The following is a 60,948-nucleotide window of genomic DNA, read 5'->3' on the forward strand; positions in this document are numbered from 1 at the left end:
CCCAAAAAGGAAATCTGTGCCTGTAGCATAGGCTTAGCTCCTCTGGTCCCCAAGAAGGCAGCCTCTTGCATTGGCAGTGACCCCAAAGAGCAAACATGAGTGATGCACAGAGGTGATACCCCACTAAATCCACTCACAAAAGCTACCATGCTCCCACATTAGCCCCGCTGAGCCTCCTCGAGGAGAATTAAACCCTTCAACACGCTCAGCTCTTCCGTTAACCCGGACCCAGTTTCACCTTGCATTTTGGGATCTTCTGAAACACCATGCCCCTATTTTTAGCCCATCTCTTCATCCCCAGCTGCTCTGGCTGTGAGACCCTCACAAGACGCCTGCGGCCAGGCTGTGTTTTTAGGTATTTATAGCCATGTCCATCTGTGATGGGCCAGGCTGGGTGAAGGCGCGTGTGGTTTGAGCATCTGCAAGCCAGGAGGAGAAACGGCTCCAAGGCTTTTTGGGCCATGGCTGGCACAAAATGTGGAAGTGGCTCATCGATCCTGGGCTCGGGGAGGGTTAAATAAAGAAAAGAGCCGCTATGGCCAGTGTGTCTTTTTGGGTGCAGCTGAGACCGAGCTCACTGGTGGGATGTGGCTGTGCAGAAGGAGGAACAATGGAGCAGCCCCGTGCCCAAACCCATCCGTGCAAAGCCCTAACGGAGCAGATGGGGAGGATACTGGGAGGTTTCTCCTCTCTTCTGTATCACTTATGTGTCTCATTCTGCACCTCCTGGATCTGCCACAGAAACCCCAGCATTGCTGTTGCCTTGCCATGGTGACATGGTGACTTGCTGACATGGTGGCATGGACTAGTGTGAAGTACCACTGCTCATAGCAGGGGCTTGGAACTGGATGATTTTAAGGTCCTTCCCAACCAAGCCCTGATGCAGCCACGGGTTCTGGGGCTCATTCCCCCCCATCTTTGCTCTTCCAAGGGGTACCCATATGAAGATGCACAACCCAGCAGAGCCGATGGCCCCATAGCTTCCCCTTTCTCAGAATACAGCATGATGCTTCTCCGAAAACAACAGCAACAACAGAAAACAGACCCTACAAAAAAAGCAATGTTGGAACTTTTACTTTTTTGTCCCTTTTTTAGGTGAGTTTTGCTGCTTTGCAGGTGGAATTTGGGAAGTTGTCACAGGTTTGGTAGCTTTCAACTTCGTGTTTTCACTTTTAAAGTGTGCTGCAGTGACTAATATCTGCCTGCCTTTATCACATTACCTTGCTCTGGAAATACCCACCAGTACATGGAAAATGATGAAAAACCATGTCCCAAGGAGCCTCTGATTGCCCTGAAGATCTCATGAGAGTCCCCAGGGGCTGTTGAGGGCCAGGAACCTATGGTGGGAGTGCAAGGACACCTTTACTCTGCCTCTGATACTAAGCAGCTTCTCCAGAGGTGGTGGCCAAGGCCAGTGATGCCCATAAGATTTGGGCATTGTTCATCTGACCTCACCAACACAGCTTCCTCATGACCCAAACCTCCATGGGGACATACAGCCACCAGAACTTCGGCCCCAACCCGATGGTGTGGGTTGCAGCCCAGCATCACCTTCATCATCAACCCAAGGGATGCCCATGAGGTCCTTGATGGAGTCTTAACCCAAAGAGCAGTCGCACTGAGCTCCTCAGCCCAAACCCCATCATTCACAGTGTCTCTGCTGGTATCTCATCACCCTACATATCTCACAGCATCCAAGCCTGCCCTGACCCTGACACACACACCGGAGCCCGGCTTTCCTTGCCGCGACGGCTGCTCTTCCCCTTGCCCTCCCCTGCACACTTCCTAGCCCAACACGAGTGTGTGCTGGTCTTCAAAGAGCAAAGCTCGGGATTTATAAATAAAAGAAATAAATACGGTCTTTTTATGTTCAAAATTAGCCCCAGGCAGACAATGTGTACGCGCAGTGAAAGACTTGGTTTCCTGTCTGTTTGTCGTGGCTCTTAACAAGCTTCCTCTGTATAACAAACCCGGCCGGAGGGCGGAAAGGGTAAGGACCGAACTGAAATGTGTGGAGTGGGATTGCACAACATCCCTGGCCACCGGCAGCCTTTAGGGTTCACAATCCCATAATCTGGAAGGGTTGGGGTGCAATGTCCTTTCTGCATTCACCTACCCTGTGTGGTTTAAGACCCCCATCAGCTGCAAGCATCCGCATGGGACTGCCGAGGAGGCACAGGCTTTGTCCCAGGATAGTTCTTTAGATCCACAAATGAGTCATTTGATTTCTTGACCAAAAGTATCTTCCTTCTCAACGCATGGGTCCAAAGGAAGAGCAGGACACCATCTGCACCAGGCACCATTCAGTGATGCTGCCCTTGGACCTGCAGCCAGCACCAATAGATCCATAGCCTGGAGGATGCCTGGGAGAAGAATCCCTGCCGGGAGTGTGGGAAGAGCAAAGCCAGGGCTGAGAATGATGATGCAGCGTTGTTCTTGCGGTATTTCTGGCCCAGCCAGAAGTGGGAAGTATCAGAAATCTCATGAGGCACAGCTTGGCCTTGTGAGATTTCCAGCTATTTTGCAAACCTCCCGAAGCCTGGATTCATCTCTGACCTGGTTTTCTCCATCTTTCTATTGTTTATCCCTGTGAAACACCCTTTCACCCTAAGGGGAAGTCTTGCTCTGCCTCATCACCCCAGTGCAGGTACAAGAATGGGGCAGGAGCACAAGGGTTAATGTGCCATCACACCCTGGCACCTCCAGCACCAAAAATTAGAGGGAAAACAGAAAAGGATGAGCAGTACAATGGCATTAGTAACAGCAGCAAAGAAAGAAGTACATCTCTTATTCACTGGGCTACTCAATAGGGCAGAACCCCCCCCTCCCCAGCCCTGCAGCTTGTCTGGGACCTTATTCATTGAATAAACGAAGTGTGTGATGGAAGAGAAGTTCCCTTGTTCATGGATAACTGTATTAAATGTGTCCCTCTGCACAGGGATGTGTCCTGCTATTCCCAAGCTCAAGTCCCACACTCATGCTCAGCAAGTTGGGGCTGCAGGAACATGGGACACAGCCACCCAGAGCATCCCAGTGTTGGGCCAAGGGAATCCACGCTCCCAGAAACCAGCATAGCAGCTGTAATGATAGCTCCCCTCCATCAGAACACTTTTATTTCCTTCAGGCCCAAACAGTTGGTTAAAATGCCTGTTCTGAGTTTTGTTGGGGATGGGCAGAGCCTGAAAATTGCAGAATTGAAGATAAATGAGAGAAGAACGTTACGTTATCTTCACTTTCCATTCTGAAGTTCAACGTGGACAAAGACAAATGAGCCCTTTGATCACTTCTAGCATGCATCCGACGGGAAGCTCATCCTGGAGCTGATACCTACAGTTTCCCTTTTTCCTACCTCCTTCACCTCCCGTCTCACCCGTGCTATGCACGCAGAGGAACGGATGAGGCTGCAAACACTCCATTTCCTCTCCAGCTACAGTTTTGCCTCTCATGAGCAATCCAGCCCAGAGACAAAGACAAAAAAGCAGCCCTAACCCCATCAGTGTTAAGCAACCAGCATTCTTGGGGTGCAAAGCCATTGTTTTGCAGGCTGCCCCACTGTGTTCAATGGCTACAACAGTCTCTCAAAACTGGGGACCTATGGAGCCATGCACTAAGGAGTTTTGCAGCAAGTCAATGCACCCTGATACCTCTTCCCAGAGCTACTCTGATTCCCCTGCAAGAGAGGGACCTGCAATGGGATCCAGCAACGGGTGCATCTTGGCATGTACAATGTGTTGCACCAACCTAACTGAGCAGGGATAATTCATTCAGGTGGTCCTGGAGACAATCCCATTGCTCCTGGAGGTCCCAGGAGTGCTATTATCATTGTCAATGGCATTTGCCTCAGTGCCTCAGTTCTACCTGATTTCAGCAGCTCAATTCCTGCAAATCTGTTCAGCCCAAAGAGAAGGCTGTGTGGAAACCTCAGAGCAGCTTCCAGGATCTGAAGGGGGGCTATAGGGATGCTGGAGAGGGACTCTTCATCAGGGACTGTAGTGATAGGACAAGGGGTAATGGGTTCAAACTTAAACAGGGTTAGATACAAGGTTAGATATGAGGAAGAAGTTCTTTACTGTGAGGGTGCTGAGGTGCTGGAACAGGCAGTGGTGAATGCTCCATCCTTGGCAGTGTTCAAGGCCAAGTTGGGCAAAGCCTTGGGTGACATGGTCTAGGGTGAGGTGTCCCTGCCCATTACAGGGGTTGGAACTGGATGATCCTACGGTCCTTTCCAACCCACACCATTCTGTGATTCTATTAAACAGCAACTCTAACAATAGAGATGATGAAGGAGAGGCCAAGGCACATGCTCAACCCCACTACTAGACAGCAGCGACTCCACTCACAAGGAGATGCGTCTTGACAGCTTACAGGGGTTTTTGCCCTCTGCATTCTCACTGACAACCCTGAGAAAGATGAAGCAAATGAGGGGGGGGGGATTTGGGTCGATGCTGGTGCTGACAGGAAAGCAGCTCACGCCTGACTTGTTGCTCGAAGAGATGTAAATGAGCCCCGAGGCCACCACCCCAGCACAGTCCCGGTGCCATCAGTCACCAGGTCCCATCGAGTCACCTTTCCTGCCCAGACTTCTGATGTTTTAAAGCAGGGGCACCCCCATGCTCAGCATCCCATTGCAGGAAACCAAAGAGCTGATACCTCGATAAGAGCAGTGTGGTGCAGGTGAATTTCTTCCTGGCAGAGACCAAAATCCAAGCTCAGATGCAAGGCTCTGCTTGTCACCAGAAAGAATGGATCTCATCCCAGTGGTGTGGCTGATCCCAGCAGGAAAATTCCTTCTTGCCTCTTCAGGGAGCTTCGGTTGAGCAAACTAAATATTTATTTGATGGATTTTGCTTTTCTGCACACACGGGTTTTGTTTAATTTCTATCTATTTGCTTTTCAGAATCTGGTCTCGAGCCAGAATCCCTCTTCAAGTCTAGATGCAGTAACAAAAGCACACATTAAATAGCTGCACAAAGGGCAGGGGTCACAGGACGGGGAGGCATTTTCTCAGCTCATTTCAGTGAAACTCCAGGTTTTGGCAGCGCATCAGACTGAGAGCAGGTCTCAATGTGTGGGGATTTCTATGTTCTTTGTAGCTTTGTGGATTTTCAAAGCTTGGGCACTTGGTTTTCATAGGCAGCAGGGGTATTTTGGGGTCAGAAGAGTATTTCCAGCACCTGCAGCATCAGAAGCTGAAGGGTGTGATGGAAAGATGCTGGGTTTGGATGTGAAACAGCAGCGGAGCCGGCTGAAAGCAGCTCTGGCTCTGCCAGCCTCCTCTTTTGGCCAAGAATATATATATATATAAATGGCTAAAATTGCATAAAAGTACAGAATAGGAGAGAAATGATCAACTGACGACTATTTCTCATCTCAGTTAAAACCAGAGGCATGCTTAAGTCAGCTCAGATTGGATTCATAGGCAAAGCAATGGGTCCATGGGTCACCACAGGCACTATTCCCGAAAGCCAGGATTACCACACTGTGCCCACCTGATGGCTCAGGATGGATGCAAACATTCACAGTATGTCAATAAAAGAGAAAAGAAACGTTACACTTCATTCCCATCTCCTGTTTTAAGATCTGGCCCCACACTGAACAGCGATCACCTCTTTGGCAAGAGCTCAGCATCCATCCGTGGCAGCCATGCAAAATCAAGAGTGAATTATTCAATACCCTGGGCTCATTTCCAGCCTTACCTCCATTGATCGCCCCTGGGGTGATAAGGCACACAAGGGTTGTGATGTGTCAGTTCCTGTTGAAGGACTCCTGGAGATGAATGAGATCGTGATGGTGAAAGGTGATAACCAGTGCTGGCCCTGGATGATTCAGCCTTCAGCAAACAAACCTTCATGCACAGGCAAGGTTTTTGTTGGTCCTGCACTCAGAGTTGAATCACCATCATTGGAGGTGTTTAAAATCCATGTAGATGAGGCCCACAGTGACATGGGTTAGTGGTGGCCTTCGCAGTCCTGGAGTAAAGGTTGGACTTTATGATCTTAAAGGTCTTTTCCAACCTAGTTGTTCTATGATTCTATGGTGTTGCTGTGCAGAAATGCTCTGCAGGCTGCAGTCATGGTTTCTATCTTTAGAAACAGACTGCTCTAAACTCTACCAGTTTCATTAAAAATTAGGGTGAAATCCTCAGTTTTCTACTCAAGAGCCAATATCAAGACGAAGGGCCAGAAAAGACACAGCCACGACCAGCACAGCAACCCCTTTTGCCCAGCAGCTCTAACTGATGTCACTTTACTAGAAACATGAAATGATTTGTGAACAAGGCAAAACCAAGGCAAGGTTTTGTTTTCATGCTTCTGTTTTCACACCAAAGACTGCAAACCTGCAGTATTAGACCGTGACAATGAAAGGCAGTTTCAGACTCATGGCAATAAGAGCTCCAAGCTAGGATGGACACGAGCAAACCAGCTCAGGCAGACACATGCCTATTACTCAAAACCCTCTTTCAATGACTTCTCTACACTTTCTGGCTCATCCTTGGTGTGAGAAGCTTCACTCAGGAAGGCTGATTGAGGGGAAATCAAGTAGATGGGTTTCACCATTCACAGCAACCTTGGAGCACATCCTCCAGTGCTTCTTCTAAACACCCCAAACCATTGCCCTCCTCCAAAACCCATTTCCCCTGTATGGTGATATACTCCTGGCTCTGCAGAGCCAGAGGAAGGGGATTCCAGGGGATGACTGAGGGTTCGCACTGATCCTGCCCCACTTCACCCTATGGCTCAACTGGGACTCGATGTTTCTCCTGGGGGAGTTGCACACCGTGACTTTGACTGCCCAGCACAGCAACCTGTAAAGCCCCTTGGTTTCTCACAACCCACGGCAGGGCTATAATTACACCAGAATTTCCAGTCTCTTGTAGAGACCGAGAGTTCCCCACAATCCACCCCAAGGCTGGGCATGACAGGTTCATTTTCCCCTACCTTGCTTGGCCTCCTGCCTCTACTAAAGGAGACTCAACACCATCACTTGCTGTGGCCAGGAAAGAGGAACCAATACAGAGCCGTGCATTAGAGATGCTCTCAGGCTCATCAGGAGATTCCCCCTTCCCAGGAGTCACCAATGGTGTTTTCTGCCCGATGGGGATAACCTTCTCTCCCCTCCCTTCTCCATAGTCCACCTCTTGGCCACCATTCCATAAGGGATGGCCAATACACCCTTGAGCAGGTTAAGAGCATTAACGACATCCATGGAGAAGAGCAGAGCTGGGGACTATGAGCCACCACATTGCAGGCACAACCTCTGGTCCAGGCTGTCCCTCAGCCACTGGCTCCTTCCTCTCACAGGGATCTATTGACTAACATTGGGTGTAAGACCTGAGCTAGGTGGATATTTAGCAGGCCTTGGTATAGCACATGTTCACCATTCTCTGTTGACTCCCATCAGCTCCTCTGCTCCATCAGTAACGAATCTTTTCCTCCATCCATCCTCATCCCTCACCTTTTGATCTGCTGTTTGGTGGTGAACACCACATCCCACCTTCCCCAGCTTCCCCACCTTTCCCACCACAAAGCTCCTTCCTTTGGGCTCTCCTTGCCCTTGCTGGTGACACCACAAGGACACATTTCCCACTGCTTTTTCCTTCCTTGCCCTAAGTGCTATCAAATAGCCCTTCCTCCATCTGAAAGCACCCCAGGAGACAGAGCTGTGAGGCTTTGCCCATCTCTTTGTAGTGGGGCCCTATCTCAGCAGCACCCTGGGGAAGGATGTTGTGTTTAAGGTGATGGGCAATTACAGCAGAGAAAACCCCAGAGCAGGAACTTGGGTAGAAGCAGCAAAGCAAAATGGCAGATTCTAATTATTTGGGATTTTTTTGAAAGAATAAAATAAAACCAAACTCTTTTTACTTGGGCAGAGATGGAAAAACATAGAATGGTTCGGTTTGGAAAGGACCTTAGAGATCATCTGGTTCCAGCTCCCCTGACACCTTCCACTAGACAAGGATGCTCAAAGCCCCATCCAAGCATCTCCAGGAAGCTTGGCTTTAACTCTACCAGCTTTTATTCCATGCTACACATTTACATCATTTAACTTCAAAGGCAAAACTAATAAAGATAGAAGCTTATCATTGCGTTGATGCCTTTCGCACCCTGCGGACGTGTCCAGGGGCCAGATTTATCTCGGGGAGAAGTGGTTACTTCTCAAGAGAAATACAGAACAGAAAGATCCAGGCGAGGGAATCACTTGTTTCGAACCACCATGCTGGTTCCACAATACCTTGGTCCCCCCACCCCAGGCCTCCCCCAGGAGCTGCAGCACCAGCTCATGGGGACCTGCTCTGCACACAAATGGGGAAATGCTGATTTTGGTAGGAACCTCACCAGGAGCCTCAAGAAGTTTCGGGTCCCAGGGTGGGTTTGCACAGTGTTTTCCTAAGGTGCAAGGCTAAACAGGGAATGGGTGTGGGAAGAGAGCAGGGTTGAATGAGGAGAAGGGCACCATTGGTTTAACCAGTGGAGGTGACTTTGCTGGCATGGAGAGACCAAGGGGATGTATTATGGCTTCTGGACATGGCCACTGCAGCGTGGCACGGATGGAGACCTAGCTCCAGTGCACCAAGGCATCTGATTTCAAGGAAATGTGTGTTTTCTTTATGGTCTCAGTGAGCGGATGGGTTATTACCCAATTATAGCTCCAGTTTCTGAGCTGCAGCACAGCACCATGCTAAAGAGGTAGATTCAACCCCCAGTCACAGCCAGATCCAAGCACCACATTCAGATCAGCTGGAGGCCAGAACTGCTGTTTAAGGAACATCACTGACCTCCCCATCCATGTCTGCTCCACACACCTCTCTCTATCCAAATCATAGACTCATAGAATGGTTTGGGTTGGAAAGGACCTTAAGATCATCCAGTTCCAACCCCTGCCATGTGCAGGGACACCTTCCCCTAGACCAGGTTGCTCCAAGCCCTGTCCAACCTGGCCTTGAACACAGCCAGGAATGGAGCATTTACCACTTCTTTGGGCAACCTGTTTGTGCCTCAGCACCCTCACAGTAAAGAACTTTTTCTTTCTATCTGACTTGAATCTCCTTTGTTTAAGTTTAAACCCATCACCTCTTGCTGGGTCCTGCAAACATCTGCATGGCACAGTTACCTCCTGCAGCACTCAGCTTGCAGACAGAAGTCCCATTCACTTGCTTTGCTCTCCAGTGTTACGGAGGCTGCCTCTGCCATCTGCTCTCCCTCAGCTTTGAGTTACAGACTATGGGGGTTTTATGGCAGCTGAGCTCACAGTCTGGCTCAGCAGGACCCCAGTCAGCAGCAGAGCACAGCTGGATTCACAGCAGCAGCTCCCACACCTAGGCATTGTCTCCATCACTTCTTGGCTCACTGAGATGCAGGAGATGAATCACAAAACTCCCTTTGAAGAGCATCAGAAGAACCACAAACTGCAGCACACTGGAGGCTGATACTATTGAAATCCACAGCCTACTTACTCCATCATTCATACTCAAAATCATTCATTGTAAGGCACTGGCACAGGGTGCCCAGAGAAGCTGTGGCTGCCCCATCCCTGGCAGTGCTCAAGGCCAGGTTGGACACAGGGGCTTGGAGCAGCTGCTCCAGTGGAAGGGGTCCCTGCCTGTGGCAGGGGTTGGAGCTGGATGTGCTTTAAGCTCCCTTCCAACCCAAACCAATCTGGGGTTCTGTGATTTGTGGTTCTCTGTAAAACATCAAGCACAGGTAAAGGAAGCTTTACATAAGCCACGTGAATTATGCTCTCAAAAGAGCTGGATCAACTTTTCTGAGCACTCAGCTACTCTCACACAATAGGGAGGGGGCACAAAAGGAGGAAAGGGATTGATTCTCCACCTTGGATTGGGTTTCTAATTGCCACATTACAAAACTCTCTTTGTGCATCAGCCTGAAATGCCCTTTTGCCTCTTCTCATCTTCTTCCCATCAGTAGAACGCCCTATCAGTTCTAGGGCCAGGTCAAAGTTTTTCCATGTTACCCTTCCAAGGAGCAGCAAAGGCCCAGATTACCTGGTACACACAAACTGACTCTGTATTACAGTTCCAGACACTTGGCTGCATCAGGGTGTTAGTGTTATTACAAGTCAATCACACGCACTAAAACCAGGCTCAGAGCAGGACACCCCATCTAGGTGCATGCAAACTGGAGGGGAAGGGAGGGGATTTCAGCCTGGACCTTGGTTTCACAGGCTTGGTCTCATAAATACACCCAAAGCTCTGACAAACCAACACAAGCATCACCGAATTTTGCCTCTTCTCTGTGTATTTTGGCAGCTGTGGCTTGGATGGAGCCTGTTTGCATGACCTTGTGCCTTCTGCTATGGCAAAGACTCGCAGGAGGAAGGGGCCATCTGTCAAAATGGATGCAAGGAAATAACCGTCTGTCACGCTTGCTGGAGCTTGGGATCTCCTTTTCCTCTGCATGAGACCTTTCTGTAGCCAAGTTTAGCTTGAGGAAACACAGGCTGGCTTCCTCCCCAGGCTCAGACCCAGCAGCTTCAGCATCCTCATCCTCTGCTCTTCCCATTGCCCTTTCTCTTTTTGGACAGTCCTGATGGAGCAGGGATGCTCACAGCTGATGAAGTGCCTTTGAACCATCCCTCTCCTCCCATTGCCTGCTCTGGTCTGGCTTTGAGCACTGTGGTTTGACGCATGAACCAAGTCATGGCCGTGTAGGTGGCCATCCAAAGCAAGTGTGAGTTGGAAGTGCCACATTGAGCACTCACACATCCCTTGAGGTCCACCAAAGACAGCTCTGGATGTGTTATCCTTCCTCTCCTCCTTCACATGCATCCCAGAGGTATCCTTGGTGATAAGACCACCAAAGGGGACACAACCACTTTGGAGATAAGCCCCCATACCTCTCTCTTGCCTTCCCAAAGGCAAGGCAGGAGATGTCCCTATAGTGATGACCATGCAGAGGAGGTTGCTTCCCATATTACAACACGCTCACAGGAAGAGCCTGGAGATGCTCGCCGTGGACAGGCTGCTGTGCTGAAATGGGGCATTGAGCAATCAGTGCTGGAAACCCTGGTGTCTAGAAATAAAAGCGACTGTTTGTTTTCTAACGCCTATGGGGGCCAAGCAGCCCCAGGTTGGAGGAAGCAGCTGTAGCTGGTGCATGCTGTATGCCCCAGCAGTTCAACTGTGAGCTGGGACCGTGGTCATCTCTGGGTGCAGAGCACTTGGCCCCCAGAGATGGATGGAGGTACCTGCAAAGCCTCTCTGCTTTTCCAGGTTGAAATGGGCTAGATCTTAGTAGTTTTAGCTGGGACAAACTTCACCTTCCTTCTCCCCAGCCCAGCAAGCCTGTTCTCCATGCACATTTGTCACCAGGTAACTCCTCACACTGTATTTCAAGCATGTGGGAGGAATGGGTAGAAGCTGGTTGTATTCAAAGGCGTTGAATTCTGCTCCCAAAGCCACATTCAGTGACCCTTCTTGTGTTTGTTGAAGGGCATGTCATGGAAAACTACTGAAGCACATTATGAACACTGATAACAGGGCAGGGCATAACCAGGGTTGTGTTCTCCCAAGGACAATGCTTCATGCCTTGAGTCATGACAAATCTCAGAAGTAAGGTTGGCTTTGAACCCAAATAACACCCCAAGTCAGTGAACAAAACATCAGGTTGGGGCTGCAGTGTTTATCAAGTCGTTTGCAGCACCCAGAAATCAAAGCATTAACACCATGGAGTAGATGTCTTTATGCTGGAAGACCTTAGAGAAGGGATCAATAGAAAAGTCACCCATGTTGTCTGCCCTCCATCCTCCTCTGATGGCTGATACAAGGATTGGTAAGCACACTGCTCCATCCCAAGCACTCTTGAGGAGAACCATGTATCTCCTGCAAGCAAAGGTCACTCTTCCTCCATGGAAGCCTCCTTCCCATGAGAAACTTCTGCTCTGCCCTTCTGCTCCTGAAGGCAGGAGATTGCTATGGGCATGTCCCAGAAAGTACATTCCCATGTCCACAGGGATTGCAGCCATCTCCAGAGGAGCAGCAGGATCTGGTACCTGGTTTGGCCTCCCCAGGAAGCAAGGAATCTCTACATCAGGCAGGAGTTTAATGCTATTGCGGCTCCAACTCAAATACATGCTCAAGGTATGGAGACCACATTTGGGCAAGCAGCACACATTCTGGGGAGGACAGCCTTTGGTCCTCTCATTCCTGCTGCCCAGGATGATTAAGCACAGAGGATGCAGCCTGTGCATCCCCAGGGTTTGGAGGCAGGACCCTCAGATGCAGACACGAGATGCTCTTAGTGCTTGCCAACGGATAAGCCATTGATGAAGAAGCGCCGACACCAGGCACAAGGTTTCACTTCAGTGAAGTGATAGAGAAGAACCCAAGTGAACAGAAACCAACGAAAGTATTTGAGTCCCAGTCACCCAAAACCACTGAGACTTGACACAGATGCACTGTGCAGCTCACCCAGGGCCAGGCGAGGGGCAGGGATGGGGTGAGGATGCTCCTGGAGACCACCAGCACCAGGTTCACAGCCAAGGCAATGGGATCAGCAGTGTCCTGCATGCCTGGCCAAGGAAAAGCAGGAGACGTGAAGGAATTCCTCCTGGCTTTGACAAACCTGGGCCAGAGCATCCCTCTGAGCCACCTGGTACAGCTGCCTCAAACCTGCTCCTATCTGATGGAGTATCTGGTCCTTTGTGAGTAAGCATCAGCCTTGAAGGCTTCTCCCATAATGGGACAGGTAACACCCAACACTGCAAGTCCTATCTGAGCCCTGAGCAAACAATGGGACCCTTTCCCACAGTAATGCACCCCACTGCATTATCCTTCCTGCATCCCACCTCTGCCACATGATGCTGTGCCACAGTTTCCTTTCCATTCCCTCTCCACCCACCAGTTGTCTCCTCTTGGACATGGCTTGGAAGTTGTTTGGGATGGGAATGATGCTGTTGGCTTTATGGAGCAAGGCACTAAAGGGACCCAGACTGAGCCCTGGTCTCTGTTGGTAGCACTAAATACAAGGGGTGCAGCTGCATCCAACAGAAGGCACCTCTGCTCCCTGCTGCTTTTCGTGGTCTTGGGGTGGAAATTGAAAGAGCCCTGAGGATGCAGCACGTGGCCCCAGGCAGCTCAGGATGGTGGTTTCTGAGGAAGGACTCACACCTCAGAACATGTAGGGAAACCGCAAGTGGCATTTATGGTGTCCCAGCCTGAGCCCATCGTGCGCTTCACAACAGGGCATGCATTATTCCAGCACAGACCATAGCAGGTCCTTGCTCCCACTTCACCCATGGTGGGGTGAGTCTTCCTCATGCTCTGCGGGAGCAGCAAAGCCTGGGACAGGATTAAACCCCATAGGGACACTGTGATGGTCCTCAGGAGCTGGGAAAGGCTGGGTGGAAATAGTGATGGTGCACATACAAGGTGCCATCTCCATCTCTGTGACCAAGCATCCCATAAGAGCTTAAAGGATTTGGGCACTTACTGCCCTTAGTGTCCTGGTGCATCATCAGAAATCTTTGTCTTCCCCATCCCCACTCACAAGCACCAAAGCCACATGCTGTAATGCCAGAAAGGGATGTACACAGGGGAAGAGGCAGGACTAAAAGCATCCCACCAACACAGCCGGGGCACAGAGCATGTATCAGCCATAGAGAAGGCTGCTCATTGTATAAATACCTTGAACTGCAGGGTCCCCCCCTTAATCCTAAAATATAACCATAAAGTTCCACCTGGGTCTCCCATCTCAGAACACCTTTAAGTTGCTGTATGTGTGTCACGCTGTGCACCTACTGTCCCTTGGACTGTCACCTCAGGGGCTTGCCCTAGAGGGATGCAGGGGGGTCAGCTTCAAGTCCCACAAGAGCTGAGCACTTCATTCTTTAGGGAGGCTTCACTGGGAAAACCAAGTTGCTCACCCAAATCACTTGGGAATCCTGCATAGAACAGCCTCATGGCAGATGTGAGCTGTGGTTAACTCAACTCAAGTCAACATGTGTAAAACACCTTAAATGTGCCCTCCCCACATGCTTATGCTTGGAAAGGTCTCATCCAAGCAGGGAAGACAGCTTTGCATCCATCTTGTAAGGATGGATGACGCTCCAGCTGCTTGGATCTACAGGCATCCCCATCGCAAGTGCCTACATCCCTGCAGTACATTGGGTACTAGGGTCACACCATGAGGACTGGTACTTCCCTGTCTGCATCCGTTAGCAGGGCTGACCCAGAGCAGATAGCAGAGGCTGCTGTAGAGATGGAGCCAGAGTTCATGTTTGTCCTCCACAGTGGGCAAGAGACAGATCAAATGTGGTCCTTGCACCCCTTCCAGACCCCTTTGATGCACTGCCCCAGACACAGCCTTGACGTGAAGGCAGGTGAGGATGCAGATGCTCTGCCTCCCCTGCTGCACCACTGACCTCATTCCACAATGATGTGACCCCCATTTTGCTCTTGGTTCTGAACAAACACCACCATCCCCACTGAACAAGGCTGTGTGAGAGAGCTTGATGGAAAGGACAGTGGGGAAGTGCTCAAGCAGGCAACAATGGGAGGAGGACCATAAATTACTGCCCCCATCCCATGAGCCAGCTCAGTGCCATGGAAGATGAGCAGGGATCTGCCTTCACACCCCCTGGAATGAAGGCTCTACAAATGACATCCTTTTCTTCCTCCATTGCATCACAGTATTTTGGCTGCATCCCAGAGATGGAGCAGGAGGGAGGTGACAGCAGATCAACACAGACCCCACTGCAGTGAAGACCAGGGCTGGAGCAAGTCAGAGATACCAGACTCCCCCCATCAGGTTTGAGCTCCCACTCATCACAACCAAGAACCACATTGCAAGAGAAATACAAAACATAGCACTTTAATTGCGGGGGGGAGATAAAAAAACCCAAAAGAGTCAATAAACCTCAGGCATAAAATAAATAGGCAGCTTAGTAGCACGCACACATGTGCAGTCCTGGTTTGTGTCAGCTGCATGAACATGCTTTGTGTCAACCCACAAAGCATGTTAATGAGGATTTACACATGGATGCCACTGCCTGGTCATGCTTGGGAAGAGACCAACACATGCATTTGGGAGGGTGAAACCAAACTATTCAACTACACTGCGATCTTGAAAATAAAAGATATTTAATATTTATATAAACTCTGTCTCTGCTTAGGAAAAATTAAGATTCCTAAGTTCTTATATTCAACATTCACATATATAATCTGTGCATTTCAAAATACTTCAGTATTACAGATAGCAAAAATAGAGGGATTTGAGAAGGTCCTGCTTGGAAGGCATAGCCTGGCTTCCATCAGCAGGAGTCTTTGGGGGAAAAAAGCTGATTTACACAAAGAATTTCCTATATATGAGCATCTTAAGGCCTTCTGAAGAGTTATCCCCTAATAAATTGCTACTCTCAGCAAGGCCTGAGCTGCAAACCACTAGAGCAGGGCGTTATAGCTGTTGAGCTTTGGATCTGCTTGACTGGCCACGAACAAAGACAACACAAAGCAAAGCCAACCCCAGCCCGGACACTCCCTCCTCCCCCTGCCATTAGCTACAGACAATGGTACTGGGACTACCCTACTGGGTACAAGTCATTTCTATCAGCAAAGATCACTGATGGATGAGCACCCAACCTACAGCAATATTTACTGTTGTATTCATAGACTCTGGACTGGAAACAGCAAAGAGCAAAAGCCAACTTTCCAGAAAGGGAATTCAGGCACTAAGAGGACCAAATCGGGTCTAGATCACCCCAAACCACCATGTTATGACAGCAGAGAAGGAGGCTTAGACAGCAATCTGCTGGTTCTCCCTGAAGAGCGGCCGCTGGTGCGCTGGACAGATGTCCTGGAAGATCCTGTACACTTGTTCATGCTGCGTCTCATCAGCTATGGGGAGCAGGGGGCTGCTGCTGCAGGTCTTCTCAGCCTCCTCCATCACCTGCCTGACACACAGCTGCTCCACCTGCACAAGAAGAAGTCATGAAGACCACAGAAAGAGTCATGGAGACACTGAATGAAGAGGAACCTCTCTGGGCATCTCCCACTGATGGCATCCACCTGCATCAATTCAAGCAGGAGGGAAAAGGGTGGGAGAGACACAGCAGAGCCATTGTGCCACCAGACATGGGTAGCCAGGTCCAGCCAGGCCAACAGGTCCAACTGCACAAGCCACCTTGGCACAAATACCTGTAGAATAGGAGCTCCTCTCCCAGCAGAGCCACAGAGGGGTAGGAGACAGCACATGCAAAGTGTTGGTGCAGACACACAAAGCAGGAGGAGGTGACCAGGGAGGAAAGATGCTCAGGAGGCAAAGGACCCATCTCTGAACTTGTGGAATCAGGACCTCACAGACATGGTGGGTCTGTTCGCTTAAGGGCAGATGCAGCACCCTCCCTGTGTCCTCCTGCCATATCCCTGCTTCCACAGCCTTGTCAGACCGAGGGGGTCCCACACTGAGTGCAGGCTTCAGAAACACCCTCATTATTGCCCCCAGGCTTTGAGATCCCAGAGCTGTTCCAACTCCTCCAGGGAGAATTATCTAACTAGAGCCATGGGGACTGCCCCTCTCATCCCATCTCCTCCTTCACCCTCCTGAAGGTTTCCCAACCCCCCTGCTGTCCACCATGGTTGTTCATCACATCTACTGGCTGTTGAGTTTGAAGCTTTCACTTAACCATTCCACGGATTTATTCCACCATTTCCTAAAAGGGAGGGCACTGGTCCCAGTGCCAAAAGGCACGAATAGAAGGAAGAGAACAGATTTCTAGTACTTTAGAGAAAGCTTTTTCCATTTGGAGGCTTTGTTTGCAAACATGCCCTACACGGATCAAAGAGTCTCCGACAAGCAACTACCCAGAGCACCTCTCAGGAGGCTGTGGATAAGCAGGTACCCATGCAATGCCACCCATCAATTCAGACACCCAAATGACCACGGTTCTGGGGGATGAAGCTAAAGCCCTATTTGAGGGGGAAGAAAAGGGAAATATGGTCCAGACAATGTGGGAAATCCATCATCAGAGCTCCAAAGGGCAACCCTCCATACCTGCACAAGGATGAGCTTAGACCGCAGCAGTCCTGCATCTGGGAACTCCTCTCCAAAGCACAGCATGACTCTGCTGTCTGGGAAGCGGCCCTGGTTGTTGTAATACTGCTGCAGCTCTGCAAGGAGAGAACAGTTGGAAGCTGCCTGCCAGCCTTTGCTATGCAGGTCTGGGACCAAGCACCCTGCCATAGAGGAAAGCTGTGGGCTCAAGAGAAGCTGCTTTGTTGTGCTTCAGTGGGGATGCATTTGCCAAGTGACACAAAACACCCCAGGTTATTCCTCCCTAGATCTGGCAGCAACAGCTACTCATGCAGAACACTTGGGTAACCCATCAGTGATGGGCAGGGATGACTTCAAAGTGCTCTAAGGCAAAAGGGCTCTACCCTTCCAACCCCATTGAGTGCATAAAGATGGGAATGCTCTTACAAACCTCTAAAGAATGAGTTGGTATCAAATATCTTCACCACCTCATCCCGATCCAGCTTGTTGGGCCTGTCCTTGTAGACCATGGTGTTCCCGCTCCAGAAGACCCTGCCCTGGCAGAGCCTCTTGATGAAGATGCCCTGCTTGTTGCTGTGCAGCAGGACCCCCCTCTCCAAGTGCCCAAAGAGCTTCTTGGTGATCTGCTTCTGGCGGTCATTCTGGATGGCATCAGCAGAGGGGAACCGCACGTGCTCCAGGGCATCCGGGGCATAGAGTTTCTCCCCATGGTTGGAGGGCTGGCTGAGTGAGAGCCGGCAGCCCTCGCTGCATGACGTGGTGATGTGCCCCACCAGCCTCCCGCTGTAGAAGAAGCTGATCACCATCTGGGAATAGCCTGGGGAATGATGGAGGTGGGAAACACCATCAGGGGAAGACAAACCCTGCCTGCTCTTCACTACAATCCACAAACCCTGCAAGAGCAGCAGAATTTCATGGGAGAGTCTCTCTTGACAGAGATCTCCATCATGGAATCAACCGGGCTGGAAAAGACCTTTAAGATCAAGTCCAGTCGTTCCCCAGTACTGCCAAGGCCACCACTAACCCATGTCACTGAGGGCCTCAGCTACATGGTTTGGGAACACTTCCAGGGATGGCGATTCCATAACTTCCCTGGGAAGCCTGTTCCAAACCTGATGACCTTGTTAGAGGACACCTCCATCACTCAGGCTGGTAGCAGTCCTGATCAAGCAAGAGGTCCTGATACCAAACCCCTTGCTCCTGCCTTTGCTCCACACTTCCCTTACTGCATGCAGATCTCTCCATGCCAAAGACATGGTTGATCCCAGAGCAAATCCCCATGCCAGGGCCATGGCCACAGGACACAAAGCAGGATGTGACCCTACTCTGCATGCAAAGCCTGTGGATACTGAGGAAGGTGCATCACCCCCAAAGCAAAGCCTTCCCCCCAAAGGGGGGGAGCAGTCACCTTCTGCCACAACACACATGAGGCCAAGCCCCAAAGAGGCATCTGATGGCCACAGTCTGCAGCCAAGCTGGGACCTGCCTTACCTGAATGATGCTGCTCGTAGCTGGAGAATCCATTCATCAGTGGTAATGCTGTGGGTAGAGAGAAAGCCAATCTGAGCCCACATGCCCAGTTCTCAAATCCCAGTCCCCTCCTCTCCACCAGCCTCCGGTTTCCTGTGCCAGGCACATCAGGCTTCCCAGCTCCCACAAAGGAGACACCAATAAGCACTTCCAGGTGGATTTAATACTGTGCAGTGCCTGGCTGGTTGCCTGGTACCAAGCACAGTGCTCATAATCAGTACTTGAGCATTAATAAGAAAGATAAAATACAACTGTTGCCCATTACACATCATCTCCTGCCTCAGCCATAATTCTCAGTCCCATCAGACATGAGACAACAGCTACTTACCAGGGCTGGGCTGCTGCATCCACCAGTCAGGTATTGGGGGGTTTCTGCAGGTCTCCTGGGGTGGTGAGGGGCTTCTCTTGATGATCCCCAGGTAGTCATCTACACAGGTGGGCTGTGAGACAGCAGGCACTGAGATCAGAGCAGGTTCAATACCTCAGGCAGCCACTGGCCTACACTGAGGCACTTACAGTGCTCAAAGAGGGTCCAAATGGCAACACCAACAGGATGCCAATGAATTTGGTTAGAAAGATCAACTTTGGCCTTTCCAAGGCTGTACACCCAAATAACACCCTCCAGGACTACTGAGCAGAAGCAGCCCAATGCAACATGGCCAAGAAAGGGATGAGAGCTGCAAACCAGCCTCCATCCCCCAGCAAAGGTCTCACTGGCCCGGATGCAAATAAAGCACGAGGTGTTCATCACAACCATGTGCTGGCTCACATGAATGAGCTGCAATACCTAGTGCTGCTCCCCAGTGCTCTGCAGACTGAACTTTAGGAAGGCAACACTACCAGGCAATTGGATATGAGCCCACCTCCAGCAAGTCACCCATAGTGAAGGCTCACCTCCTTCATGAGATCATTCATTGCAGAGGAATTGCAGTCCATCTCCGTGACATCATTCAGGCTGCTCCCATTGGCAATGCCTGCTTTGCCTGGAAAACGAGGCCAGGATGCAGTGAGGACACACACACACATCCCCCCCAAAGCTACAGTCTGTGACACCACTGGGCTTCAGAAACCCTTCACCCCATGGAAGTTATGAAACTGAGAACCACAGGACAGCAGAGCCACATTACAGCACCTCAGGGGGGCTCACAGCCCATTCCAGGCCTGCATTTGCAAAACCCATCTTGCAGCCAATTGCCCCATTGCACAGTGACCAACAGCGAGGCAAATCAAGTCTGGCTGATAGCAGAGACAGAGCCAGAGCAGAGGAGAGGGATGGGGTTTTCTGAACACCCCAGAGACTGGGGCTGCTGCTTCTCCTTTTTGCACCAAGCGCAGTCATGCTGCTGGTGGGAACCTGCAGTGCCATTTGCATAGCAGCAGCACGTCCCCCGTGTGAATGTGGCTGAAGGGGACCGAGAGGCTAAAGGCAGATTTCCTGACAGCAACACTTCTTAAGTATTTTACACTGAAAAGGAAAAGCACACACACCCACAACCACAACCAGTTATACTTAGTGTGACCTGTGCTGCACCAGACAGCACAGCAGCAACTGCTCTCTACTGCTAATCACTGCACCAAGAGATGGGATTGAGTGCAGTTCCTTGACATCCACCTAGGGCAGTCGTTTGGGAGGACGAAAGGATGGGGCTCAAGTACCCTCATGCAGGGGGGTTGGAACTAGATGGTCTTAAGGTCTTTTCCAACCCTAACTATTCTATGATTCTATGATGTTGGATTTGCCTCTGCACTATCTTTACAGGACGGATGCTCACAGCAGGGGGGGGTGGAACTAGATGATCCTAGGGTCCTTTCCAACCCTAACTATTCTATGATGCTGCAGTTGTCCCCTATTTCCTAAGCAGTTCTTTAGGGCGGTAGAAAAAAGCCTGCCCTTCCTCACTACCACAGTGACACAGGGGACATGTGCAAAGCAGGACCAGCAAAGCATCATAGCACAAGAGCAGAGACTGGCCAAGAAGAAGCAGATGGCTCAGATATAGATCAGCAGCAGGAGTCTGGCTGCTCACAGCACCAACGAGGGTCAGTCATTTATCAGAGCACTCACTTTTCTGTTCCTCCTCTGGCACGATCCTGTAGACCTTGTATGGCTCAGAGATGTCGAGCTGGGACCTGTCTGTCACCTCCTCAAAGTCAGGGCTCTTGTTCAAAGCGCAGCGCAGCCGCGTCTTCCATGTGGCCGGTTCTGCTTTGTCACCTTCTTTGAACTTGCCTTTGAAAACAGCCCAGGCCTAAAACAAAGCAACCACCACCACAGAACAACCTTCCATGTCAGCTCCTAGACTGCAGACACGTGCACACACAGGGACAAGCATCTGGGTGTGGAGCAGCACCACCTGCCCCAGTGATGCTCCCAGGTGCGCAAAGGGCTGAAGCACCCAGGCTTTAGAAAGCAGAAGTCAAGATCATCAAATGTGGCTTCATCTCTGCACCTACAGGTCAGGAGCTGCTGGGGATTTGAGGAATCACTGCAGAAGTAGTGATAACACTGGTAACACCTCAATTAAAACCAAAATAAACTGCTGGCTAATAAAGGAGAGCTGTTCCCTTTGTAAGATCAGAATACACTTTTGGTGGGAGAATACATTTTACCATTGAAAGGAGATTAGAAAACCCCCAATTCTTCACACATATTTACTTTTAATAGATATTTCTATATTTTCAGATAGCTGAACTCAATGCCATCCTCATAACTGAGTGATCCTGAACCAACCACTAACCAGTGGTCATTGCCTTGAAAGTGAACTTGCTCACCAGTACAGATATTTGGAAGTGGGGGGGCAAAAGGAAGGCAAAATCCTGACCTTTTTGGTTCAGGGTGGAATTTTCCAGTTTTTCCCCAAAACTGGAAATCCCCTGCTCCACATTCAGTGATATTGAAGACTTACTTCCCTCCTACAAAGCCTTTTTTGTAAATCCAGCCTTTTATCAGTAATAGCCTGGTAAGAAGTTTAGGGCAGGTTAAAAGGAGCACATGCAGCTCCTCCTCATGTCAAATCTAGAAGTGGTACCAACATTGGGCAAAAAGGAATAGATACCCCCAGAAGAGCCTGGGAGACCAATTGTGGGGTGAAGCATCTCTTCCAAAGGTTAGAGATGCAAAAGCTATAGACAGCATGGACACCAGCAGCACTACCAGCATGGGGAAAACCAGCACTATAGAGCTCAGGAACTGTTGATATAACACATTAACCATCTGGCCTTACCTTGAAAATAGATGCATCCACCTCCTGGTTGTAGTCCTGCTTCCCGGCATGTTTCCATGGGATGCGGAACATGGTTTTCTCCTCATTCTCCCAGATAAGCCCAGGGTAGAGCTCGCTGTCTATCTGCTCAATGAGCCACTGCCGCAGCCGCCGGCCACCGTTGCGGTCACACATCCTGCATGGAATGAGAGATCCAAGCCCCATTAGCTCCCCCAGGACTGTCCCAGTACAACTGGGGTACAATGGATTGTGTTGTACTTGTATCCCATGTCTGCACATTAAAACATCCCCTTGCTTCTTTCATAATGAAGGAAAAATGAAGGCAATTTACTCTGAGTTATTACATCTTCCCCCGCTCTATAAATCAAAGCTCTGCTCACAAAACCAGCCTGATCTGGTGCTCTCCTGCAGCAATAAAAGGAGTAAGTTACATAGGAAGCAGATGGAAAGGGACTAAAGCACCCGGCTCTGCTGTCAACTGAGCAAGTGACTCTGGGCAGGTCATCCCAGGGCAGACACCATTAGCATCCACAGGAGACAGGGATGGGGCCGCACTACCGACCCTCTCCAACAAAGGATGGATGCCAAGATGTGGGATGCAGTCGCACCCCCATTATTGAGGACCTTTGGTCATTTTGAGGCAAAACCACTGAATAACTTCATGGAGGAGCCATGAGAAAGCTTCTTATGCCCGAGTGAAGGCAAAGCACCAGGATCAGCCTTCCTGGCATCCTCCATGGTAAGACCTATATGGACTTCAGGACCCGGTGGTGTGGCAGAAGGGATCAGCAGCCCCAGGATCAGCTTCCAGGCTCAAAGCCCTGCTCCAAGTTTTACAAGACTGCCTTTCCCTGATTTCCTTTCCTTTACTTCCCCACAGGAAGGTTTTTGGGGTGAAAACAAGGATGCTTCCAGTACAGCCTGTACTGGTGGTCCCTGCTTTGCTCACACCAACTCAGTGCCACCAACTTCCGTCCCTTCCCCATTGCCCTACTGCCACTCAGTAGGGCACGCCATCAATAGCACACCCTGTTTTTGGGGATGGTGACAGCTAATACCACCAGCCAACAATGCTGGACCCCAACTGCCCCTCTAAAGCTGGACACCCCAAAGCACATGTCATAGATGGGAGCACACAACCCTTGTGCATGCGTTGGAGCTGTACCAAGGTGCTCAGAAACAGCAGTTGAAATGAGATGCTCTTCTAGAGCTGCCTGCTTTCTAAAGAGTTTGTTCCCATCATCACTGGCAGAAGCCAGAGCTCCATTCCCCTCCATAGAAGGCTGCCCAGGCCCTCCAGGCCAGCCCCAGTGACACAAATCAGCACACACAACACAGGCAAAGAGCCCTCCCTGCAGCACGCAGGGCACCAGCCCCACACCAGGGCAATCAGACAGAACATAAGAGCTGGCAGAGGCACCACCAGCCAGGGGCCCATGGGGATGGGTTCATCCCAACTGGATTGGGTGGGAAAGGACCTCAAAGCTCATCCAGTCCCAACCCTTCCACTGGAGCAGCTGCTCCAAGCCCCTGTGTCCAACCTGGCCTTGAACACTGCCAGGGATGGGGCAGCCACAGCTTCTCTGGGCACCCTGTGCCAGCGCCTCAGCACCCTCACAGGGAACAGCTTCTGCCTAAGAGCTCAGCTCAGTCTCCCCTTGGGCAGGTTCAAGCCATTCCCCTTGGCCTGTCCCTACAGGCCCTTGTCGTAAGCCCCTCTCCAGCTTTCCTGCAGCCCCTTCAGGCACTGGAGCTGCTCTCAGGTCTCCCCTTCAGGAGCCTTCTCTTGTCCAGGCTGCCCCAGCCCAGCTCTCTCAGCCTGACTCCTATGAGAGGTGCTCCATCCCTCGCATCCCCCCCATGGCCTCCTCCGACCCCACATCCCCCCCACAGCCCCGGTACCGGCGCCCTCTCCTCACCCGCTCCAGCGCCGCCGCACCCACGCTTCACACCGCCCCACCTCTTTTATAGCCGCCCGGAAGGGGGCGTGGCCGCCAGCACCCGCCCTCGCGCGCCGCCCAGCCAATAGGCAGCCTTACGCCCCTCTCTCCCCGCGCCCACCCCACCCAATGGTGGGCGGCCTCCGCCTTCCGTTGTCCAATGGGGAGCCGTTCTGCTGGGCATGCGCGGATGGTGCCGCGTTCTCCGAAGAAAGAGCCTTTCCGAGAAATCAGCTGCTGAAAGGGGGCGGGGCCTCTGGGGGCGGGGCCCGTGAATGGGGCGGGGCTTAGTCAGGGGCGTGGTCGTTGAGGGGGCGGGGCTTCCAGGTGGGCGTCGGGGGTCCGCCTGTCTGAGCGCAGCCTGCCCGGCCATAGACACAGACCCGGCTCCGCAGGCTCCCATTGATCCCTTCCCAGTCTCAGACCAGTTCCAGACCAGACTCACTGGTCCCTGATTGATCCATCCCCAGTACTAGACCAGTTTCCCCAGTCCAAGAGTTCTCAACCAGTCTCTCCAGTCTCAGCTCAGCCCATCCCGGTCCCCAGCTGACTTATCCCCAGTCCCAGATCAGTCCATCCCCAGTCCCAGATCAGTCCAGTCCCAGATCAGTCCATTCCCAGTCTCAGATCATTCCATTCCCAGTCCCAGATCAGTCCATTCCCAGTCCCAGTTCAGTCCATCCCCAGTTCCAGATAAGTCCATCCCCAGTCCCAGATCAGTCCATCCCCAGTCTCAGATCAGTCCATCCCAGTGCCCAGTCAATCCATCCCCAGTTCCCAGTTGGTTCATCTGCAGTCCTAGACCTGTCTCCCCAGTCCCAGGTCACTCCATCCCCAGTCCCAGATCAGACTATCAACAATCACAGACCAGTTTCCCCAGTCCCTGATTGATCCACCTCCAGTCTTAGAGAAGTCTCCCAAGCCCCTGATCAGTCCATATCCCAGCAATTCCCAGTTCCCTCCTGGATCAGCCCCAGGTCCTGGATCGTCTCCAGGTCCAGATCAATCCCTCCCTCACTGCTCCAGCTGGGATCAGAGCCCTGGCAGAGCCCTGGCAGCCCCAGGCCATTCCCATCATACGCAGCCAGGGCTGCTGGCTGTGATGGAGCATAAAGGATCCTCTGCAGCCTGACCTCAGAGGGGTTTTTTTTGGGATTACCAGATTACACACACATTTCTTGGAAGAAAACCGTAATTACTCCCATGTGGGTAATAGAGAGAAATGGGAAATGTATGGAGCTGCACAGCTGCTACAATAAAAATAATGATCTAAGGTATACAACCCTTACTGTCATTCCTAACAAATAACATCTGTAATAACCCTTGTTTTTAAACACTCGGCTGATCCTAATCAGATCCCACAGCCCCCCCATGAGATTTGAGGGGAGCCAAAAGCTTCTCTTGCAATCAAATGTGGTTGGGAGGGTTATTTTGGGTTTTTTTTTACCGAGAAATAAGTTCAGATTTTCAGGGAAAGCTGCATCTCTGCCCCCCATGGCACCCGTTCCATACGGAGCAGAGACACGTTAAAAATGGTTTATTTTGTAAAAGTCGTGAGAAATTCAGGATATTTCCAAGGGGAATTGTATAATCCAGCTTCTCCATTGACTATAAATGGGACCCTGCGGATAGTAGGGTGATTCCATCCCCTTTGCCTTCATTCTGGCTTCGCAGCTTCATGGGCAGCCTGGAAAGGCAAAATCTCAGCTCTCTGGGTACCAATGGGAGCAGGATAAAACAACAACCCCCTTAAAATGGGGGTTTTGGCCTCTCCTGGTGCCAGCCAACTGGAATGGAACGGGATGGCAAAGGAAAGAGCGAAACACGCCCTAGGGCAGGCGGCAGAGCCGGGAATTTCTTGTAAACCACTTCCCTGTGTGTGAGCATCACCATGGGAAGCTCATCTACGCTTGAACAGAGCGGTTTCCCCTGCAGCAGAGGCACTTGGCAAAGAGAAATCAATGGGGTTTACCTCCTTCGGGGCTTGCCTTCCAGTGCCGAAAGCCCTAAAGCCAACACAGGTCCCACTGATGTAGGCCACAGTGTAAAAATACATATATTTGCCTTGAACACCCTCAAAATTCAGGGGAAATTTGGTTTAGGAGATGCTGTTTGGGCAATAGGTGCTGCTGTGATGCAGGTATGGGTGATGCTGCAGTTTATGGGGAGCATCCCTTGTGATTCCCAAAATCAGGGCATTTTCCCTGGGGTAACAGCTGCTTTGGGGCTGCAGCTCCTTTGGGAATGTTTGATCCCCAGTATGGCCAGTGGTGGGATGGGAAGGGTGAGGTTGCATGGAGGTTATCACACCTACTGCCAATCTAATCCCTGCTTATCACAGATCTCCAATGACTTCCTATTTACACCAGAAACCAACTTTCTTCTCTTTTCCTCTTTTTTTTCTTCTTCTCCTATGTGCAAGTTCAATTTTTATGCTTCCTAAAATGATAACAGAGGGATTAAATCCAATATTGACCCAGTTTGCTCAACTTCCCTTCAGTCCACTCCACCAGCAGCATTTATCCATTTATGGTCCTTGATCGCATTAATTGGTTTGCTTTCCCATGTGTGCTGCAGGCATGATCCACTGTGCTCTTCCATGCAGAACTGCAGCCAAAGGGACCCTTTCTCAACCTAAAGAGACAGGGAATAGCCTCCATAATCCTTTCTTTTTCCTGGAATCCTATGTTATGGCTAAACACTGAGTCCTTAAAATGTTTAACTTTGCTGGTGGTTCTCATCAAGTAAGTAGGAAACAGGACATAGCAGCATGGCCATGTCAGTCCATCTCTCCTTTCCCACCAAGAGCATCACAAATCAAAGCCAACCATCCTTATGGATTTAATCACTCTTCCCTTTATTAGGAGCTGATCAAGTCACCCCTGGCACTCTCTTATACTGAAGTATCCAGAAATTGAGGGAATTCCTGGAAATACTTTAAATGCCATTTGTTTTTTCCTCAGAATGGATATTTTTGAGAAGCTGAGCAAGGTATTTATGGTAAAAGATGAAGAAGAGTTAAAGGTTTAAATGTAGAAGGGCTGTGTCTATAGATTAGGACCCTCCTTGTAGGGCGGATATGAAGACTTGACAAAGGAAGCCCATGCTTTGGGAAATGATGAGTTTGGGATGAAAAACGGACAAAGTCACCATCTTCCAATATTAAACAGGTGGTTAGATAGGGACAGCATTAAATTGGGCTGGGGATCAACTGAGTCCAACGGAGCAATCGGCTTCTTTTGCAACCAGGGACATTCAGATTGGGCAGCAGGGGAAGCCCAAACCTGCCCTGGCTGCAGGGATGGAGGCAGTGGGGACTGAAGGCCTCCAGCACCGATGGATTTCCCCCTTCCCTGGAGAGGTGGGTTAAGAAAGATAACAGATGGACATGTTCCAAGGACAGATTGGACCAGGAGGGACATCAGCAGCACAAAGAGCCTCCAGCCCCTTATCCCCATCCCCTGGGTGACAACCAGGGCTCAGCAGCACTTCCACATCCCAATACTCATCCCTCCAAGCCTGCATCAGCTCCCAGCTCCTCTGCAGAGCAGGGTACAAGGTGACTTATTCTATGACTATGATTCTATTACCTCTCCCCATCTCATCCCACCCTGGCTTTCCAAGGTCTGCATTGGCATCCTTGTGCATTGCCGGATGTGCCCTGGGTACCATGATGCTGGAGAGAGAGATGGGATTTGCTGCTGCTGTGGGTGACGAGAAAGGGGCTGCAATCCACTGGGAATGAGGGAACAGGTCAGAGCAAGACACTGCCACTAATTTACTGCCTTGTCATGGGGTACACACAGAACTGGCAGCCAAGGGGATGGTCTGTGAGCCCTGACCCCCCCTGCTCCAACCCTCAAACACAGCTGAGGTTGGTGCTGGCTGCTTTCTGCCCTAGACATGAACCCCCGGAGGCACTTGGCAAAGGGAAGACCGGGTTTTCCAAGCCCCAGGGGCCAATGTCTGCCTCGGAGCAGGCGGATGCTTATCTGTTCATCCATCTGCTTCTGCTGGTGCCACCTGCGTGGTAGGGGAGAGGGTAGGTGGGAGCCGGAGAATGGAGCCAGGAGTGATCCCTGCTCCCCAGCTGCTGCTCCTTCTGCCTCTGCTCCTGCTGGGCCAGCAAGCTCTGCAGCTCCTCCTGGTCCTTAAACGGGTTCCTGCCATAGTCACGGCGGATCCAAGCACGGTACTGCCAGCAAAAAGCCAAGAGAGGTTGTTAGAGCCACTGGGGGATGAGACACCCCCAGGCTGAGAGATGGCGCTTGCAACAGCAATGCCCACAGCATCCCAGACACTGCCCCTATGAGACTGGGGCATCCCCAGTCACAACCAGCAGGCAGAAAGGCCCCAGTTTCTTGGGAGCTCACACCACAACCACATCGTATGAGATGCAACAGTTCCCCCCTCAATGAGTGCTTCCCGCATCCCCAGCGCAGCACAGGCAGACCCGGGGAGCTGGCAGCATCCTGACGCTGGCTGCAGCTTTATTTACTTCCCATTGCCAAGAAGCTGTTGCTGTTCCCTTGTGTGCCTGAATTCCTGTAAGGAAAGCTTACAGGAACAGCCTCCCCAGGCTGGACTCGCTGCTATAAACTGCACAGCCAAGTCAGCTCCTGCATGTAGAGACAGGTTTGTTTGCAGAGCACCTTGTTCCCTACATTGGTTGAAGGGTGCCTCCTACGTTCCCTTTATCCCTGCATCCAGCTGCAGAGGCTGCAGGAGCATCCCAGTGTCTGGGGATGAGCTGGCAGCAGGATGAGGTCCAGAGGTGGCTGGGAAGTGAGAGATGGTCCATGGAAATGCTTCCTGCTTCCTAGGGGAATCCAATGGGCTCAGATTGCATCACATTGGGAGCATGGGCAGGACTGGGCAGCTCTGCTGCACCTCACCAGGGCTTTGGCATCTTCCTAAGGAGCTGGGAACCAGCTGCTCCAGTGAGCAGGAGTTACTGGGATGAGTGGTAGGAATATAACTGGAAAACCCCTTAAGGATGGAGGACATGGAGTCAGGAATGTGAAACCTGTGGATGCAAAGGGTCAAGAGAGGGACCAACCCTTGGAGCCAGGGTAGCACTGGGACAGGCACAGAGGAACCAGAAGGAGTGGGCAGGCAGCCCCTGAGCCTCAGCACCCCCAGGATGAGATGTCCCTGCAGTGATTCCAGCTCCCTGGGATGCCATGGCAGCACCGCATGGCCAGGAGCCATGGAGCTCATGGCAAAGGTGTGGGATGCAGGAGAATGGGATGGTCGGTTCAGCCCCATCCTGCCAGCACTGCTGCAGGCACAGGGACCATGAGCTGGGACTGACCCTGGTGGCATCCGCACCTCCTGCAGCCAGTGGAAGTCAGCTCAGACAGAGGGGATTTCCACGTGGAATGTCGGGATTTCCTAAATCCACTCCCTCGGATAGTGGGATTCACCACAGCTGCTACACACTTGCCTCCTGCAAGCAGACAGAACCCTTGTTTGGGGTTGACCCCAAAAGCCAGACATGATTTCTTTGGGAAGTGAGTCCCAAAGGATCTGGGACAGGATTTGAAACATTCCTCCCATGGAAACCATCCAGAGGGGTGAAGTTCCATGGGGAGACCAGCCTGGCCACCAAAGCTCAGCACCCACCAGGACTCAGCACACATAATGCATCCAATGGGAGCTGGCTCCCACCATCCAGCAAAAGGAGGGAAGGATCCATTAGGAGGATGGGGAAAACACCCTGCTGCTGCTGCCAGGCATTTCCCTTTAAAGGGAGAGCAAGAACTGGTTACAGCCTATTTCCTCCAGTGCTGACCACTTACCTGTTGCCATCCTCTTCTCTCTGGAGCCGGGAGCATCCATCCCATATGGGACAGCACCAGGATGGGAAGGCAGCCTGGCCATGGTGTCCCAGCACCACAAGGGGACAGGCCCATCACCCAAATGCTCTTCTGTGCCCTCTCTCACATTCATGCTGTCTTCTCTGTGCTCACTTACTTCCTTTTCTAACCTTACCCATCATGGTTCTGCTGCTCTTGGTCTCTTCCTTCCTTCTTTATCCATCCCGATAAGCACCATTTGCCAGCTTGAAACCACAACTGCATGCTCCATGCACACTTTCCGGCCAGTCCCAGAGAGCATCTTCCCCATTTCTTACTTCCCAGGGTCCCATCTGAGGTCCCTGCTCCGCATCAAGGAAGCTGAGGCACTGAGGGATGCTTGTCCATAGCCCTATGGAGCAGGATCCCATGAGGATCAACCTATTCCTCAGTGCTTTAACCAAGAAGAAATGAGGCTTTTCCTCCAGAGCAGCCTGCCCAGCCCTTATGCATGACTGCTCCTGTGCAGTGTGTTTCCAAATTGATGCCTGCTGGGATGGCAGCTGGGCTAAATGGGGAAATTTAACCTCTTATCTATCCTCATCAAGATCTGAAGCTCCGGTCATGATACCCTTGCTCTTGCATCCTACCTACACACAGAAAACAGCCCCAAAGCCACAGGAACGAGGTACAACCTTCCACAGCCAACACAAGCAAGCCAAACGCTGCTTGGCATGAAGAAAGGGGCAGGACCCATGTGGCATCAGGTCCTATGGGCTCTTGGCCATGCAAGTGAATGCCTACAGCATCCATCACCCCATAGGACCCTCAGCATCCACCTTGGCTGATCTTCCTCTTGCAAAGGCGGAGGATGCAGGGATGAGGTGGGAGCAGCTGGAGCATCCATCCTGGCTCTTTCCCTTCTCCAAAGGCAGCTGTGGGTGAGCAACACTCCCTGCTCCAGCAGCCCCTCAACAGGACCATCACAGCTTCCCTCGCACTGCTGGGACCATAGGGAATTCACGGTGTTCCAAGGAAAAGGCAGCTCTTACTGAACCCCATCTGAGTGCCTCGACCCCTGTATCCTTAGGGAAATGGTTGCAAAGCTCTGGGCAAAACCTCGAGGAGATGAAGAAGCAGCATCCAAGGGAAAGGGAAGGGAATCTGGTGCCTGCTGAGCCCAGCCTGGCCTTTGGGGAGCAGGAGGCAGCAAACCCCACACTGAGGCCTATGCTGGGACACAGCCATAGCGTGGGAAGGGCTGGGGACCGGACAGGGGAAGCCCCATAGGGAATCTCCGGCGCTGTGGGTGTTTTGTAATCCCTTGGACCATTCTCTGCCCTCCTCCACGGGTGTTTTTGCAAGCCAGCAATAACGGATCATGGCTGTGTCCTGCACGTGACAGTGCCAAGGGAATGGGTGACATTTGTGACCATGTCACATGCTGTTCCTGCTTATAGCCCATGGGACAGAAACCCCCTTGACCCACTCAGAGTGGGCAGAGGGACCATGGGGACACTGTGTGATGCTCACAGCTGCTGTGGATGGGGCAGGCTTTTACTTCAGTGATGGGATCAAGTCTAGGGTTGATGTGGGCTGTGGGATGTCAGGTTGTGGGTTAATCTGTCCTTGCAGAAGTCTATGATGTGCAGTTTTGGACCCTGGTCCTCCTCAGAGCCTGATGGTGGATGGAGGAGCAGGGTCCAGTGTGGGAGCTCTGCTTCTAAGTGCCTTTCCCTTTGCTTTCAATGGCTTTCCAGGTCAACAGTGCATCCCTGAGCCCTGCAATTAGTACTGTTGTGATTAAGCATGCCATGCCACTCCCAGCTCCCAGCATTAGGCTCAGCCCAGCCACATCATCCCTCCCTCACACTGGATGGGGTTGCACCCAACCAAGGCTCCTGCTCTCCTAAAACCTGATGGTCCTCATTTGGTTGAGCAGAGATGACTTCCCCATCAACACTTGTCCACCCCTAAAAGCAGTGGATTTGGTGTCAGGAGAAGCCCAAGCACACTCTGAAGCCACTCACAAGAGCATCCCTCCCTCTCCCTTCCCCCTTTTCCACCTCTCACTGTGCTGTATTCCATGGAACCATCCCAGTGCCCTTGCCATGGTTCCCAGGGACATGCTGCTCACCCATCCCTCCTGCTGCATCCTAACTGAGCCCTCCAGAAGAGCACTGGGGGCTAAAGAGCTTTTCTAAGCGCATTCACACAACACCAAGGCACTCTCTTCTTTTTAAGGGTTTTTGTTGTTGTTGTTTTTGCATGCAAAACCCCAAAATCCCCAGGTAATAAATAGCACAGACAAAGGCCATCTTGGGCAAACAGCTGTCCCTGCACAGAGCTGCATGCAAAAGAGCCATCCCTGCTTGCAAACCCTGCAGACACACACATAAGGGGACACGGATATGTACCTCCTGCAGCAAGGTCACCTCGTACTCCTGCAGCTGCTGCTGGAAGCCAAAGTTGGGGCTCACATAGGACCTCACGGCCCTGGTAGCAGCCAGGCAGCGCTCCCAGCCCAGCTCGGTCACCGTCATGAGATAAGCCACCAGGACAGTGGTGCTGCGGGATACCCCGGCCAGGCTGGCATGGAGAGATGGAGCAGCATCAGGAAGAGGTGTTCCCATCATAACGAGGAGCACACATCACTTGGGATGCATGGGGATGCACGCAACATAGGGATGCATCTTGCTATGGATGCCCTGTCTCAATGGGATGCTAGCAGGGCTATGGTGCGGGTGAGAAGCTGCATGGACATAGAGTGCTGCTGGTGGCTGTGGGTAGATGGATTCCCCCATCCTGCCTCTTTGGATGCTCTGGTTTTCTGTACATGGAGCATGCATCACTCCCTACAACTACCTGAAAGGAGGTTGTAGTGAGGTGGGGTTGGTCTCTCCTCCCAGATACACATAGGACAGGAGGAAACGGGCTCAAGCTGTGCCAAGGGAGGTTTAGACTGGATATTAGCTCTCTTATCTGAGAACTCTCCCATTTAATCTGAGCCTAACCTAAGCCAGACTTTTCTACCAACTCATCTTGTTGCTGCTATCCAAGTACCATAGTGGAGATGGCATTTTCACTTTGAAAGTAAGCATGGCTTGCTGTCTCCTTGTTAAATATAGGCTGTAACTGTGAGAGGCAGCTGACATAGGAATAATCTCTTCACAGAGAGGGTGGTCAGGCACTGGAACAGGCATCCTAGGGCACTGGTGGTGTCACCATACTGGAAGTGTTCACATACATGTACATGAGGGCCCCAGTGCCATGGGTTAGCAGTGGCCTTGGCAGTGCTGGGGTAAAGGTTTGACTGGGTGACCTTAAAGGTCTTTTCCAACCTGGCTGATTCCATGATTCTGTGATCCCCATGGATCTCAGCAGCAGAAACCTTCCCCTATCACCCTCCCACTGTTCCTCCTCATCTTCCTCCCCACCACAAATGACATTTGATGCTGGGGACACTTTCTGGGACCCCATTCCCACCTCCCATAGAACCGATGCAAAGGGAATGTGATGGGATCCGGCAGCTCTCACCAATGGACGAGGCAGGCTCCCCCCCCAAGCCGGCATTCATGGATGAACCGGATGCACTCCCTAAAATGCTGCAGCCTGCAAGGAGAGAGGCAAGAGGTTAGGATGAGAGGCTCCAAACCACCCCAGCTGCAGCCATCTCATGTCCCACCCCATGGGGCCATGGCATGGGATGGGAGCAGGGATCTTCCCTCTGCCAAGTGAAGGCAAAGAGAGTGATGATCATCTGCAAGGAAGGAAATGACCTGGGAGGCTTTCCGGGGGATTTCCTGCTTCCTGAGGGCTTGGGAACAGCAGATGCTGTCAGCCAAGGCAGGGCAGGGAGCCTGCAGGGAATGCTGTCACCCTGTGTGCAAGGGACATGCGCATCCCCATGTCAGAGGCTGCCCTGAGCCATTGTCTCACCCCCAGTTCCCAAATGATGCCGAAACCACCCAGTTCCCTCCAAGGGGAAGATGCTGGTAGGGAATAAGGCAGGAAACGTTGGCTCCCAAGGTGCATTGCCTGCAGATCCCAAATAGTGCAACTCACTTTTCCTTCTCACCCAGAGAGCACATCCAGCCCCTTCCCACCCATTCCAGGGATATAGGATGTAGGGCTGCCAGCCACAGATAGCTGCCGGCATCCCTGAAAGCACAACCACCATCCCAGCAAGACAGAAGCAGCACTTTAACCCAAACCAGAGAGTTTCACAGCAAAACAGGGCAGGGAGATAGGGCTTTCTTCTGCAACACCCTATGATGCCTCTCTCTGCTTTCAACCTGGATGCTTGGCCCTATGGGCAGCACCCATCTCTTTGAAGGTATGGAGACACAGAAAACAGGACAAACAACTCCACATGTGTTTATGAGACAGAGATGGGTGCTTGTGGGAGGGTTATGCAGGGATGCATCCCTCCTGCTCATCACTGGATGGGATGCTGGAAGCTGCTGCCACCCCTTCCCAAAGGCAGTGAGCATCTCCAAGAACCCACACTGAGTCAGGTACTCATCTCCTCAGTGTGTGTTTGCCATAACCTGCTCACCCTCACAGCCGCACTGAGCCCTGGGCCAGTTTTGAGGCAGAAAACATGATTCTGAGTAACCCGGACAGCCTGGCCCCATAGCACCAGCTTTATGGGGAGGCAAAGAGCGTCCCCTTTGATGCCTGGCTGGGAGTGCCGGAGCAAGCAGCTCCAGCGCCGGACTTCCTCTGGCTCCGCGTGATGGGGTGGGTGTCCTCCTCACAGCCTTCCTGATTTCTCAGAAGCCAAGGCATGAGCTAGCCCAGAGCCCAAGGCTCACTCCCAATGGGGCTCAGAGACAAGGCAGAGCCCTCCTAACCCTCCTCCATCCCTGCTAGCCCATCAAAGGGTAAGCTCCTCACCCTGCTCTACACCTTAAGAAACCAGACAAGGGCGTATTCAGTAACAGGAGGGGGTTCTGCTGGGAGGGAAGTCTCCAAAGCTGTGGTCAGACTAACAAATACGGAGCTTTTCAGCCCTGGATGATGTCAGTCTATTGCTAATCATGGCATCCTCGACCGCTACCGCAAATGCAGCATCCCCATCTGGGTGCCTTTCCCTGCCTAAAGCTTGTCCCAAAGCATTTCAGCTCATCCTGCTCTGCAGAACATCCCTGCTGTGTGTGGTGCCTACACAGATCCGAGCTCTCCGGATCCCAGTCCTGCATCCTTGGCTTGGACCAGCGGAGATGCACGGTGCTTGCACGGATGCAATGCTCTCACCTCCAGCTCCCTCTGCCACCCTCCAGCCCACTCAATGCATGCAGCATCACTCTCCTACCCCATCCTGGAGTGAAGTGAGCACTTCATCCACCCCATCCATCCTCACCCACTCCACAGGGGCTTTCCCCCTCCAGGCATAGAAAACCTCTCTCCATGCTTTTCCATCCTCAAAGCATGGAATTGGGGCATGAAGCCAGCAATGCTGAGAGCCGCAGAGATCCTGAGTCACAAGCATCTCCTCTGCAGGACACAAAGTTCACCAGGATTGTGAAATCCAAGGCATAAACTGACAAGCAGAAAATAGTTCCTTGAATAAGTCTTCCTTCCGGCAGACACTCTTATCTCTTTTTTTTCCCCCTTCTCCCTTTTATTCTCTTTCCTTTTTGGTAGATGCAACGAAATGGGAGGAAAAAATAACACCTAAAAACCCCATTTCTTGCTGAGGCAAGGTTTTCTTGTAAAGCTCCTCTTTCTGCTCAGTGATAGCATGAGCAAGCAGAATCCCATCCCAGCACAAGCCTCCTCACAAGGATGCTGGAAAACCAGTATCTCCACAACGGGGCTCTGTCCAGTCACTTTGCATTAAGTTTTGATGCTTTTTAGTGTTTGGAGAGGAAATAAAAATGCCTGTTTTCTGGTTGCAGTGTGTGGTTTATGGGTGCTAAAGCAGCATCATGGTGCTGTAACCCCCCCATGTCATCACACCCCAGCACCGCATCCCATGAAAGCCTGGGGCTTCCTTGCAGCACTTCCCACCAGCTTCATTCTTAGAACATTAGGAGTATCTGTGCTTTGTAGCGTGGGTGAAAATGATGGTTTAAACAAACATTTTACTTCTCTTTCCAAGGAAAACGTGTGAAAGAACAACACAAATCACTGCCTTTCTAATGCTCCAGTTCTTAACCCTGCCCAGTAGAAAAAACCTGAGATTTCATGGAAAATTGAATGCAAACACACACAGAAACACATTTTAAGCCTTGCAAATGCTATTTAACCTGAGAATGAACCACTGTTTCTGCTTCTGTCAAGCTCTGCACCAATACTAAGCTTTTACAGCACAAACTGAACCTTCATCCTGCAGAATCTGAGCTTTATTGATTAGAAAGGTCAATATTGAGGGAAAAGGATGGCAAATGACTTACAGGTTTTGACTGGAAGAATCTGAGGCCGAGATACAGAGATAGGTCATGTCCTGCAATACAAAGATGGTTGAAGAAATAAGTAATAAAATACTTGCAAGAAACACAAAAAGCCTTAATTTCTCTCTTTTTCCTCTCCCATAAGACCCTTAGGTGAGGAGGAAGCCACAATGAGCTGTTGGGCACCATCACCCTGCTCCCTATGGACAGAGAGAACCATGACAGGTCACATCCCACCCACCCCGGGGTCTTTCCCCCCATTTCATCACATAGGAGAATCCAGGCTATGGGAAACTGCTACAGGAGCCCCTCAGACCCCAGCCACCCATCTCATGGGGCCCCAACCGGTGAGCCCCATGAGGAAGAGGTGTATGAACAGGCACTGACGAAGCCACTCTCATCAATGAGTTATTTCCTCCCAGCCCTTTCTAATACACCATAAACCATCCTGCCGCATGCTGGCGTCGGTCAGATTACTTTCCTTTCTTTAAAACATCGTTTCCTCGCGCCTCCCTGTTCCGAGCTAAAATTAGATCCTTTTCATCCGAGGTTCTTTTTGTGTTTGTTGTTTTTCCCCTTTTTGTGTGTTTTTATTCCCTTTTCTTAGTGAAATAGATGGGAATCCTGGCAGACAGAGCCGAAACAGAGAGCACAGGGATTGACCCATCTCCAATGGCTTCACAGATTGGTTTGGGTTGGAAAGGATCATCCAGTTCCAACTCCCTGCCATGGAGAGGTTCCCCCTTAGGCTGACCAACCCCATAGGACACCCTCACTTCCCAGGGTAAATTGGGAGGCTGGAAAACCAGGATTATTTAAGGAGGGATAAGGCAGCACGGGATGGGCAAGGGGATATCTCCATGCTTGGAAAGACCCATGATTCAAGCAAAGCATGGGCAGGCGTTCCCATGCATCACACATCCATCCTATCCACCCTCCCTATCCCAGTCCCATGCTCGTCCCTGCCACCCTGCAGCCTCTCATGGGATGGGGACAAGGTGACGCTTGCCAGCTCCCCATGGAATGCCAGCAGGCTGCTCCCTGCCTGGGAAAACAGATGGAAGGAACAGGATAGGGGGAAAAATAGAGGCGGTGGGCTCCTCATCCGTGCTCCAGCCAGACTGTGGCTTCTCAGCACATAGGGAATGGTGGATCCAGGCAGGAGCTTGGCAGATAGAATGCGACCAAGCATCAGGGGAGGGCATGAGGACCAACAAGGAAATAGCAGCAGGTTTTGTGGGATGATGGATCCGCAAAACACGGGAACCTGTCCGTTCCGTCTGTAGATTCCCAAAACCTGGAAATCCACCAATCCTGGCTGTAGATCCCCAAAACCTGGAAAACTGTCAGTACTGTCTGTGGATCTCCAAAACCTGGGAAACCATCAATTCTGTCTGTGGATTCCCAAAACTGGAAATCCATTCTGTCTGTGGATCCCCAAAACCTGGTAACCCACCAATCATGGCCATGGATTCCCAAAACCTGGAAATCCATCAGTTCTGTCTGTGGATTCCCAAAACCTGGAAATCCACCAACCCTGGCCGTGGATTCCCAAAACCATTCCTGATACTAACCAAACCTCCCCACAGCAAGAAGAGCCACCACATTGTCCATACCACTGCATCAACCGGTACAGCAACCAAACCGATCCCATTCTTCCCTGTGTCCCTATCCAGGAATAACTGCCAGGCTCCCAGTGGCTTCCCCTTCCCTATGGTGCCCCCATCCCACCTCGGGGAGCGGGGCCACTCGTGGGAACAGTGCTGGGGTTTGCGGTTGCGGAGCCGGGGCTGTGATTGACACATTGCTCAACCCACCATGCCTTTCCGGTTCCCCTTTCCTCCTGCCTTGCTCCGTGTTGTAAGTCACCGTGTGGTTTGCAACCCATCTGGCCATGCCTTCAGCACCGCCAGCACCAGCTGCTGCCCCTTCCCCAGCCTCCAGCCGTTTCTCTGCAGCCTCCTTCCTCCTCTCTCTGCCCCACTGCACCTTACCCAATGCCTTAGTGAGGAAAGGGCTCAAGCTGGTGTTTTGATGGGGCTGCCTATTCAGTGAGGTCCGAAAGGATGAGGGGTACCTGCAGTTCCCTTTACACTCTGCAGTGTTCCAGGATGATGGATCCCAGCAGTCCCTTTTGCCCTCTGCAGCATCCCAGGATCATAAAACCATAGAATAGTCAGGGTTGGAAAGGACCTTAAGATCATCCAGTTCCAACCCCCCTGCCATGGGCAGGGACACCTCACACAAAACCATATCACCCAAGGCTTCATCCAGCCTGGTCCTGAACACTGCCGGGGATGGAGCATTCACAACCTCCCTGGGCAACCCATTCCAGTGCCTCAGCACCCTCACAGTAAAGAATTTCTTCCTTATATCCAATCTAAACCTCTACTGTTTAAGTTTCAACCTGTTACCCCTTGTCCTATCCCTACAGTCCCTAACGAATAGTCCCTCCCCAGCATCCCTATAGGCCCCTTCAGACACTGGAAGGCTGCTATGAGGTCTCCATGCAGCCTTCTCTTCTCCAGGCTGAACAGCCCCAACTTTCTCAGTCTGTCTCCATACAGGAGGTGCTCCAGTTCCCTGATCATCCTCGTGGCCTCCTCTGGACTTGTTCCAACTGTTCCACGTCCTTTTTCTGCGTTGAGGACACCAGAACTGCACACAATGCTCCAAGTGAGGTCTCACAAGAGCAGAGTAGAGGGGCAGGATCACCTCCTTTGACCTGCTGGTCATGCTCCTTTTGATGCAGCCCAGGATACGGTTGCTTTCTGGGCTGTGAGCGCACACTGAAGCTGGCTCATGTTCATTTTCTCATTGACCAACAACCCCAAGTCCTTCTGCTGCTCTGAATCTCTTCTCTGCCCAACCTGTAGCTGTACCCGTCCCATTCATCCTCTGCAGCACCCCAGGATGATGGATCCCAACAGCCCCATTCATCCTCTGCACCACCCAGGATGATGGATCCCAACAGCTCCATTCATCCTCTGCACCACCCAGGATGATGGATCCCAACAGCCCAGTTCATCCTCCACAGCATCCCAGGATGATGGATCCCAACAGCCCCTTCATCCTATGCAGCATCCTTTGCACCTCCAGCCCCAACCCTCTTGCCTCAGTTTCCCCACCCATATCCCGAGGGCCCCACAGCGCTCCGGGCTCAGCGAGGTTTGAGTGGGGACACCAGGACCGGCACCCCTGTCTTGGGGCGGTCGGGGCTGCTCCGGTCCCACTGTGCCCCCCCCGTTCCTCCCCGACGGGGCCACTGGGAGTCCCGATGCTGCCATCTATGGGGCGCCGCCGCCCTCTCGCGGTGCTCCCGGCCCCTCCAGCCCTCCGGCCCCTAAAACCCAACGAGAGAGGGGCAGTGCCCCCCAAAACACTCGGGTGCTCACCCCAAAAACAAGGCTGAGCCCCTCTGGGTGCGATTCAGCATCGAATGGTGCGAATCAGTGCAAATCACTGCAAATCAATCACTGCAAATCACTTCAAGTCCAGCATTGATTCTCTGCCCCATGCCAGGAGAACACTGTGTGCATCCCAATTGCACCCTCCCAGTCCCTAAACCCTCTGGAGTGGCCCCACAGACCCAACCCGATCACTGACCTCCAGCACTGGCTTGGCACTGTTGTGGATGGAGAGGATGTGTGTCACCCCGTTCCTCTGCAGGCTCTCATGGTCCTCAGAGTCTGGAAGTGGGAGAAGCACATGAGCTACCTGGGAGATCTGATAGACCAAGCACCCACCAACACCCCACATCCATCATCCCAAGCCCCTTTGTCCCCTATTCCCACTGCTTTTCACTCTGCATGGGAAGGAGACCAAGCATGCACCTCCTTCGAAGCAAAATTCCCCTTGGATGAGCTGGATATTCAACAGACTCCCCCAAAACCAGAAATTATGCTCTTGGAGAAGGTTGTTGTGTCCTTGCTGTTGGAGGAAGCAGAATCCTGCTCCCTGCAGGGCCCAGAGGTCCCAGCAAGAAAACCAGGCATTGTCCCACAGTAAATATTGTCTCAGCAAACACAGGAGGTTTCCAGCCATGCTGGGGTTTCCCAGTGTTCCGGCACTCCCTATGGGTATCCATTTCCTGAGTTAGAGCTGCACAGGGCCACTTGTGATTGGGATGAGGCTGTGTGGGGGATTAGGATCTCTGGATAACGCTGAGGTCCTCAACAGGGAGCAGGCACAGGGAGCACAGAGGGATTCCTGCAGCCCCATGGATCTCACAGCAACACAGAGGTAGGAACACAGGGAAACACAAGGAAAACACTCACCACGGATGTTCCCAAGATAAAGGCCTTTGACAACCTGGGAGGTGAGAGAAAGGAGAGAGACTCAAGGCAGTGCCAGGCACAGCATGCATCAGACGTGGGAGCATCGAGCTGCATGTGTGGTACCAGCAGCACCAGAGCATCTGGCACCAACCCCCCCCAAGCAATGACAAACCAAGCTCCTAATTAATGAACCACCTTCATTAATGACCAGCAAAGCTGAGCCCACTGAAACCACCATCCCCAAGCCCCTTTAGGAGCTCAGGAAAACTCAGCACATCAATGGAAGGGGATTGCGCAGGGTCCTGTTTTCCTATCAGAAACAGGCTGAATCCAACAGCTCAGCCCATCCCAGCTCCTCCTTCAAGGTGGGGGTCCAGCAGGGACCCCTCTTCCCATCTCCTGCAGGCAAACCAGCCCTGCTGCAGCTGGGATTTATTTATCTATTCTATAGCAACCACCTCTTGCAAGCAGTTTCAAAGGTTGCCTCTGCCAGCGAGGGATAAATAGGCAAAGGCACAGGCTATTTATAACACCTCTCTGGGCAGGATGCTGCAGTAAGTGCCATCAAGTATGTGGAGCTGGGCAATGACTCACTGCTGCAGCGTTATGGAGGAGAAAAAGGGGCAGCTCAGAGTACTTTTGGGGTGTAAGAGCCCACCAGAGCCATTTGAGGCATAGAAAGGAAGAGCTGACCTGTATGCACCCATCTGGCAGAAGTCCCTTAGTTTGAGAGGCAGTAGGAATAGCACTGGGTCACATCCAGCCCCTTTCTAATCCAGCTGAACCCCAGCCCATCCATGGGGTGCAAACAGCAAATGCCTGTGCCCAGCATGGCACAAGCTGTTGGCAATAGAAGGGGGACACTGAACCCCTCAGCTCATCAAATCAAAGCAGCACAAACACGTCTGCACCAACCCAGCCCCTAGCAAAGGCAGCCTGGGCTCCCCAGGTAGGGTCAGTGGCACCGGGGGGGCTGTAAAAGCCACCCTATAGGTGAGGCTGCATGCACAGGGCATTAAACCCCAGTGTTAAACCACACCAGAGCCATGCAGAGGGAGTTTGCCCTGATCTGGTCTCGCTGTTGTTGTCTCAGGGTCTAATTTTAAACTGAATAACGCACATACCGAGCGGTTATTTAAGGACAGCAGCAGAAATCAATCCCCTCTGTCAGCCTTGGAGCTCAGCTGAGCAACAGGCAGCAGCAAAACACCGCATTCCCCTTAGCTCTGTGTAGCTGCTGGGCACAAACATGTCCCAGGGGTGGTAGGGGGAGGAAACTCCCCTGCAGGGACCCCCATCAGCCCTGGGGATGCTAATGCCACCACCTTACCACCCAAGGGACAAGCATATAAAGCTGTGCCAGTCTGGTACAGCTGTAGTTGTTCCAGTCTCCTTCACCCTCTGCAGCATCCCAGGATGATGGATCCCAACAGTCCCCTTCATCCTCTGTAGCATCCTTTGCACCTCCTGCACCCACAGACACTTAGCTCATCACCTCGGATATAAACCCAGCAATCACCATTTGCTTTCTTAATTCCTTTTCTTAAGTGCTTGGAGCTTCAAATGGGAATGAGAAAGGGAATATTCAAAGGGTTTTATTTAGAGCATCATGGATGACACGGTCTAAGTGGAAGGTGGGCAGGGGGTTGGAACTGGATGAGCTTTAAGGTCTTCTCCAACCCAAACCATTCTATGATCATGGTGGCTCTGAACAAGCATCCCCCTGTGCTGCAGAAGGCTCTGCCTAAGGACAAGCTGGCCACCATCCCGCTGGCCCCCAGTACCTTGGTCATTCCACTCCCCATAGTTTTCCTGTCCCCAGGATCAGGATACAGGTGGCTCCTCAGTATCCAAGGCTATCTGCAAACAAACACCCAAAAATCACAGTCAGGACAGTGAGATCCATCACCTCCCAGCAGCACATCCCTCTGCCAAGAGCTGGAGGAAGGGGAACACGTGCCAGGAGGGGAGCGTGCAGAGCCCTGGCAAACTCAGCTCACTCACAGGCCATAGGCTGCTCCAGCAGGTCCCTGCGCCGTGCTCTAGGGTGAAAGGATTGGAGGAGAGTGGCTGGTGCCAGGCAGGGGAGGAGGAAATAAGCATCCAGGGCCATGGTGAGGCTCAGGTTTCTATCCTGGGCTCGATGAGGCTTTCACAGCCCTTTAGGGGAGAATGAAGGGGAGGATGCTCCCAATAGGAGTAAGTCTCTTGTCCCAGAGGTGCTTCTGGGTGTCATTCTGGCATGCTACAGGCTGATACAAGACCTGCAATCCATGGGATATCTCTCCCATTCATCCTATTTCATCCCAGTCAGAGGAATGAGAGCAGAATGCAGAATAGGGAACTTACCTCAAAAACCAGAGTGTGGCACAAATGACCGGCAGCTAATGGAGCACTGGGGATAAATCCATCTCCCCCTCCTTGCAGGAATGGAGCTAAGAGGAGCTGTAAAGCAGCACTGCTATTCCAGCACATACTTCAGAACATCCATTTCCAAAGCAGATCTGCCTAGCAGCTTGCTGGCCCCTTCCCAGCTCAGCGCCAGCAGCCTGCTGGAGGCACCAGCTATATGAAGAGCAGAGGAAAGCAAACCACAAGTGGAGTAAAAACCCCACAGCCATCACCAGGCTGTGATTGTGTCATCCTTGTTACATCCTCCTCAGCGCCCCAGGAATAAGCACTTCACCTAAGGGATGTTTCAGAAGTAGGAAAGGGAGACCATGGCTTAATTCCCATCAAATCATCTCATCTTTAAAACCTCCATCTTGCTGGAAGGGGAAAGCTGGCCAGCTCCAGCACAGCGGGTCACCACATGTGGCTGAGGCCACCCCAGGGTTTCCACCTCAGCTGCTAAGCATGCACACGGATTTAAACCCAAGGCAGGAAGAGAGCAAACTGAAGCTGAAGCTTGCTTTAGTCTTCAGAGGGGTGTTTTTAAGTTGCAGGCAGAAGTTTGCCTGCAGAAAGACTAGCCAAATGGAGAAAGTCAGCAGCTACAGACACAGCAAAGCAACAGCACCACCTTCCTTAGCTCAGGCCCTGGAAACATTAAGCCATGAATCAGAATGTGTCCAGCCCATTGTGTTTAATAATTCCATATGCTCCCACTAAACACAGAGATTATTTCCCTCCCCACTCTGCAACAATCCCCTCCAAGCACCATCACCTCACACACAAGGCAACGTGTGGGGTCTAAACCTATTCTTGGCTTAACTAGATGTAGTAATTCTCTTCCTCACATTCCCTTCACAAGGACAGACAGATGGACAGAGCAGAGCTGCTCTCCCCCACACACCCTGCTCCCTTCGACTTGGCCTTTTGAAGCACTGACATGCTATTTTTGGAGTGGTTACGGGATGCAGAGGCTGCGATCTGCTTACCTTACATGTAGCTCTGACCTCTGCACAGCAGGACAGCTGGCTGTGCCCCAGAGACATTCCCTTGAATACACACCATCTATGACGAGATTACCCAGGAAAGCTCTGCCCCTCAGATTCCCATCACACCACACACGCCTATACACCAATAAAAGGACACCTTCAAGTTAACCAGACATTTATTAGCCTCTATGTAGGTGGAGAGGTTGTTCCAGTACACAACAACGAGGTCACACACAGGTGATGGAATCATTTCATATTCAAGCAGAACAGGCTGTGCTGAGTTGCTTTATTTCTTCCACTCGTTCTTCTCAAAATCCCACTGGGAAGAGATGCCTTCCACGGGATTAACCCGCATGTCCAACATTCTCTTCGTCTGCGCCGACACCCACTCTTCGGAGAAGGTGTGCGGAATAGGGCCATACACTGCAATTCAAAGGCAGGTGGAATCACATCATGATATGAGGCTGGGAACTGAAGTTTCACTAATGAAAAGCTTTTTCCCCCCCAAAGGCATAGGTGCCAATCACCCACACACCATCATCTCTTCAAACCTGCATTTCCTACATCTGAGTCCTGAAGCACTCAGCTCAGGCCAGATTCCTGCATTGATTCCCCATCCGTTTCTGTTCATCTCTAAAGGCTTGTACCAAGACAACAGCACTCTACTTTCACTGCAAGTAGATGAAGCCTCAGGACACAGAACAGCTCATTTAACTGCATGCTCTGCCTTGCGGCAGCTGGAAGGCTCCCTGGGGGAGCAACGTTGGCTGGGAATGAAGCCAAACGTGGCAGAAACCCAAATGTTTACTACTAAGGCAGCAAGAAGGTTTTGCAACAGCAGGTTTCAGAGAGGGGAAGCTCTGGGATCAGTGGCATCACAGCTCCTTCCCCTCCCTTTATTTTCCTCCCATCAAAGGTCTCTCCACCACCTTCACCTTTCAGTGAGTGAGCTTCCTGAATACTCACACTACACCCCTGCTAATCTCCATGAAGAAGCTCCAGAACTGAGTTTTCAGAGACTAACAAACAGCAAGCGCCAGGAGGGCACCAGCACTGCTGATGGATACACCAGACTCCCTGGAGCAGCTCACAGCAAATCTGTCATTTCCTATCACCGTCTTCCCCATCAGATATCAACTGATCTTGCTCTTCATTTAAGAGTTAACACCGTATGGGGTTTACTTACTGAAGTGTTTCTGCCAAATGAGGATCAAACCAGTTAAACCGAGAAAGAACAGCACTCCACCGACAACAGTCTTCCATTCATTTGTTCCTTTCTTCATTTCTGCATAGGTCTCATTAAATTTGATACGATACACTGCAAAAAAATACAAGTTAAAAGCGTCAAACTATTCTTTTCCTTTTTGCTCTGACTTGCAGACCACATGTCACATTCCAGGAGGTTACCAAAGCATAAAGCCAACCAAAAGTGATGCTAAAGAGCTTCTGAATTAGCTGGACTCTGCTGCACCAAGACCAAGGCCCTCGTGCCATGGTAAATGAGTTGTTTCACCATCGCCATGTGACTCACCCCCCAGCAGGTTGATGTTTATCTGTATTTTAGAGATTATTGTAAAGTTGCATTATCAGCCCAAAAAAAGGAGAAACAGAGCTCTTCTTCCTCCCTGCCAACTCCCAGCAGGTACTGCAACCAAACCTGAGCACGAATCACTTCAACAGAAACACTTGTATCTCAGAAGGCTTCTTTCACCTTTGTCACCAAGGTCCAAATGAATTTGGCATGCAGAACATCACACTTGGAGAGTGCTTATGCATATTAGAGCCATTCTCAAAGGAGTTTTAAGCCTTTCACCTTTGACAGGGGCAGACACAGCATGTTCTCAAAGCCGGTTCTCACTGGCATACCATGATGGTAGTTTGAAAAGACAATTCAGTTTTATTTGCAAGTCAAAACACATGCCTAGCACTTTAATCAGCCAAAATTTGGCAATGCTGAGGTCAGTGGTCATTAACATTCCAATCCCCAGGGTTCATTTTTACTCAGCTGAACTACTGCATATGATTGTAAGGAAGAGAATTTGGCTTGTTGAAAGTAGACAGGAATCAAGAAATAAATATTATTTTATGGAAAAAGAAGAAATTGCTGGACTTGACCTCAGGTACATAACAGACACCACAGCAGGAATGTCTGACTTTGAAACAGCACCAAGGATCCCAGGAACAGCAAACACTGACCTCTGCATGTGTAAGTGCAACCAGCTCCATTGGAATTAACAGAGCTTCTTATGGCAAAGCCATCAGGAGGCAGAGGGGTTACTGGCTGTACTACCCGGTGTCAATAATTAACACACAACAGGTTAGATCACTCTGTTGGTAGGTGTAAGATGACTTAAAGCCCCCACTACTCACGTTCAACTTTCTCATCAGCAGACAGAGCAGTCCAAGATGCCTTCTCCTTCTCCTTCAGAGCCTGCTGCTGAGCAGAGAGATCCCTCACAAAGGCCACTTCAGGCAGGGGAACATCACGGCGGTCAATATAGGCTGGGAGGCTGAAATCATCCGCTTTGACAACACCAGCTGCACAGGGGAACAGAAGAGACACACAGTTTCTGACTCCTGCAAAAGCATCTCTTGCTGGTTACAATACAAAAAACCCACAACAGCTCAGTCAAAAAAGTGATGTCAGTTAAAGAATCCAGGAAGGAGAAGACTTCCAGGTGAAGCATTTCAAATGCTTGCTATTGTAAGAGTGAAAGAATAAAGCAGAAGGGGGATATATATAAAAGGTAATACCCTAAAACACTATTCATCATAGAATCAGACTTGTTTGGGTTGTAAGGGACATTACAGCTCATCCAGTTCCAATCCTGTCCTGGGTTCAGCAACAGCAGTTATTTTTCTCCTTCTCAGTAGCTGGTGCAGTGCTGTGCTTTGGCTTTAGCCTGAGAACAACACTGATAACACCCATGTTTTAGCTCTTGCTATATAATGCTTACCCAGATGAAGGACTTTTCAGTCTCATGCTCTGCCAGTGAGGAGGAGCACAAGAAGCTGGGAGGACGCAGAGCCAGGACACCTGACCCAAACTAACCAAAGGAGTATTCCATACCACAGGATGTCATGCCCAGTATGGAAATTGGAGAGAGTTACCCGGGACAACCAGATCACTGCTCGTGTCAGGCTGGGTATCGATCAGCAGGTGGTAAGCAATTGTGTTGTGCATCACTTGTGTTTGTTTTATTTTTCCCCTTTATGTTTTATATTCTCTCCCCTTGTTATTACCTTTATTATTATTGGTGATAGCAGGAGTGGTTTCTGTTATACCTTAGTTACTGGACTGTTCTTATCTCAGCCTGTAGGAGTTACACTCTTGCAGTTCTCCTCCCCATCCTTCTGGGAGTGAGGGGAGGAAGAAGGGGGGGAGCAAGTAGCTGTGTGGTTGTGAGTTACAGGCTGGGCTTAAATCATGACAAACCCCCTACCACAAGCAGGGACCCCTTCCACTGGAGCAGCTGCTCCAAGCCCCTGTGTCCAACCTGGCCTTGAGCACTGCCAGGGATGGGGCAGCCACAGCTTCTCTGGGCACCCTGTGCCAGCGCCTCAGCACCCTCAAAGGAAAGAGCTTCTGCCTAAGAGCTCAGCTCAGTCTCCCCTCGGGCAGGTTCAAGCCATTCCCCTTGGCCTGTCCCTGCATCCCTTCTCCCAAGACACTCTCCAGATTTACTCCCTTCAGGCACTGGAGCTGCTCTAACATCTCCTCAGAACCTTCTCCAGGCTGAACCAGCCCAGTCTCAGCCTGCTCCCGTTTTCCATCCTGGTTTTTGCCCAGCCCTCAGCCCTGCCTGCGCCTCCACATTGCCATCTGCTGGCACAGCCTGCTCGGCTCTCCTGCCGCCAGCCTCACCATCCCTCCTCTATCCCAACCCTCCTCCTACCCAAACACCAAGCAACAGCTTTTTGTTTTCTTCCTCTAAACTTCTCCCCCCATCACCCTCACTAAAATACCAAAGCAGTATTCGGCATTTATAAAATACCACCTACCATGTCCATGAGCTCTCAGGCAGATGGAGGTGGAAATGGCTCTCTTCCCAATGAGGCTGAATGCCCTGGAAGCCAACATCCTGTCAGCACAAAACAGCAGTAGGTAAGTCAAGGTGAAGCAAAGACATCTAACGCACAAAGATGAAATAACGCCGTTTTCCACGAGACTATAAAACAGCCAGACCAGAGGCTTCCTGTCTTTTCAGTCCTCGCTTTTCAGGGTCATTCCCTTATCATAATGACAGGGATTAATCTCCCCCCTCCCTGTTCCAGTGCCAGAAGCCCAGACTTGAACTAAACGGCATTCCCTTGTTTAAACCGGCCTCTCTAAACGCTTTCCCTCGGTAACAAATCGTTACCTGGCACAACCCAGGAGCTCGAAACGAGAATCTAAACCCATCCCGCATTCACTAAACGCATCCTACCTCCATTAAACCCATCCTGCATTCACTAAACGCATCCTACCTCCATTAAACCCATCCTACCTCCATTAACGGCCTCAGCAGCGCCCAGCCCAAGGACACCCTCCCCGGTAACGGTGTGTGCCGCAGCCCGGCACTGCCACTGCAGAACACGCTTCTATCACACCCACAACCCCCCCGAACACCCCCCCAACAACCCCGCTGCCGGCCCAGCGCGGAGCCCTCCGCCTGACCTTGCCTCGGGGCACACCCCCAACCCTATCGCGACAGAGCCCGACACAACGCGACACCGACCGTAGGCCGCACGGAGGGGCCTTCAACCGGGTGAGGAGGCCGCGCTCCCCCCGCACCCCCCATGCACCCATAACCCCATCCCGGGGGCAGGGGGGGGGCAGGGGGGGCTCAGGGGGTCCCCATTGTGTCCCGGTGCCCCCCCCTTGGGCCCCGTTGCCCCCCCCGGGCCCCGGTGCCCCCCCCGGCCCGACGACCTGACACCGTCCTCTACGCCGCGCTGCGACGGAAGAGAGCCGACCGGAAGCGCGGTGCACACCGGGAGGAGCGGCCCCTTCCGAGGGGCTGATGGGATAGCGGCGGACTGCCTGCCTCGCTTTTACGACGGTGTTTGGCGACGCTTTGCGGCAGGCTAGAGGCCTGAGGGGAAGCGGCGGGGCCGGTGTCGGTACCGGGGTCGGTACCGGTGTCAGTACCGGTGTCAGTACCGGTGTCAGTACCGGTGTCAGTACCGGTATCACGGCAGGATGAAGCTGACCACGCAGGCCTATTGTAAGATGGTGCTGCACAGCGCCAAGTACCCGCACTGCGCCGTGAACGGGCTGCTGGTGGCCGAGCGGCCGTCGGGAGCCCCGCGCCGGGACCAGGCCGGGCCCCCGTCGCTCTTCGTGGACTGCATCCCGCTGTTCCACGGCACCCTGGCGCTGGCTCCCATGTTGGAGGTAGCGCTCACGCTGGTAAGGGGCCGAGCGTGCGGGCTGTGGGGTGCTGGGCATGGGAGGGTTGGCGGCCAGGGCCTGGGTGAGCTTGGGGTGAGGAGGGGATGGTGCGGAGGGGCCTGGGGTGGTTCTGGGATAGGGAGCAGGCTTCCTAAAGTGGGGAAACCGCGAGGCCTGTCCATTGTGGAGATAGCATTTACAGAGACCTTGTGTTTTGTCTGGTGTAAGTGCAGGAAAGCTGCTGTTTATATTGGTGGTATTATCCGTGAATGAGTCCCAGAGGGAATCATAGAATCATAGAATGGTTTGGGTTGGAAAGGACCTTAAGATCATCCAGTTCCAACCCCCTGTCATGAGCAGGGACACCTCACACTAAACCACATCACGCAAGGCTTCATCCAACCTGGCCTTGAACACTGCCAGGGATGGAGCATTCACAAGCTCCCTGGGCAACCCATTCCAGTGCCTCAGCACCCTCACAGTAAAGAATTTCTTCCTTATATCCAGTCTAAACCTCTGCTGTTTCAGTTTGAAGTTATTACCCCTTGTCCTATCAGTACAGTCCCTAATGAATAGTCCCTCCCCAGCATCCCTGTAGGCCCCCTTCGGATACTGGAAGGCTGCTATGAGGAATGTTCTTGTTCTACAGCACAAAAAGCGTATCCTAGTTTACCCTTAAGGCATCTCACAGTGGTGTCAGCTGCTTGGAAAAGGGCAGTCTTTGGTTGGAAAATGGTACTCTGAGTACAGAGACAGGTATGTCTTGCATCTGAGTAGCTCTTGTTGCCAGTGACATGGACAGTGGGATTGAGGACACCCTCAGCAAGTTTAGCAGCACCAAGCTGCATGGTGCAGTCAGAACACTGGAGGGAAGAGATGCCATCTGGAGGGACCTGGACAGACTTGAGAGGTGGGTCACTGCCAACCTCATGAAGTTCAGTAAGACCAAGTGTAAGGTCCTACACCTGGATCAGGGCGATCCCAATTACAAATACAGATGCAGAATGGGTTGTGAGCAGTGCTGAGGAGAAGGACTTGAGGGTGTTGGTTGATGAGAAGCTCAACATGATCCAGCACTGTGTACTTACAGCCCAAACAGCCAACCGTGTGCTGGGCTGCACCCCCACAGCGTGAGCAGCAGCCAAGGAAGGGGATTCTCCTCCTCTGCTGCACTCTGGGGAGACACTGCCTGTAGTCGTGATCCAAATCTAGGGCAACAGCAGAAGAGGGAAGTGCTGTTGGAGCAAGTCCTTGGAGCTGCTGGGAGGGCTGGAGCAGTTCTGCTCTGGAGCCAGGCTGAGAGAGCTGGGCTGGGGCAGCCTGGGCAAGAGAAGGCTCCTGAAGGGGAGACCTGAGAGCAGCTCGAGTGCCTAAAGGGGCTGCAGGAAAGCTAGAGAGGGGCTTGGGACAAGGGCCTGTAGGGACAGGCGAAGGGGAATGGCTTGAACCTGCCTGAGGGGAGACTGAGCTGAGCTCTTAGGCAGAAGCTGTTCCCTGTGAGGGTGCTGAGGCGCTGGCACAGGGTGCCCAGAGAAGCTGTGGCTGCCCCATCCCCGGCAGTGTTCAAGGCCAGGTTGGACACAGGGGCTTGGAGCAGCTGCTGCAGTGGAAGGGGTCCCTGCCTGTGGCAGGGGTTGGGACTGGATGAGCTTTGAGGTCCCTTCCAACCCAAACCATTCCATGATAAATATGTATTTCTTAATTCATTTTGTTGTACTTTCCCCATTTATGGAAGCCTAATTAGGAAGAAAGAATGATGTCTCTTCATACTGCTGGTCTTGTTTGTGTGTGAAATCTCACCTTGGTATCTTGCCAGCTCACTGTCAGCCCATTAACCATGGGGTAGTTAGGTGCAGCCAAGCACTCCTAGTTTATATCCCACATCTTGCCCACTGCTGTGAAAGGGCCTTACAGTAAGTCATCATGGGATAATCCATTTCCCTCCTCTCAACATCATACAGGCAGGATGAGAGTGATGTCAGGAATGCTATACCAGCACTTTCCCATCTCAACTCCCTGTTCAAGAAGAGCAGGAGCCACCTTGCACTGGGCCAGAGCTCCAGTCCACCAGGCATTTGGGAAGAGTCCTCAAGCCAGAAGGAATGGGGAGCAAAACATGCTTGGATATATTGTAAGAGGGAGTCAGTGTGGACTGGGGCAAATCCGGAGGCAAACAAGTGCTTTGACAACCTCATTGTAGGCATGAAGTGAGATCTGGGTGTGATTTGAGCTCTGGACTTCTCTATCCATTTTGAGACTTGTCATTCTTATCAGGAGGAAATCTGTCCCTTTTTTATACCTTTAAAAATAACAAATTCCTGATCCTTGTAGACTTCTTATCTTGAATGTTCCCCTCGGTTTAACAGATAGCTTAATGAAGAAAACATATTTGCTCATAAATAAATTCCAGGTTTCTCTAGTTCAGATGGTGCCATGGGAATGTTGAGATCTTTCCAAAGCCTGGAAACGATGATGTGCAGCCAGAGGCGTAGGAACAGGAGCTGAGCCCAAGCCCTGGCCTGTGCCCTTGTGAAACACACAATATTTGTCACTCTTAAACACATTTACACCAGTGTAACAGTGTAGGAGTAACACTGTGAATGTAATCATTTCCTGCTTATGGTTTTCCTCGTGCTACAGCCTGGGAAAATGTAATAATCCTGTTTAGAATTGCTTTAATGTAGGCAGGGCTTGACTTTACCTTTTGAAACAGCAGTAAATTGTTTTTCCTGTGGGAATGAGTGGAAGTTGCTAGTGAAGTATAAAATAACAGGTATAATAAAGTGTGTGTAGGATTTGTCTTTAAATCGGGATGTTTTTCTGCATGGTTAGTTGCAGTGAATTTTCATTAATTTGGGGTTTTGGTGTAGTTTTCTAGTGTGGGTCTTGCTCCAGGATCAGATTATTAGGAAATAAATCCTCTTTCTTGCAATATCTGAAGTATCTTACCATATCTACAGTAAGCAGATCGTTATGGAACCAAGGAAATGCCAGTGGCTTATGTATTTGCTCTTCGGTTTTGATACAAAAAGCCAAAGATGGGAAACCCCTGACATTTCCCACATTAATTAGGACGTGCAGAGGGCTTTGCAATCACATTTGATGACTCCTGTGATGCTTGGCAGCTTTAAAACTCTCTGCTCAACAAGAGCCTGGGGCCTTTTGCTCCCATTCTTTGTTTAAACAGAGGCAAAGGTGTCAGTAAATACTGGCTCGGCAGCTAAGAGAATTGGGTTTTATTGTTGTAAGGTTGAAGAGGAGAGTGTTCTGTACCACGTAACACATGGTTACTAAATAAATCAGTGAGATTAGCATTGAAACTGAGAGTTTGTAACAAATCACTTCTGTTTCTAAAGGATTTTACAGCTGTGTCAGGTTTTGATGTGATCTGTCTCTCTCCAGTTAAATTACTGCTGATTCTTGGTCAGCCTGTGGTCTGTATGAGGGTTTTATAGAACCAGCCCCTCGAGCTGCACCTCCTCATCTCACCTGAATTATCCCAGAACATTAAATGGGAGCAATAGTCTCCAGATTTAGCCTTAAAACAGGCTTGTCCACGTGGTAACGCCTAAAAACTGTGAGCAGCACTTAGGTACAAGGAATCCACGAGATTAGATGTTGTTAAACACGCAGCAGCACCTGAAGGTTCGTAGCTCTGAAGAAGAGAGCAGAAGCGCGTGCATTTAATTTGCACTTTGGCTCATCAGCTTGAAATCCCTTTTGAAAACGGAGTCATTAAAGAAAAAGTGAATTAAGTTTCACATGGGGGGGGCTGGGGAGTTGTTTTTGTGCTTTTGAATTTCTCAGCTAATTGATATGGGGTTTGCAGCCACATTCTTCTCTAAAAGAGGCAAACAGCATCACACCGAGCAGCACTTCCCATGGCCTGCTCCCCAGTGCTTGGACCCATGGTCAGAGGGGTGGTAGGTTACAGCTTTTCCCCTCCCTGGGCTCTCCAGGTCCTCCTGCACACACTTTAGTGGCTGCAGGAAACCCAGGGGCAGGCTGCTTTTGACACATGCCGTATGGAAGCGAGATGCAGTTTATCTCCTGCTGGCTTGTCCTTGGCAGGGATGGACATGACTAAAAATATCAGGGGGTAATTGCTGCTGAGGCTACATGTGATGGCAGGGCCGTGGTTAGAGAGTGTTTGGAAAGTGCATGTGGAAACGGCTTGAATTCCAAAAAAGATGGGTTTTTCCTTAGGTTTTGGGGCTTTTTTTAACAAAGGCGGTTTTTGATTACCACTCAGGGAATGGAGAGCTTAAAAATCATCCTATCATTGTTCTAAGTAATTTTTCAGTACACAACAAAAATTGATTCAGAACTAAGGTTTTTAATTTTTAAATTGATTTACTTATTTTTTTTATTATTATTAATTTTAGTGTCTGGGCTTCTGGCTTTAATGCCAAGCTTTCAAGCCACTAACAATTAAAACCATAGTCCTAAGCCCTCAAAATGGGTTTGTAATTGAAACAGCAGTTGGCCTTCAGGTATAGGAGGGCTACACAGCTCCTCTTTTATCACGTAAATCCATGTCATCCCTTTGTAGAGGCAGGATTATTTCACATGGCTTTGTTTGTGTGTTTGTGCAGTCTAATACTATAATTACTGCTAAAAATGAGGTTGATTTGACTTACAGGATGGGACAGGTCAGCATCAGTTATTTTTGGACTCCATTTTAATATAGATGTTGAGGTTTTCTTGATGCATGCTCTCTAGGGACTGCAAAGGAAAATTCTAGGTGCTTTCTTCACTTCTGTCTTTCAGGGCTTTGTATTATGCTGACTTGATATCCTCAGTTATAAGGAGAAACATCATCTATATAAGTATTTTAAAGAAAGACAGACTCAGCAGGAAGAATTCAGATCCAGCACGAACCAGAAAGAGCAGCAGCGTGTGCATGCTGAGCCTGCACTCTAATAAAGCCCCAAAACTACATAAAGTTTTGTACTTGTGTAAATCAGAAGTTGCATTAGTTGTGTGCAAAGAAATGCTTACATTTAAGCATTTACATGCAGGTGTTGGATAAGGAGGAACTCTCAAAGAAAATCAGTTTTATCACAAAAGCCTTTTTTGCACTGGAGTGGGTTGAAAAAATGGTGAACAGGACAAACTTTATCTGCTTCACACCTTTCACTTCAAGCTTTGTTTTCTAATGAAGGTAAAAAAGGTTACATTTTGCCCTTGAAATAATACATTATTATACTACATAATACTACCTAGAAATAAAATCAACAATCTCTTTTTGAATGATAGTACAGTCACACATTCACATGGTAAACGTTTTCTAGAGTCTGTCAAATAAACACTTAACAGGAAACAGCCACCAAGGGCAATAGGTAAGACCGAGACTCCTTTCCCAGGCAGCATTGCAGAAGTTAATAGTCCTGTCATTAAAATTTAGGCCAGGCTTTGACTGAGATAACTTCTTGCTCTTTTGCTCCATTTGGTTAATGTTTTCCACAATTCTCTTAAATGTTCAGCTTGATTTCTCTGTTCTAGTTAAATTACCCAAACTGTGTGAGTGTATACATACATACATATAAATATGTATATATTTAAAGAAGCAATTGGCAAAGATACCATAATGCTTCAATTACTATTCCATTTGCAGAGCAAACATGAGATTTCCTTAGTTCTGTGGGGGTTTTTCTTCTTTATTTTTCCTGGTCTTACTTGTTCCAATTACTTTTTCAGATTGACTCTTGGTGCAAAGAGAATAGCTACGTGATAGCTGGATATTACCAGGCAAACGAACGCGTGAAAGATGCCAGGTGTGTTGGTGCAATATTTCCTTCTGTTTGCTCTTTTATGTTGTACTTTGTACTCTGCCAGCAAAAATCATCGACATAAATCATGCGTGTTGATTAACTTTGACAACTGTCATCTGCTTTCACATTGTCTTCGTGGAGCCTGGTGGGTATGGCCTTTGTTCAGGTGCAGAAACCCCAGTCTTTCCAGAACCACTCCTCTTCAGTGGATACTAAAAAAGGCCAGTCTTTGAATGACTGCCAGCCAGTTTAATTGCAGTTGTCAGGGAAATAGCCAAAATTTGCAGGCATGTTTGCTTGTTCAGTACAGATCTTGTAGACTCGAATGACTCCAAGTATCTCTGAAAGTCTTTCAGAAGTGACCTAATTCTTGCTAAACTAATAGTCTCCAAGTTTTATTGAAGCATTTTCTTACGTGGTGACAGGACGCTCTCAAAATGGAAGCTGACGTCAGTCGTGCAGCACTATCTCTTTTCATTTATTTTCCCCACAATTAGTCATTTTTTTCCCCCTTCTAGCTAATGCAGATTACTCAATAAGCAATAAAGGGGCTTTTCTGTTGAGCCACAATAGTTTTATATACGTGCATCAAATATTTCCCCCCTCTATTAGACAAATCCAGTTTCAGGACTAATGAGAGCACATCACACTTGCATTTAAAATAAATATGAACAGGTTGTTTAAAGTATTATGCTGTGTTGTTAATGTATATCCTTCAGTCTCAAGTATGTTATTTAAGTAATCCTTGTGACTGCCAAGGTGTCTAACAGGGATAAGAACATTATTTATCCTTTCCCTACAAGGGAAATAATTCTGCTAGGGACATTTTTAAGGAGAAGATACAGTTTGTCTGTTCTATTTGAGGTTTGAAAGAATATCACAGGCTTGGTTGGGGTTTTCTTTGAATTCTGATTTCATTTCTGAAGATAACTGGCACCACATAGAGATTGACATTCTTTGAAACAGGACAAAGGTTTTTCTTTAAAAGATTACCTGATTTTGGTAGAGAAGCTGGGCAGAGCGTGGGTTCAAATGCAGACTGGGGAGCAAACTTGGTTTCTTTTTTAAATACCTGCCTGGACAAAGGTGGCTGCAGTCTTTGGTCTGGTGGGAGAAAGTAGGGGGCCGTAAAACATTGATTCAGTGAGGATTTTGCCATTCCAAACCCCATTGCCTAAGTGTAGCTGAGATCTAGATCATGTGCTGAAGAGGAGAGCTGGGGCTTTCGGGGCTTTCTTGGCTTTCTGACTTCACTCAAGTGTAGCATTAGCTTAATATCTGGTTCCTGTTTGTAAGCACACAGTGTAATTTTCACATCTTTTTAAGCATATTTCCTGCTGGTTTCAGCTGAAATGTCTTGCTTCACCTAACACAGTTGCTTCTACCTTCTGTTGCAGCCCAAACCAGGTTGCAGAAAAGGTGGCCTCCAGAATTGCAGAGGGCTTTAATGATACAGCACTCATAATGGTAAATTATTTCATTCCCTCCCACCTCTTTATGGCTGATGTTATGATTGTGGTGTTGGACTAACCATTTAAACACTAGTCTCTGCGTCCTTTAATGGTGAAGTAATTTTCTCTTTCCTTCCAAATGCTCTGGGGAGGAGATGCAGTGACCTGTAGCCAGTGCAGTTCTTAGTATGTCTACAAAGAAACTATGGTTACCTTGCTGCCACCTAAAAGGAAGTGGAAGCTTTCTCTGCAAGGCTAGAGTGAAGACAGTGTGTTCATTAATTCGGGCCCCCTTCTGTGATTTAAACTCTTGCTTAACTCTTGTAAGACTCAGAATGCTTTACCTGCTGCAGTGACAAAGGGTTTTGGCAGTTTAAGTGTAAAATTCAGCTCATTTGTAGGCAGAAGAGTGGATGGGTTAGTGTAAGGTGCCCTGTTAGTAAAAAATTACTGGCTTGTATTTCATCTCTTTACTTGAGATCTTGAGGAGGAGACTAAAGTGGTGTTTTACTGTGCACAACAGGTCGATAACACCAAGTTTACGATGGAGTGTGTAGAGCCTGCCATTCACGTGTATGAGCTTCATGAGAACAAGTGGAGGTGCAAGGACCCACATGTGTGAGTAAACTTCAGAGTTTATTTGTGTTTGGGTAGTAAGGAAGAACAGGTTGCCTGGTTAAGGGCAAAACATTGACTGTAGCTGAGTGACACTGTAAGGGCGGTGGGTGTAGCTGACACTGGTTTTTAAAGCTGTTTTTGCTGTAGTGACAGAGAACTGGCTTCTGCAGCCAGGCAGAATGACCACCATTGACCACACTGCAGAGAGTGTGGCTTAATTTCCAGAGTGGAGATTTTCCTGGTGATTACTATTTATTCCTGGTTATTTTACATCCTAGTGATTTTTGTGAAGATTGGACCGAAGCCCAGAGAATCGCTGCATCTCTCTTGGACAGCAAGTCCTACGAGACACTGGTAGATTTCGATAATCACCTGGATGATATCCGGAATGACTGGACAAACCCAGAGATCAACAAAGCTGTCCTCCATCTGTGCTAGAGGGGTTTCTACCAACTAACTTACAGGCGTTCCCACTCTGTACTGAAGAGAGAAAAGTGCTATTTTTAAGTGTAAATAGAATAATACTCAGTAACTTGTGTGGAAACCTGATTGAAAAGCAGTGGCATGTCACGTTGCAGGGTGATGTGTCCGTAAGCTGTTGAATCCTTTTTGCAAGATTCCTTGAAGAACTGCAAACTGTCAGTTACTGCTGTCCTTATGGATGCCTTCCCAGTTGTAGTGAATGTTGCTCTTCCTTCAGAACCAAAACTACTACTGCTTGTCCCTACTGTTCATAATACAGAGTTTTGACTAAGCTTTTCTAATCTGTAGAGAGGTTACTTTTCAATGATTTATAGAAATACCTTCCAAGGAAAATTAGTCCTGTCCTCAGATGGGAAAATTTAAGGTCAGATATGTAAGGTTAACGGTTGGAAGTTTAGTTCTTTTGACACAGTAAAATGCAAACTGCTGAGGACAACATACCATGCTCATGTGTTAACTGTTCTGCAGTGGTTTAGCATGACACAGCTACTACCAAGAATGTGTTAAAGCAGCATTCCCAAACACTATGGTGATTCCTGCTCTCCATGGGCATACAGCCACAGATATTGCTTGAATATGTTAAACCCAGTGTAAAAATCAAATGTTCACCTAGTGATGTGTAAAAAGGTCTGGAAGTGAACTAATGAGTTCTGAACCAGTTTGAATCTACAAAAGAAGAGTGAAGTACCTTATTAATTGTATGCAGTCTTGTTGGGATTTATAAACTGATCTCATTTTCAGCTGGTTCACATGCTGTCCATTTAAGTAGGTCTGAATTGTGTCCCTCCAAGTTGAAGGCAAGTGATCTAAATACATTGAATCAAGGAGCCTAGGTACAGTCCTTGTTCAGCTTCTGTTTCTCTAATTAATGCTTGTTTTATACTAAAAGGTTTAATGAAGCTTCATGTAAGACTGGCACAGTTCTTGTTGCCTTACTCTTCATCATTGTTTGTCAGACTAGTTAAACATAAGCTCAGCCTGCATCAGTTTCTCTGGGTTTCCTTCTCTTCCTACCCAAAAGTGGAAGATACAAACGATCTGCCTCTCTCCAAGTTCTTGCCTTTTCCTTAGTGTTCTGATTTTGAAACGTGAAGGGTGGGATTGTCAAAACCTCTTGGTCTACTTCTGCTCCTACTTAAATAAGCACAAGTTTTACTCTTGGTAGTGAGAAGTAAGGCATAAGGCTAAAATCCTGTTCTGAAGCAGTGAATAGAATCAGGATGCTTCCATCTAGGTGCTGCTCTGCTGTTCCCTGCAGTTCTGATTCCACAAAACTGTGAGGTGAGATGTGAGGTTCAGGTCCATATCCAAGAGGGAAGTGAAAAGTTGAACGGTTGGGTTTGTCTCCCTCCCTAAAGTGTGTTAATAAAAGGGTTGGCACTTAGTCAACAGCTTTTCCTGAGCATAAGTCAGATATGGTTGTGGGAAGGGAAAATGTTTTCACCTGTTGAACGAGAACATATATCTAGCTCACAAACAGGGAGATAAACACATTCCAGTGGCTGTTTTCACTGCACATCCATGGCTGTATGAAAAGATACCCTGGGAACAAGAATGCTCTGAAATGTATGTTTGGATCTGGCTCTGCAGGCAGAGGACTGTTGGCTTACTTTCTACAAACACCCCCTGAAATCTAACCTATTGTTCCAGAGGCAGATGTTATCTTAGGGAGATGCAGTACCTTAGTTATGGGAGATTGTCAGTCAGCACTGCCATATAACCTGTTATGTCTCCTGAGCCACAGGAAATGTATTTCTTTGTAACTCCGTGTCATATTCTGTCTTTGATCATATATATGGTAATACAGTTTAAATCTTGCCTTTCTCCCCCGAAATGTATATCATCGCTCTGTAACCCGATGGAAACACTCCCTGTGACTAACAATGAGACACGTTTCTGGAAGAGGAGCAGTTTTTAGTGCTTTGTCTTTTCCCTTTCTTTATCTTCTGTTTGCTTTTCAATGAGGTCCTTTGAGTGTTTTGCCACCAGCAGAAGCCCAGGCTGGCTTTAAGGAAAAAGGACAAGCTCTGCAATGCTCAGATCTTATCTCACCTGTCCTATTTGCATTGAAGGCAGGACAAAAGGCAGCAGTTTCATAAAGCCAGGCAGCCCGCAGCCACCATGGCTCTTGTGAAAGAATGAGGAAGCTGCAGCCTATGTTCCCCTTTCCTGCTGATGTACCAAACCTACCTGCAGGAGCAAATGCTGGTTTCCTGGCCGCCCGATCAATTGGATTCATCAGAGCTTAAGGTAACCCCCTTTAAACCTTCAGGAGGGGAAGAAATCTTGGGGCAGGCATCTGTGCCTCTGTTACTGGAGCCCTTGTGATAACCTGGGAAGACAGCACAGGGAAGGGGTGTCCTACTCTTTTTCTTTTGTTTGTTAGCAATTAATGACATGAAGCATTAATTATTTTTCCCCCTTATTCACCAAGATTTTGAAATTTGGCGTTTGCCTGCCCAGACATTTAAATCCCAGCATTTTACCTCATCTGCAGGACTTTAAGCACTTGGAAATGCAAAATGTGGGATTCTTTCCACTCTTAACCCTAATATTTCAGAACAGTGATAAAGAGAGTCCACAAGTATCTGAAAATACCAGTTCAAAGTGCTTGGGTTCGAGTGGGAGGACACACTACTCTTTGCTGGACCTACGTGAGTGCTTGCCTTGAATCCTTTAGTCACAAGGGGGAGAACAAAGAGCCTTGAGTTTACATTGCTCAAACATCCATTCTGTTTGAAATGGAGGACCAGAATGACCTGAGACCCAGCAAGCCACAAGTAACCCGTGGCACTTCCAACCATGCCAGAAACTCCATATACCCATCCAGCTTGAGAAACACAGAAGGGAGCAGAGACTCTGGGAGGGGCTGTAGGGTTTGTTTTCACCAAGAAGTGGGACAACCCTAAAACTGTATGGAGAATTAGGGCTAGATGCATAGGGGAAGTGGTTTCTGCTCCTTCTGGCTTGTGCAGCATCCTTAGTGGGAGGAGCAGATGGGTGGCAAGAGCCAAGGGGTGTCTGCTCCGCTGTTCTTAGGGGTGCTCACAAGCAAGGTACCTGTTCCCAGGGAGTGCACTGGTATTATTTTCTCTCTGAGCTCATTGATGTGTTTATGAATGAGGATTTTAGGGGGTTTTCCTGCATTCAGGAAGTGAAGCAGTGTGCTGCTGGGGTTTTCCTCCCTTGTCCTGCCCATCTGCCAGCTGAGCTGCTCACAGGATGTTCCCTAGTCTATGTCAGTGTGAAACAAGCAAAGACCTACCACTTAACCTCCTCCAGCTCATTAGAGCTCATGGGAGCATGGAACTGAATGATATTCAAGTCCTTTCCAACCCAAACCATACTAAGATTCCATGTGGGTGTGGGAAGCAGACGAGCAGGATGAAGGAGCCACCACCTCTTCACCCAGCACAGCTGGAGCAGGGGGCAGACAGATGTGCAGAGCCCATCTCCAGCACTGTGATGTGCCCTGTGAGACAGCCCCCTGCCCCCAAGAATTCCTCACTGAAGTGAAGGAGAGGTGACAGTGACAGATGCAGGAAGTAATCCCGGGTCTCTCTGCTCCCTGGCTCGAGGCCTAATCGCTGCACTCCAGTGCTGCTGCTATTTGTAAAACGTCTCGAGATGCTCCTCGGTGGAGGGCATTGCTGATAGGAAAGAGCACGTGAATGCTAATGGAGGAGGCTGTTAAT

At 50.1% G+C, this 60,948-nt stretch overlaps 4 protein-coding genes across 5 annotated transcripts; 1 reads left to right on the forward strand and 3 right to left on the reverse strand.

The window, feature by feature from the left end:
* Positions 1-14,830: 14,830 nt before the first annotated feature.
* IRF8 (interferon regulatory factor 8) lies at positions 14,831-23,699 on the reverse strand. The gene is made up of 9 exons (XM_005152136.3): positions 23,680-23,699; positions 21,761-21,935; positions 20,602-20,785; positions 19,431-19,519; positions 18,865-18,976; positions 18,498-18,545; positions 17,437-17,823; positions 17,007-17,122; positions 14,831-15,926 (listed from the first exon to the last, which is right to left on the reverse strand). Exons 2-9 carry the CDS (start codon positions 21,932-21,934, stop codon positions 15,750-15,752), a joined length of 1,287 nt encoding a protein of 428 aa, XP_005152193.1. The 5' UTR covers position 21,935; positions 23,680-23,699; the 3' UTR covers positions 14,831-15,749.
* A 3,585-nt stretch (positions 23,700-27,284) lies between these two features.
* On the reverse strand, positions 27,285-41,978 carry LOC101881094 (dual specificity protein phosphatase 22-A-like). Its single transcript, XM_005152135.3, has 7 exons — positions 41,958-41,978; positions 40,174-40,207; positions 39,503-39,585; positions 35,900-35,949; positions 33,036-33,110; positions 31,916-32,087; positions 27,285-27,895 (listed from the first exon to the last, which is right to left on the reverse strand). The coding sequence occupies exons 1-7, from the start codon at positions 41,976-41,978 to the stop codon at positions 27,689-27,691; spliced, it is 642 nt and encodes a 213-aa protein (XP_005152192.2). The 3' UTR covers positions 27,285-27,688.
* Positions 41,979-43,711: 1,733 nt separating this feature from the next.
* COX4I1 (cytochrome c oxidase subunit 4I1) lies at positions 43,712-48,552 on the reverse strand. Its single transcript, XM_034072542.1, has 5 exons — positions 48,466-48,552; positions 47,556-47,635; positions 45,924-46,091; positions 44,740-44,871; positions 43,712-43,976 (listed from the first exon to the last, which is right to left on the reverse strand). The coding sequence occupies exons 2-5, from the start codon at positions 47,632-47,634 to the stop codon at positions 43,840-43,842; spliced, it is 516 nt and encodes a 171-aa protein (XP_033928433.1). The 5' UTR covers position 47,635; positions 48,466-48,552; the 3' UTR covers positions 43,712-43,839.
* Positions 48,553-48,580: 28 nt separating this feature from the next.
* EMC8 (ER membrane protein complex subunit 8) lies at positions 48,581-59,157 on the forward strand. 2 transcript variants are annotated; one of them, XM_034072541.1, is made up of 6 exons: positions 48,581-48,689; positions 48,726-48,945; positions 54,628-54,704; positions 56,099-56,168; positions 56,676-56,770; positions 57,049-59,157. In XM_034072541.1, the coding sequence occupies exons 2-6, from the start codon at positions 48,736-48,738 to the stop codon at positions 57,206-57,208; spliced, it is 612 nt and encodes a 203-aa protein (XP_033928432.1). In that variant the 5' UTR covers positions 48,581-48,689; positions 48,726-48,735; the 3' UTR covers positions 57,209-59,157. The 2 variants fall into 2 exon arrangements, with proteins under 2 accessions (XP_033928432.1, XP_033928431.1); XM_034072540.1 differs by having other exon boundaries at positions 48,588-48,668; positions 48,705-48,945.
* The last annotated feature ends 1,791 nt before the right edge of the window (positions 59,158-60,948 follow it).

This window comes from Melopsittacus undulatus, chromosome Z (assembly GCF_012275295.1).
Source record: "Melopsittacus undulatus isolate bMelUnd1 chromosome Z, bMelUnd1.mat.Z, whole genome shotgun sequence".
Classification (NCBI taxonomy): Eukaryota; Metazoa; Chordata; class Aves; order Psittaciformes; family Psittaculidae; genus Melopsittacus; species Melopsittacus undulatus.

Excerpts from the sequence above, each read along its gene's own strand:
- IRF8 (XM_005152136.3), bottom strand. The coding sequence starts at position 21,934 with ATGTGTGACCGCAACGGTGGCCGGCGGCTGCGGCAGTGGCTCATTGAG. Across the intron at positions 18,977-19,430 it reads TGAATGATCTCATGAAGGAG|CCCACCTGTGTAGATGACTA; the intron begins GTGAGCCTTCAC and ends GCTGTCTCACAG. Across the intron at positions 17,123-17,436 it reads TACCAACTCATTCTTTAGAG|AGCTGCAGCAGTATTACAAC; the intron begins GTTTGTAAGAGC and ends CTCTCCTTGCAG.
- LOC101881094 (XM_005152135.3), bottom strand. The coding sequence starts at position 41,978 with ATGGGGAGTGGAATGACCAAG. Across the intron at positions 39,586-40,173 it reads TTATCTTGGGAACATCCGTG|ACTCTGAGGACCATGAGAGC; the intron begins GTGAGTGTTTTC and ends TCCCACTTCCAG. Across the intron at positions 27,896-31,915 it reads AGGTGACCTTGCTGCAGGAG|TACCGTGCTTGGATCCGCCG; the intron begins GTACATATCCGT and ends TTTTGCTGGCAG.
- COX4I1 (XM_034072542.1), bottom strand. The coding sequence starts at position 47,634 with ATGTTGGCTTCCAGGGCATTCAGCCTCATTGGGAAGAGAGCCATTTCC. Across the intron at positions 46,092-47,555 it reads CCTGAGAGCTCATGGACATG|CTGGTGTTGTCAAAGCGGAT; the intron begins GTAGGTGGTATT and ends TCCCCTGTGCAG. Across the intron at positions 43,977-44,739 it reads CATTTGGCAGAAACACTTCA|TGTATGGCCCTATTCCGCAC; the intron begins GTAAGTAAACCC and ends TTTGAATTGCAG.
- EMC8 (XM_034072541.1), top strand. The coding sequence starts at position 48,736 with ATGAAGCTGACCACGCAGGCCTATTGTAAGATGGTGCTGCACAGCGCC. Across the intron at positions 48,946-54,627 it reads TGGAGGTAGCGCTCACGCTG|ATTGACTCTTGGTGCAAAGA; the intron begins GTAAGGGGCCGA and ends TTACTTTTTCAG. Across the intron at positions 54,705-56,098 it reads GAACGCGTGAAAGATGCCAG|CCCAAACCAGGTTGCAGAAA; the intron begins GTGTGTTGGTGC and ends CTTCTGTTGCAG.